General features: G+C 36.2%; 5 protein-coding genes across 7 annotated transcripts; 2 read left to right on the forward strand and 3 right to left on the reverse strand.

The window, feature by feature from the left end:
* Window positions 1-13,645: 13,645 nt before the first annotated feature.
* LOC133312110 (laccase-17-like) lies at window positions 13,646-16,265 on the reverse strand. The gene is made up of 6 exons (XM_061513263.1): window positions 16,155-16,265; window positions 15,861-16,012; window positions 15,527-15,771; window positions 15,300-15,428; window positions 14,164-15,135; window positions 13,646-13,776 (listed from the first exon to the last, which is right to left on the reverse strand). Exons 1-6 carry the CDS (start codon window positions 16,263-16,265, stop codon window positions 13,646-13,648), a joined length of 1,740 nt encoding a protein of 579 aa, XP_061369247.1.
* A 3,876-nt stretch (window positions 16,266-20,141) lies between these two features.
* On the reverse strand, window positions 20,142-33,746 carry LOC133312114 (uncharacterized). The gene is made up of 5 exons (XM_061513266.1): window positions 33,228-33,746; window positions 32,477-32,534; window positions 32,285-32,402; window positions 32,071-32,188; window positions 20,142-20,213 (listed from the first exon to the last, which is right to left on the reverse strand). The coding sequence occupies exons 1-5, from the start codon at window positions 33,744-33,746 to the stop codon at window positions 20,160-20,162; spliced, it is 867 nt and encodes a 288-aa protein (XP_061369250.1). The 3' UTR covers window positions 20,142-20,159.
* A 3,084-nt stretch (window positions 33,747-36,830) lies between these two features.
* On the reverse strand, window positions 36,831-40,380 carry LOC133312115 (uncharacterized). The gene is made up of 7 exons (XM_061513268.1): window positions 38,773-40,380; window positions 38,598-38,688; window positions 38,312-38,469; window positions 38,105-38,156; window positions 37,941-38,020; window positions 37,742-37,835; window positions 36,831-37,630 (listed from the first exon to the last, which is right to left on the reverse strand). Exons 1-7 carry the CDS (start codon window positions 40,378-40,380, stop codon window positions 36,831-36,833), a joined length of 2,883 nt encoding a protein of 960 aa, XP_061369252.1.
* A 14,648-nt stretch (window positions 40,381-55,028) lies between these two features.
* On the forward strand, window positions 55,029-62,099 carry LOC133312126 (galactokinase-like). 3 transcript variants are annotated; one of them, XM_061513276.1, is made up of 12 exons: window positions 55,029-55,414; window positions 55,892-55,938; window positions 56,643-56,737; window positions 56,882-56,964; window positions 58,278-58,346; window positions 59,016-59,201; window positions 59,900-60,034; window positions 60,205-60,339; window positions 60,500-60,570; window positions 61,198-61,275; window positions 61,511-61,652; window positions 61,748-62,099. In XM_061513276.1, the coding sequence occupies exons 1-12, from the start codon at window positions 55,073-55,075 to the stop codon at window positions 61,856-61,858; spliced, it is 1,494 nt and encodes a 497-aa protein (XP_061369260.1). In that variant the 5' UTR covers window positions 55,029-55,072; the 3' UTR covers window positions 61,859-62,099. The 3 variants fall into 3 exon arrangements, with proteins under 3 accessions (XP_061369260.1, XP_061369261.1, XP_061369263.1); XM_061513277.1 differs by lacking the exon at window positions 58,278-58,346; XM_061513279.1 differs by lacking the exon at window positions 55,029-55,414 and having other exon boundaries at window positions 55,927-55,984.
* A 1,599-nt stretch (window positions 62,100-63,698) lies between these two features.
* LOC133312116 (uncharacterized) lies at window positions 63,699-64,290 on the forward strand. Its single transcript, XM_061513269.1, has 2 exons — window positions 63,699-63,863; window positions 63,937-64,290. Exons 1-2 carry the CDS (start codon window positions 63,699-63,701, stop codon window positions 64,288-64,290), a joined length of 519 nt encoding a protein of 172 aa, XP_061369253.1.
* Window positions 64,291-72,089: the final 7,799 nt, after the last annotated feature.

Genomic DNA, 72,089 nt, shown 5'->3' on the forward strand with positions numbered 1-72,089 from the left:
ATCTGGTCGGTTTTCGTAAAAATCGGTGACCCGGTCGGTTCAACCGGTGACCCGGCCCGGTCTAAAAAAAAACTAATTTATTTTCATAAATTAAAGTATTCTTTTTTTTTTACTCTCAAACACAAATGATTTATTTTCTTTTGAAATATTTGAGTGATTTGTAGCTTATTAACTTACATAGATAATGTACCTATAACACTAATATTATCTTGATTAAGCAATATGCAGGGAATTTTGATTTGATTTATAGTTAGAGATGTCGTTTACTGAACCTGAAACACTAGTATCACAAATATTATATGTTTGATTGATCTTTTGTTGGACAATGATGTGTAATTTTTTATTTTCATATTAAAATATTTGAAATTGGTATAGTTTTTTACAAGTATTTAAGTATATTTATAGTTTTTTTAATATAAATTGTAGATTTACATATACTTACCTGGTCATGCGGTTGAACCAGTGACCCAATGATTGAACCAATGACCCAGTGACCCAGTACCTCGATCGGGTCAATAACCGGGCCGAGTTTAATAACATTGGTGTTGAGACTCATAACCCAACCTGCAAACTTGAGCGGGTTAAACGGGCTGACCTGACGGGTTAGGCCCATATTGCCAGCCCTATATTTGAGCCACTATAAGTGTAATCTGGCTGAGACACATACACAAGTTCCTACTCCTCCTCAAGTACGCGGTATCCAATAGTAAACTATGTAACCTCTAATAATTTTTCTCAAAACCATCGAGATTTTGTTGCAGCTATTGATGCAGGATGTGAACCTCGTTCATTTAAAGAAGCTATGACAAAAAGGGAATGGCGTGAAGCCATGGTGCAGGAGATACGCGCACTCAAAGATAACCAGACTTGGCACATCACTAATCTTCCTGCGGGAAAGCATGTCCTCCCAAGTGTTAAAATTAAGTACCACTCCAATGGTAATATAGAGCGCTACAAGGCAAGGTTAGTCATCACAGGAAATCACCAAGTCACCAGACAAGATTTTCATGAGACCTATGCTCCTGTAGCGAAAATGGTGAGTGTCAGAACTCTACTAGTTGTTGCAGCTGCAAAAGGGTGGTACCTTAACCAGATGGATGTCCACAACGCGTTTCTTAACAGGGAGCTTGATCAAGAAATATACATGCGCATACCGCTAGGCTTTGATCAAGGACAAGGACGAAAGGTGTGTCGCTTGAAACGATCCTTTTATGGATTGCGCCAATCACCTAGGAATTGGTTTGCAAAGTTGAGCATTTCTCTTCTCGAATTTGGTTTCGTCCAGTCTCAGGTAGACTACACGTTGTTCACCTTGCAGCGTGGTTCTAGCTTCTTAGCACTATTAATTTATATTGATAATTTGGTTTTAGCAGGAAATAATTCCCATGCATGGCAAGAGGTGAAACATTATCTTAACAAGTGCATTGGATTGTTGGATTGTAAACCTGCTCACTTTCCAATTGAATAGAACCATCGTTTGGCTTTGGATGATGGACCTGAGTATGGTGATCCAATTCATTATAGGAGAATTGTTGGCAAACTCGCTTATGTTACCATCACTTGTCTAGATTTAAGTTATGTTGTGCACATTCTCTCACAATTTATGCAGGCTCCAAAGGAGACACATTATGATGCTGCCATTCAGGTACTCAGATATATCAAAATGAACCCTGGCCAAGGCATTCTTCTTCCTTCCAAAAGCGATCTCAAAATTCATGCTTCTTGTGACTCGGACTGGGCCAGCTGTCCCCTGACTCGTCGTTTTGTTTTTGGTTTTTTTATCATGCTAGGAACCTCACCTATATCCTGGAAGACTAAGAAGCAACTTATAGCGTCTCGTTCCTTAGCAGAAGCTGAGTACCCTTCCATGTATGCGGCAGTAGCTGAATTGATCTGGTTAAAATCCTTCCTTGCGTCCATTAATATTTTCCATGATGATCTGATGGAGCTGTGTTGTGATAATCAAGTAGCAATGCACATTGCGGCCAATCTTGTGTTCCAAGAACGAACCAAGCACATTGAAATTAGTTGCCACTTTGTACGGGAGCAGTTGTTGGCCAAAACTATTCTATAATGACCCTAACTGGCAAATCTTAATTAAAGGTTTAATTTAAGGATTTAAATGCCATAATTAGATTCAGAACGTGATTTCGAGTACTTTTACTATAATCATGACTAGGTCATGAATAGTGCGTTCTGCAGGGTAATCTGCATTCTTGTGAATTAACCGGTAGAGCTTAAATGAGCAAAATAATTTTAGAGACATAATTTGATAATTCTGACACAAAATATGAGTTCAGAACGAAAAATTATATGGTCTGGCACTTTCCATGAAAATCTCATGAATAGTGTTTTCTACCGAGTATTTTGTACTACCGGTAGAGTCCAGAAATAAATAATTGATGAAATAAGAATAAGAAAGTCCAATATATGCCATACAAGTCAAAATAGGCCCAAGAATGATAGGTTTATAACTTTTAAGTTTCGTAAGTAAACAACGTACAGTTAGTGATTCACAGTGCATTTTGTCAAAAACGGTGCAGAAACCATACTGTGAATTATGAATATTGTTCCTTAGGAAATAAAAATTAATGTAAATGACTTCAGAAAAATAAAAATATGTTCGCAGCTTTAAGTTAGTTCCGGGTCAGTTTAAGTGAAAATACGCGAATGAAAAACATCCGATAAAAGGTCGCATGTTCCTATATAGCCTAGTCACTTAAGTGGATCACTATTCATTTTAGATTTCTCCTCTTCTCTCTCTTCCGAGGCCGAGCTTCATCTATGGAGGGGGACTAGGGTTTGGTTTTGTTTCCTTTGATTTCTCCTTCAATCTTCCACCAAATCACAAAGTCCATTACATGAAATCGATTGTAAACCACCCAATGAAGCCATTCCACCACTTAGTTTGAGCTGATTTTGCTTGTGGAGAGAGTTATTCATCACTCCCAATTCGTGACACTATTCATCCTTGTAGAAAAGTGGGGTTTTGAGTGAGCAAAGCTTAGGTTTTGTTCATTGGACCGTGGAATAGCAACTATAGGTCAGAAATCTCTAGTCCTATGGTTTTATTCTTGTGATTTATGTTTTGAAATTTATGATCATGTTTTAAGTGGGAAATAAATTAGTTTAAATTTTGGATTGATGATATATTATGGATGTTTTGGATATAAGAAAGGAAAATAAGCATTTGTATGTATGTAAAAATTGGAAAAAAATCCTATGCCTTTCCTCTCCATGTTTCGGCCATCATAGGTGATGGAGGGGGTATTGTGCAAAATTTTATCTTATGTATTGGAAAGGTTTAATGTGGTGGAGTAAGTGGAAATTGATGAATTAGTAAGAATGCTAAAGTGGGAAAAAATCCCATGGTTTTGTACACCTATTTTCGGCCATGATGGGCTTTGTAGGAGTATAATGTTCACAATTTAATTAGGCATTGTGGATATATATATATATATATGTGTGTGTGTGTGTGTGTGTGTGTGTGTGTGTGTGTGTGTGTGTGTGTGTGTACATGTATGTGTAAGTTGTTAAATTAAGTGAAGAAAATGAAATGAAAAAGAAGAGAAAACCTTGGTTTCTCCCCTTGGATTTCGGCCTAGGAGGTGGTTTAGGGGTAGATGTTGTTACATTTTATTTTAATAAAATGTGTAGTTTTCCAAGGTATGAAATTGATGAGCTAAAGAATTGTAACGATTTAAAAAAATTGTTGAAAGAAATCTTAGTTTCCTTTCTGTGTACCCACGACCTTAGGAAGAAAACTGACATAAATTATGTTAAAAATTCTCAAGTGGATACTTAGTTAAATTAGGGAACGAGAACGATTATAAAAAGGTCTTGACTTGTGTACTGGGATATGATTGGCAAAAATGTAAAGAAACGAAAATAAGCGATAAAATGTATGCCTTATGTAAGGATCATGGCATAGGATCATTATATTGATTTTGTTGTGGATTCTTCTCTAGGTGTGCCTAGGGACTGAAAAGGATCAGAATCTTATTGAAGCTATATAAGTAACTTGTGCCACAAGTAAGCGGATTGGTAAAGCTTCAAGAGGTAAGCTCTATGTTTAAGGAGTCTTTTCCTGCTTGAGTGCTCCACCATAGTTAGTGAACTGTGGTTGGATTGTATGATTATTTTGATGCTTTGTATATATGCATTCATATAGAGTTATTTGATAACATGATATGCCTTGTTCTGATATGATTTCTGTATTGATTGTATGGTACACTGATGTCTTCTTGGGGTTTCCCTGAGATTGACAATGTACGCCTCTGACATGTTCTGGTTCCGCTTGGGGTCCTCCCTTGGGAACACGTGCGTTAATTTCCGCTTGGGGTCCTCCCTTGGGAATGACGGCGCACGCCTCTGATATGATGTGGATATATGCTTTGTTCTGTTATGATATATGTTATATGTGCATTTGTATACTCTGTATCTGACTTTCATGCAGAAGTGAGCCTGGGGTATGGAGAATTCTCTATAAACCTGGAGCTTATTGAGATTTGTTATCTCACCTCTCTTTGGGAACATCATTTCAGGTTCTCAGATCCCCGGTGAGCCCTCACTAGGCAGGGACGCGACCCGTGGTTGAGGCATTTCGACATATTGGATTTTGAGTAGCTGTAGGCTACTTCTATTTTGGAGTACAGTGCTTTCATTTAGTATTTCAGTATTTTGTGGATCATGATGTTGGATCCTTCATTTTGTATATGGCCTGTATATGTTTTGTACATGTCTGTCAGTTTGATGCATGTACATTTGGGTATTCAGGCACGTTATATGATTATGTAGTATTCAGTTTATGTTTACATATTGGATTGCATGTTGTTAGATTTAGTGGCACGGAGCCAAGTTATGCATGCGCCCATGGATGGGTATATGATTATATTTGGATGTCTGGTACTTCTGAATTTATATGTTGTATAAACTGTCTATCAGGAACTCTTGAGAGTGGGACTGGAAAATCCCCAGTTGTCCGATTTACAGAGGTTACTCTGTCTGATTTTCTTCTTCGCCGAATAAGAAATAATCTAGAAAAAGAAAAATTTAGCTCGTATTTTCGTAAGTTTAAGTCTTTCGCTGTTTCTGTTTATATCATATGCAAGTTAATTGAATTGGCTCGAGACGGGGATGTTACATATTCGAACTACTTACGTTCGCTCCCACTTGCAACTTGCAAACATCTTCACCAAAACACTTGGTCGAGCTTCTTTTCCTGCTTTCCTTCTCAAGTTGGGCATTTCATGTCTTCATGCTCCAACTTGTGGGGAAGTGTTGGGAAGAGGAGATATCGCATATGTATCTATCAGTTAGTTTTAGCCTACTGTATCAGTTAGTTTAGTTTCCCTACTATTTTTTCTTCTGTTGCTATTGTTTAGTTATTAGCTCTTCATGATAAGGCTTAGCCTACTTTAGTGTAACAAACATTGTCTATTAAAGATGTATCATAATTATTAAAGCCTCTTAATAATTATTAGGGTCAATTATGGAATTATTTCCTAATTTAACATAATTAATTACTTAATTTCCTTAATTAACGGTGCAGGTTCTTACATTCACCCCACCTTTTTAGAATTTTGTCCTCAAAATCAGAAAACATACCTGCTCGAAACTCGGGGTACTGCCGGAGAAGCTTGTCCTCACGCTCCCAAGTACACTCCTCAGGAGTCCGTCCGGTCCATTGCACTTTGACCATCAGAATGATCTTGCTCCTCAGCTGCTTCTCGCCACGATCGAGAATCTTAAGTGGCCCGACGTGAGTCTTCAGGTTCTCCCGAACCTCCACATCATCCGGTTGCACCACATGCGACGGATCTGCTATGTACTTCCGAAGCTGAGACACGTGAAACACGTTGTGGATGTTGGTCAAATTCGGAGGCAAGGCAAGCGGGTAGGCAACTGGTCCTACTCTACCAATGATCTGGTATGGCCCAATATATCGCGGGCTCAGCTTCCTCACTCCGAGTGCCCGACCAACACCGATGACAAGTGAAAGTCTCACAAACACGTGCTCACCCTCACTGAAACTCCAGTGGACGATGCTTGACATCATAGTAGCTCTTCTAGCGATTCTGCGTCTGCTTCAACTTTTCATGGATCATCTGGATCTGTTGGGTGGTATCTTGGACAAAGTCCAAGCCAAAAAGCTCCTTGTCCCCAACCTCAGACCAACAAGTAAGAGTCTGACACCTCTTACCATACAGTGCTTCGTAGGGCGCCATGCCCAGGCTAGCAGGAAAGCTATTGTTGTACGAAAATTCGACCAACGGAAGGTACCTATCCCATGCCGAGCCTTGCTCCAACGTGCAAGCTCGTAACATGTCCTCCAAGGTCTTGATGGTTGTTTCAGTCTGTCCATCAGTCTGAGGGTGATAGGCGGTACTCAATCTCAACTGCGTACCAAAAGCTTCCTACAGCGCCTCCCAGAACCGTGATGTGAACTTCGGGTCCCTATCACTAATGATACTCTCGGGCAGCCCGTGAAGCCTCACAATCTCACGAACATAAAGCTTGGCCAACTGCTCTGTAGTGAAGCTCACCTTCACTGGAAGAAAATGGGCAGACTTCGTCAGTCTGTCCACATTGACCCAAATAGAGTCACAACCCGCCTGAGTCTTCGGCAATCTCACCACGAAGTCCATGGAAATACCTTCCCATTTCCACTGTGGTCCTTCAAGAGGTTGAAGTTCACCAGACGGTCTCTGATGTTCAATCTTCACCTTCAGGAAAATCAAACACTTGGACACAAAGATAGCAACATCTTTCTTCATGCCCGGCCACCAGAAGTTCTTCTTCAGGTCTTGATACATCTTAGTAGCACCAGGGTGGATAGAAAATTGACTCTTATGGCCCTCTACCATAACCTCTTCGGTCAACGGACCTCGAGGAACCACGATCCTCTACTGAAACAAAAGAAGTTCATCATCATTCCAAGATACACCGTCTTGGTTCTTCATATAATCCAGACACTCTCTCTGAACTTGTGCCTCTTTGATCTTTTCTAACAGCTCGTTCACGACATCTGCTGCTTCGATCTCGAGAAGTGCACTCCCACATGGAGCGGTCACTGCCAGGTTTGGAAACTTCTCAACCACATCAAGAAAACCAAGTAACAAACTGGATGAGCTACTGGATTTTCGACTCAATGCATCAGCTACCACATTGGCCTTGCCAGGATGATACCTCAGCTCGAAGTTGTATTCCTTTATGAACTCCACCCATCTCCTCTGCCTCATGTTCAACTCCTTCTGTTCGAAGAGATACTTCAAACTCTTGTGGTCACTGAACACCACAAACTTCAAACCAAAAAGATAATGCCTCCAAATCTTGAAAGCAAACACAATAGCAGCCAACTCCAAGTCATGAGTAGGGTAGTTCTCCTCATGAGGTTTCAACTGCCTCGAAGCATAGACAATCACTTTGCCCAATTGCATCAACACACAACCTAGCCCCTTTCCCGGAGGCGTCGGTGTAAAGCTCAATCTCAAGCGCAGGATCAGGAAGGACCAACACAGGAGCAGTAGTCAGTCTCTCCTTCAACTCCTGAAAACAAACCTCACACTCGTGAGTTCACACAAATGGAGTCTCCTTTCGGGTAAGCGAGTCAAAGGGTGAACCATCGTGGAGAAACCCTTGATGAACCTCCGATAGTAACCTGCCAAACCCAGAAAGCTCCTCACTTCCGTAATTGTCTTGGGTCTCTCCCAATCCAGTACGGCCTCGATCTTGTTCGGATCCACTGCAACTCTTTCAGCAGAAATAACATGCCCAAGGTACTTCACAGACTTGAGCCAAAACTCACACTTGGAAGGCTTCGCATACAGCTTCTTCTCCTTCAGCACTTGCAGAACAATCCTCAGATGCTCTACATGTTCTTCCTCCGTCTTGGAGTAAATCAAAATATCGTCAATGAAGACGATCACAAACTGATCCAGGTACGGCTGGAAAATTCGATTCATGTAATCCATGAACACAACAGGTGCATTGGGGAGTCCAAACGGAATCACCAAATACTCAAAGTGACCGTATCTCGAACGAAATGCGGTCTTAGAGACATCCTCCGGCTTCACCCGAATCTGATGGTATCCGGACCAGAGATCAATCTTCGAATACACGCAAGCACCCCTGAGCTGATCCAACAGATCATCAATCCGAGGAAGGGGATACTTGTTCTTGATTGTCACCTTGTTCAACTGCCTGTAGTCGGTGCACAATCGCATTGTCTCGTCCTTCTTCTTCACAAAGATGACTGGTGCCCCCCAAGGAGACACACTCGGTCGAATGAAATCTTTCGCTGAAAGATCCTCAATATGCTTCTTCAGCTCTGCCAGCTCTGGTGGTGACATCCTGTATGGAGCTAATGAAATAGGCCCTACACCAAGCAACAGATCAATGGAGAACTCTATCTCCCTCTGTGGCAGAAACTCAGGAATCTCCTCAGGAAACACCTCGAGGAATTCCCTCACCACAGGAATGCCAGTGATATCCTCCTGTGTCCCACTCACCAAACCTCCCAACATGACATATCCAAATGCCACTGCTCTCAAGGCGCTCCTAGCCTGTAGAACCGAAATGTACGGCGAGGAACTGGCTGTGGAATTACACGGAGACAACACCACACGCTTGGCACAACAGTCAATCAATGCACAATTCCTGGACAACCAATCCATGCCCAGAATAACCTCCAAGTTGGCCATCGGCAATCATATCAGATCTACCGAGAACTCACGACCCTCCCACTGAAACACAACATCTCGATGTACAGTGGTAGAATCACACTTTTCTTCGGTGGCGGTGGTCACCCGCAACGGTGGAGAAAGCACAGACATGGGCAACTCAAGCCCCACAACAATCGGGGTAGCAACAAATGAATGCGTAGCCCCAGAGTCAAACAAGACATCAACAAATGATGCACCAATAGTAACTGTACCTCTAAAAAGGTTCACAGCTCTATCCGACTGCTGACGATCCAGAGTATAAACTCTCCCAGAAGATGGTGGCACCGCAGGTGCCGAAGTAGGTGGAAGGGAAACCATCTGAAGTGGCATTTCTTGAACTGCAGCCGCTCTCGCTGTCGCCAATGGACAATCCCTAGACAAGTGGCCCTCCTTGCCACACTGGAAACAAATCAACTGGTCGGTGGAACACGGCCCAAAATGAGTCTTCCCGCATCCCGAACACCTGGGAGTAGGAGGTCTCGCTGCACTCCCTTGAGCAGAAGTCCTCTTAAACTGATTTGGCGCCTGCCGAGCTGCCATCTGTTTTCCTTTACCTTGTTCCAAAACTTCCTGTCTCTCCAAGAAGTGGAACTACCAGCTGCTACCTTCGTCGCCTCTGCAACCTTGGCCTTCTTGGCCTTACTCGAGTTGTAGAAGTCCTCGATATCACGACACTGCTGAACCAGTGTCCCAAAGTCTCTAGAAGCAGAACCAGCAAGGTAACCAGCAATATCCTCACTAAGTCCTCTGCGGAACTTAGCAGCCAAGAATGTAGGAGTAGGCCTCACCATCCTGAAGTGTGCAAACTTCACCAGCTGGTTGAACTTGGCCAGGTACTCGTCGACAGACAACGAGCCCTGAACCAACCTGTCAAACTCTCCCTGCTGCCTCTCCTGAGCGTCATACGGAAAGTACTGACCCAAGAAGAAATCCTCGAACAATGGCCACGTCATCCTATGGCCCTGCATCTCGTAAATGTGAGAAGTGTTCGTCCACCATTCGTGGGCATCGCCCTCCAGCATGTAAGTAGCGAACATCAGCTTCTGCGGATCTGTGCACTGCATGACCCAAAATATCTTGTCCAACGCCTGTAGCCAACGCGCCGCAGCAATAGGATCAAAGGATCCATCAAATGTAGGTGGCTTATGCTTACGAAAAGCATTCAGCCGGCGATCGATCTCATCTCGATCCTCAGCAACAACAGGGACAGTCTGCATAGCCCCCGCAACGTGACTGCCATCACCCATCTGACTCTGAGAGTCATCCTGCAGGCTGGGTGGAGGTGGTGGTGGTGGCGGTGGAGGTAGTGGCGGAGAAACATGGTCAACAGCAGGACCAGTCCTCATCTCCTCCAACATGACTCTAAACATCGTCATGTTCGCCAGACGGTTGGCCTCCAACACGTCCTCAATGGCCTTCCTGTTCGCCTCTCTGACGGCGTCCAACATAGCCTGGTTTGCCATTCTCATGGCCTCCTGGTCGGCTTGTCGGGCCGACTGCATCTCAGCCAATGCTGCCAGGACAGGATCGGGCTGATCCTCCGAAGTCTCGCGGTTTCTCCCGGGTCTTACCATGACTCTGCACAAGTTACACAAATTATGAGTTGATCAGGCCACGCAATGTGATCACATATGCATTATCATAATAATACTCAACGGAGCAAACACACAAAACAGACACAACCAAACATCCTAATCATTGCAATACATACAGGTTTTTCCCTTCAACCGTTGCTCTGATACCATAAAATGTAACACCCCGTATATATCCGGTAGTGTTATCATTACATCGTATTAAGCTACGCTTAATTAAAAATACGGAATATTCTTTTTCTTATCAATTATGACGTCATTATCAATTACCAATTTGATTACTTAATCAATTTCATAAAATATTTCCTGAATATAAATTGCAATAAGACATCTACTGAAATACCTCAATATATAAATAAAGTGAGTATCTAAATCACAGATCTACATCACGTAGTCCGGACAATAGCCTGATACATTATTACAACTCCAAATAAAACTAAGACATAACTAGTCTATGTGTCATGGACAATCCCCATGCTCACCAAATCAACAGCGTCTCAACAAGATAATCCAAAACCATAAAATGAAGCTCAAAGCATAAAAGCAGCATGCATATCCAGCATCCAACATGTCAGCATATAATATCATCAATATCTAACTCAGCTCCGGCCTCCTGCCGCCTGGGGCCTCAACCCCCACATTACCTGATCCTGAAATAAGCATTCCCCAAACGTGGGGTGAGATCTCTAAACTAGAAATCTCAGTAAGACAAAGGGTTCTTAAGGATCTTCCACCCCAAGCTCACTTACATGTGCAATATAAGTTCTAAAAGCATTTATATCAATATCAGTTCCAAAACTATGTAGTGCAACAGATATTCATGCCATGTGTGTTTATCACTATTCTACTGGCCAGAGAAATGCAGGAATACGTCTATACCTACATGTAGTACAAGGAACACCGCTTGCACCTCACCCATAGCCTCACCATCTTGTATGTACCACATACTCAGGCTTACCGTATAGGTGGAACACCACATGCATATCATAAAGGCACTCGCATATAACAACTCAACAGCATTTCCAAAATATCAAAAGCATGTAATACAGCATGCATATAACCATACCCCCATGGGACATGGTGGAACCACAACATGGCTAAACCGAGGACACAAAAGCTTACCTTGCAAGCTCACTATCCAATGCCAAGAGTCCTCACAGCTCAAGTCCAACACACAGCAGATCACAATCTGATTTAGGACCAGCAAGTATATCAACATACATAGTTCAAAAGCATTAACATAAAGACTACGTTCTCCTTTTACGATTTACGTCTTAAGGCTTCCAACGAAGCCACAAGCCCTTAATCACATGATTCTGACTTAGTTCATTAATAATAGAAGTTCAACTTCATCACTCTAGGGTCCACAAACCCCCAATAGTCTACTGTCCTCACAGCACAGCTACTGTTCTTCGAAATCCCAGAATATCCGGATATTCCTCAGGGCATATCCGGATATCCAATATCTGGATATCTCTCTAGCAATATCCGGATATCCATATCTGGATATTTCACGGGAAATATCTGAATATTTCGCGAAGATATCCTTCAAAGGTACCATCTTTACCGATTACAGAAGCCTAAACATGCATTTATAGGTGTGTTTGACATTACCTCAAGTTAGGTTATCATCTTTTAACCTTTACATGCATCAAGATTCCATTTTTAAGCATAAAAACTCAAGTTCAAGGGTGATAACCATACCACAAGCTCAAAACAGCAAAGGGAGATGCTCTTGGAGCTCACTAGACAACTCCAAGGTTCTGACTTCACCAAGTAACGAAAATGAACTCAAAGGTGAGTTCTTTCTTCACCAAGGAAGCTACTTGGAGCTTCAAACAACCAAGAACAAGGTGACTCTCCTCCCAACTCTCAAACTCAGAACAAGAACCTCACAAACAGCAGCTTACAAACTCAGAAAGGCTACCTCTCACTCTCACAAAGCCACCCACAAGTGTTTACAAGGAGGAAATGTGAAGGAAATCAAGAAAGATAGCAACTTGGTCTCAAAAGTGGAGGAGAACACCAAAGGAATAGAACCAGCAGCTGACCAGCCTCCAAGCACTCAAGTAGAGTGATAGCATGGCCTAGGGTTTTGTGCAAAATGCACTTAAATAGCCACTTAAGAATAAAACACACAGTATTAACTTAATTAGCTACGCTTAGCATTTTAATCCCAAACTTTGGATTCTTAACCCACATAATTTTACAAGAATTATCATATTTTTCTTATATTTTTCGGAGCACATTTCTAGTACGCGCTTTTCATAGCCAGTACCAGTTTTTGGCACCAGTTCTCATTATATTGACTTGAAACTCGTTTTACAAGTCCTATATATTGTTATAGTAATTATCATGCACTTATTATAATTTTTCGGAATACTTTTTCGGTACGCATTTACACCGACTAGCAGAACCGGTATATGCATTTTTCTTCCGAAAAGCAACTTTCAGCATTCTTAATCACTTATCATAATTATTAAAGCCTTTTAATAATTATTAGGATCAATTATGAAATTATTTCTTATTTTCGCATAATTAATTACTTAATTAACAGTGCGAGTTTTTACACGCATAGTATTGTGTATTGTGTCTGCTGGAAAAAAGTTTTAACTTTCCTATAACATGATAAAGTCAAAACTCTTTATTAGTTCGATTTTTCTCCGGCAATAACTAAAAACAAAGATATGCTGCAGATACAAAAAAAGGGGCCCACTGGTTTTTTTAAAAAAAAAATTACCACGATCCGACGTTGTGTATCGGTAAATATTTGTCTGCGACAGCGGCATAAATAAAGCAGTGTTTGTAACACCAAACTAAGTACATTTTCATGGTATATAATATGGCAAAAATAAAAAAATTAATTTTTTTAAAAAAATATTTTTTCTACCATTTATTTATTCAGTAGGAATATTTTGTTTACTGCAGATACATATTTATTCGAATCCTGGTAATTTTAAAAAAAAAAAACAATGGGTCCGATTTTTTGTCTCGTCAGAAAGCAATTATTTGCTTGCAGAAAAAGCGAACCGCCGAACCCGTATAATATTTAGATTTGGAGAAAAGAATGTTTAAACATTTCTGATAATTAAAACCATAGAATCCTCATTGAAATGAAAGAATATTACAACTTGAACAAATTTGTTATTGTAGACGCATCTCAACATATTCAACCCTTTCACCTCATCACCCGAATGAGAAAAAAATGGAACTAGAGATAATCAGTTAGTCCATGAAGAATGCCAAAAAGGGCCATTTAAACTGGGAACAAAAAAAAAAAAAAAAAACAACGGATTCAAAATGTTAAAGACCACAAATTGTAGTGAATATTTAACACATGGGAAGATCAGCAGGTGGCGGAAGCAGTTTCTGATGTGGAAGCTTTCCATCTAATACAACCCAAGCCATCCTTAAACCCCAGCTCGTGTGAATTTCAAGATGACAATGCATGAACCATACCCCTGCTCACATAATTTAACAGTATAATCCATAAGTTCAAAACAAATCACCAGAACAATGAAAAAAAATTAGCCCTCTTATGTCCAGTATCTTTTATTATGTGTTTGTTGGTGTTTTAATTCGATATTATATTTGCAGAGTATTGCATGCCATATTATTGCTAATTAGATAAATCTAGTGAAAATTATCATTCCTCAATTTTAATCTAATATGCATGGTTTTGATTAGCAAAAATAATTTTCTTTTGACTTGTTTAAGGTTATATTAAAATGTAAATTTATCACAACTACGTTGGACAAAGTAGCCCTTTTTTATGGTGAATGACAAAGTGGTGGTTTCAAATAGCTATTGTATTGCAAAATGGTAACAAGAGATGTTATTAATCATACCTGGGTTATCAGCCAAGAAACGAATGGCGACCCATCCACCAGAAGGGACTCCCACTGTGTTTCTTTCAATTGGGTCAACAAGATTGAAGTTTGCAGGGTCCTTATTTGGATCAAAGTTTCCAAATCCTTGGCCAACAACAAAGAAGTTAAAACCATGCAAATGGAGAGGGTGACTTTCAGCACCAAGAATGCTGGTGTCCTGCATCACAAGTTCTACACTTGTGTTGAATGGAAGGACCACCAACTTTGTCCCATTGCTCACCATTGTGTTATTTGGTGGATTTCCTGTATAGTTGAATGGAATCAATGGACTACTTGGAAAGTTTGGTGAGTAAACTTCATTGGATTGACCAAAGAAGTGGGCTTGAAGAAGAGCAGTTGTTGGGAGTGTGAAAGATACATTATTCACTGATGCTGCAAACTTTGTTCCATTTGGTCCTTGACATGTTTTGTTATGCTGGCAGGGATTTGTACCAAGTCCTACTGTGAAGAAAAATTGTCTATCAACTTCCAAGGGAACATTAGCAGGAAACTGAGAGCTTGCAAGGCTACGAAGCTTGCTGGTGAAAGTTGTTGCAAAAGAAGTGTCATTAAGGGCAGGGAGGATTGGCTTGAAGAGTAAGAGCTTTTTCATTGAAGTTGTTGAATGAAGAGAGTTTGATGGAACTTCATATTCAAGGATACCAGCAACAGTTGAGTTGTCAAAAGTGCCCTGGCCAGTAACATATGGTGTAGCACTCATGAAGAATGTGGCATTGGGGTAGTAGGATTTGGTTTTGAGAAGAATATTAGTGGTTTGTCCTGGGGCAATCAGAATAGTGTCTGTCTCAAATGGTTTAACATAAATTGCATCTACTGCAACGACTGTGAGGGTGTGGTTTGCAATGCTGAAGAAGAGTTCATCATTGAGTGCAGCATTGATCAAACGGAGAAGGTATGTTTTCCCAAGCTTGACCTTTAGCTTGAATGTGTCTGCAAAAGACCAATAATTTTCATATAGAATCAAAACATATCCAATTTTAATTCATAAGGATGTGGTTAAGTGTTACTCTTCATAATTTTAGGAATTTAGCCACTAGTAACCACATAACATGGGGTATTCTTAAGTTACTTTTTTTTTTATTATCACTTGATACCTTTAGCAGAGCAGTTATATAATGGCCCTGGAAGTCCATTAATAGTGTAGGCATCAGAGACATTTGGTCCTCCACCTGTTTGCAATGCTTGTTTTATGACAGCCTCAGGATCTGCATTCCACCATTCTCCTGAAAAATGTTATTAATATATCAAAGTAAGGTCAGTGCTTAATACATGCAGGTAATATTGGTGAACTATGGTATGGTGTCAATCACTTTCTCATTACCAAAGGTGATGGGAACTTCCTTGTAAGGTTTGGTAAAAGGATATGGAACTCCATGCTTTGGAAGAATGATGAGAGGACCATAGACAGAAGATCTTAACCAAGAAATGTGAGCATGCCAGAAGAGAGTGCCTCTTTGGCCAACGATGGTGTAATTGTAGACATAACTTTGGCCTGTTTGAATAGGGCACTGAGTCACATATGCAGGTCCATCAGCCCATCCTGATTGAAGCTGTCTAATGCCATGCCTATTTGGAACATAACCAAGTATTTTCAACACATGAAAGTTCAATTTACAAATTATGTTCAATTTCTTTTGTAAACTAAATTATTTTACCAATGGATGGAGATGTTGTTGTGTACATGGTTAACCACTTTGATAAGAAGACGATCACCCTCCCTAGCAACAATGCGTGGCCCAGGAAACTGACCATTAACTGTGACCATGCTCTTTGTGTGGCATAGTCTTGATACATTTTGGTACTTTATCTGCATCACAAAACCAAGCCATTAGATACAAAGCAAACAGATACATGTGAAAATAAACTAAAAGAATGTGAAATGTAAATGGTTTAATTTTGAAAAATAAGGTAGCTTTAAGATAAAGGTATCAAGTCCTTTAGAGATGTACATCAAAATGGTAGTGCCTTGTAATGCCACCATGTGCAAGCTGAGGGATGGTGATCAAAGAGAAGAGAAGCATTGCTGAAAATAGAAACGATTGAAGAAGTGGAAGGCCCATATTTATGAGTTGTAGAGAGTGCAAGAGAGAAAATGTGATATTTAATACACAGTTTGTTTGAGTTTGAACTGTGGATGCAACAGAGCTCATTGGTAGTGCAATTTATAGATGAATGATAGCATGTGGTTGTTGCAATATTATCTGTTTCAAAGAGAAGCTAAACTCTATAAGATGTTCATGTGCTTTTTATTGAGTTTTTTAATGAGTTCAGTTGTTAGAACAACTCTGGAGTGGTGTCCAAGACAATCATTCACCTTGATCGTTTGACCTCCTTCCTGCAGAAATCAAACCTTTGCAAAATTTGCTCCTTTTAATATTGTTCTCGCAAAACTCATTTACAGTATATTTTACCCACCTTTTTGTGCATGAAAAATGACATTTGAAAAGGAGTCAAGTAAGGGTGTTCAAGTAAGAAAGGAACTTGTTTGTAAAATTAGTGTAAAATAGCAAAGATATGTCTCTTATCTAAGAAAAAGTTATTGATTTTTTCCTTGTATAATATATTTCTGAAATGCTATTTCCTATCAATTGTTTTCTCTGTCAATTAAACGATATGTCTCTTATCTGAGATCTTTGAATCAATTTCATTGAACTCTTTTTTAGCACAAATTTAAATTGGTTTGAAATCCAAAAACCACCAATGAAGGTTCATTAGCGGCATTGAAGCGTTGAGAATTTTTGGTCAGATGTAACTCTCTCAACCGATGTTCTTAGTGCCAAAGCAATGGACAAGGGGGGGTTCTATCAAGTAGTCATTGTTTGCCATATTTTTTAACGTTATTGTAAAGAACCTTGAGGTCACCACTCCAAAAGTTAGCTCAAGGGGTGGGAGTGCCCAAGGCCTTATAAAAGTCATATTAGTTACCCATCCAATCAATGTGGGACTATATATCTCAACACGCCCCCTCACGCAAGAGCCCTTTAGGCTAGAAGCGTGGAAATTGCACAGACCCATTGTAAAGAACCTTGGAATACACCACCCCAAAAGCTAGCTCAAGGGGTGGGAGTGCCCAAGGCCTTATAAAGGCCATATTAGTTGCACATCCAATCAAGGTGGGACTATATATCTCAACACGCCCCCTCACGCAAGAGCCCTTTGGGCTAGAAGCGTGGAATTGCACATGCCCAATTTTTGGTTTACCTTTTTGTGTTTTATTTTATTTTATTTTAATTCCACTTTTTAAAGCGGGAGACGGTGAGACTCTGATACCATGTAAAGAACCTTGAGATACACCACCCCAAAAGCTAGCTCAAGGGGTGGGAGTGCCCAAGGCCTTATAAAGGCCGTATTAGTTACCTTTATAAGGCCTTGAACACTCCCACCCCTTGAGCTAGCTTTTGGGGTGGTGTATCCCGAGGTTCTTAACAGTTATCACGAACTACAAGACAGAAATCATGCATGAATAATAAGGAAACCTCAATGAACGCTATTCTCTTTCAAGAAAGACACGCTAACTCGTAAGCACCATCCAAATGGAGAAAAGTTAAAAAAAAAAAAAAAACACGCGCACGCACGAGCTCATTTTTAGTACATCAGTGCTACATATTACTTCTATTCAAAATCTAACAGATGTATTTAAGATTCCGCTTTTCTCTATTACATGTCAATATTGGTGTTTCGTGTTTGATTTTAATTGGAGGAATGTATAGAAAGTGGACGCATATGTAATATTGTAGAAATTTCTCACACGCGCACACACTTATATGAGAGGAACTTATTTACAAAATGCAAAGCTTTTATTTGCATATTTGATTAGTGGTAGAACCTTACATTTTCTCTCTTTCATTACTACACTTGATATTAGCCTTAGGAAGTTGAATGCAATCAAAAGAAACAAAAGGTAAAGTATGATTCAGTAGTACTTAATCAATTAATAACCCACCAAACTTGATCTGTTTTGCGTACAAAATCTAAAATATCCCCTGCTTGATGTGAGTGACTTATTTTTGTAAATATTTGGAAGCTTTGTTTGCAAATGGTTAAATACTTATTTCTAAAAGTTAAAACCTAAAAATAAGGATATATGCATTAAGTTCACGCAGAATGCGATATAATGTACTAAGCAAGGAATTATTTTAACACCGCATCTTAATTTAAAGCATGAAGTTTAAGAGTTTTTTCTCGCTTATGTAATCCTTACTATATCCATCCTTTTTCTAATATAAGAGTTATTGTTGCATTATACTGAATTCAAATATAAACTCCAAAACCTCATAAACAAGGAACCACATAAATAGCCTAATACCATATCTTGGTTTAAAACTTGAAATCTTAGGTTTATGATTCTTTTTGCCTAATATTATATTTACTTTATTTATTCCTTTTTCAAGGTTAAATGCTAAACAATCTCATCACATTTCTTCCAAACAAAATATGTATATTATTGTTGCAGTTTAGTGAACTCTCATCTAACCACTATGATAGTCAAGTATTTGTCTGAATATGTAGCTTTTTTATGACGACTTTCCCAGGTGTTTGAAAAAAAAGGAGTACAATGACCAAAGTGCCACATTTTTTGCAAAAAATTATCTAAATGTCACGCTATGCAAATTTATTTCCAAAATATCACATCACCTAACTTGTTACAACACCTGGTGAGTTGGGTGTTGACACGTGGCAGAATGTGCATGGCCACGTAAACCGCTGCAAAGTATAATGAGATTACGTAGCATCAAACATGCTATGCAGCATTGCATGTTTAGTAAGCTTCTGACACATGACAAACGTGCTATGCAGCATAACATATTACGTGTATCTCATAAAATAATTTAAATTAATATAAAATTAAACTAAAATAATTAACAAACATAAATTACATTTAATTCATTAACACTCCTAAATTAAATTACATTACTTAACAGTTCAAAAAAATTAACTTAACTTAAACTAAATCAAATGAAATTCATTAACACTCTTAAAAATGATTAATTAATAGTTATAAAATAATTTAAATTCATATAAACTAAATTAAACTAAAATAATTAGCAAACATAAATTACATTTAATTCATTAACACTCCTTAATTAAATTAAAGTACTTAACAGTTCAAAAAAAAATTAACATAACTTAAACTAAAATAAATGAAATTAATTAACGCTCCTAAAAATAATTAATTAATAGTTATCAAATAATTTAAATTAATATAGACTGAATTAAACTAAAATAATTAATTTAAATTATTTTATAACTATTAATTAATTATTTTTAGGAGCGTTAATTAATTTGATGACACACATGTAACATATTATACTGCATAGCACATTTGTCACGTGTCAAAAAAAATGACTAAACACGCTATGCTACATAGCACATTTGCCACATGTCAAAAATACCACGTGTCAGAAGCTGACTAAACATGTTATGCTGCATAACATGTTTGATGTCATGTAATCTCACTATACTGTACAGCGGCTTACATGACCATGCACTTTCTGACACATGTCAACACCTAACTCACTAGGTATTGTAGCGAGTTAGGTGACGTGATATTTTGAAGAAGAAAAATTGCTAAATGTGACATTCAAGTAATTTTTTGTGAAAAATGTGACACTTTGGTCATTGTCTCTTTGAAAATGCATCACATAGCCACATATAAAGGACATCTTATCTTGATAATGGATATATGATACATATTTGGGATTATATCTTACCCTTACAAAAAAAAAATAAGCAACTTGCACGATAAACGCCCGGAATGCCTCGTGCACCAAATACTTGCTATATGACAATTACATTAAGATACATTTTATTACAACTTACGTTCAGTTCATTTGGTCCCTCAAAATAAATTTTAGGGCATGTTAATAGGATACATTTCATTCGTCTCCAATTAAATTTTGATAAAGGAATTGTTGATGCTGTATGTTAAATTGCTGCAAAAGTCATATATAACATCAATGAACTTGACTTGCTGCACCAGGTCGGTATTCTCCGATTCCTAGCAAGTCCTGTAAAAGCAGCAAAAGGCTAAAAATTATTAGCTTAATTTGGCATACAAATTTTTAGTTATGACACCATGCATTTATTTATTTATGGCAACCGTCCCAGGAACTATAGAGAAAGTAATTTAACAACAACAAAAACCGAGAAAGAGAAAGAAAGAAAACACGTAGCACAAGAATAAAATTAGATTAAGACAACTATGTTGCTAATTGCAAAGAACCAATTTAACCTTAAATTTGAAATCGTTAAGCATTAAACCAAAAAGATTTTCTTTACTCTAGTGTCCTTAGAAACCTTGGAACAAAAGGGTGAGATTTACTAAATAAAGAAGGGATCCCAACCTAAAATAAAATTAACGGGAGATAACTATGTCTTCGTATGATTTTCCATATCCTTCTGTATTGTAATTACAATATGTTCTGGGGAGGCTTCCAAACAGAACCTAAGGGAGCGTTTGGTATGGGAGATATATTTTTTTTACCGGGAAAAAAAGATTTCTGAAAATATGGAAGAAATTTTTTTTTGTCAGGTAAGTTACAAAAACATGTAAATAGTCTAGTTGACCTTCAAAGCACGGACACGCTTGTTGAAGAAAAATTTGCGTGTCGAACACGTGTCTGACATGGACACGCTCCGACAAGCGTACGACACACGATCAACATTTGGGGACACGCGGTTAACTCTTCGACACGTTTTTCCGACAAGCGATGAACGCTCGGACACTTTTTTTTTTTAAACAAAATCTTATTTTATTTTGTTAACTAAATATAAAAGAAATAATTTATAAATTAATTTTTTTCTGTTATGAAATTTGACATGGAAAATTAACAAAGTACGGAAAAATTATTTATTTTTATGTTTATGGTATGAAATTTAAATATTTGATTGGTTATATGACTTATTATGGACTCTTATATGTATTAGATATAAATTATATTATATATATTAAAAATTTTATTTAATATCAAAACATGTCCCACGTGTCGAAATATGATATTTTTTAGAATTAACGTGTCGGCGTGTCGTGTCGTGCCCCGTGTCCGTGTTTGTGCATCATAGGTTGACCAAGCTGTTTTAAAACAAATTTCGAATTTAACTAACCAATCAGATGCTGAATCAAAGTGGGATTATTGCTAGTAAATATAATATCATCAACATACACCAAGATGTAAATGGAGTTACCACCAGCTTTGTAGATAAAAAAGAGAAGGGTCACACTTGCTACACCGAAACCCAAATTGCAAAAAAGTAGTGCCAAGCTTCTCAAACCAAGCTCTTAGAGCTTGTTTAAGACCATATAGAGCTTTGCAAAGTTTATAAAACAGAGATTTATCAGCCACTTCAAAACCAAGAGGTTGAGACATGTACACTACCTTTAAAAGGTCACCATTCAAAAATGCATTGTTTACAGCTAATTGTTATAAAGACTAGCCTTGAATGAGAGCCAAAGTCAACATAATTCGAATGGTAACAGACTTTACCACAGGAGAAAACGTTTCTCTATAATCTAATCCATGTTGTTGAAGGAAACCTTTAGCAACAAGTCTGACTTTGTATTTATTGATGGAGCCATCTGGATTTTTTTTTATACGGAAACACATTTACAGCCAATTGGCTTGCGGGTTGGTGGTAAAGGAATTAAACTCCATGTTCCATTTTTCTGTAAAGCAAAAAATTCCCACTGCATTGGATGAAACCAAAGAGAATCTGCTAAAGCTTGCTTAATATTAGTGGACTCCATATGTGCAGTAAAAGAAATAGGTGCAAGATCTTTTGATCTAGTATGGATGGAATGTGTAGGAGATGACGTAAGTAAGTTAGAAGAGGGAACATATTCAGAACCAGAAGAGGAAGAAGAAGGGGAAACAATAGGAGCAGAAGACGAAGAAGATGAAGATGTGTTTTGACTTGAAGCAACTGGAGTAGAGTTGGAAGACTGTCCAGGGGAAGCAACTGGAGAAGACTGTCCAGCAGAGAGAACAGGGGATGCAGGGATGTGTAACGCCCCGTTCTAGAACCGGTTTGTTAACATCGCATTATGATATTAAGCGCAGTTACAATCACATGGGTTCAATTAAAATCCGGATAAATTTTTCATTTTAAAACGTACCGAACTTATAATACCCAATTTCGTGATCATAACCATATTACCTTGCGGAAACAGATAAATTAAGCTTAACATCATGTTCATTTTCCATTTTTAAACCATTAATTTACTTCTTGTTTAGTTCAAAACTTCTACTATATTGTAGGTTTCTTCATTAGCTACCCGTGGCTTCAAACCGTGCTCAAATCGGAGCACTGTAGCCCAAGTTAGGACAATTTGAAGCAACACAAAAGAGTGTTGGTCACAGGCCCCGCGCGCTTCAGCGCGCTACTGGGCGCTCAAGCGCGCTCTATCGGGCGCTAAAGCCTCCATCTGGGCGCTTAAGCGCACGGAGGCAGTAAGCATCAGGCATTCCAGTGTGGATGAGCGCTTAAGCGCGCAACAGGGCGCTCAGGCGCGCTATCCTGGGCGCTTAAGCTCCCACGGGGACGTTTTAGCGCGCAGAGACAGAAGCATCTCCTCCTTCAGTGGCGAAGGGCGCTTAAGCGCGGACCAGGGCGCTCAGGCGCGCCACCCTGGGCGCTTAAGCCCCACCCTGGGCGCTAAAACACGAGGGGGCAGTAAGCCACCCAACTTTCTGCAGCAAAGGGCGCTTAAGCGCACGCCAGGGCGCTCCAGCGCGCAATCCTGGGCGCTTAAGCCCCCACTTGGGCGCTCCAGCGCGAGGAGGCAGAATGCATTGGCACTCGCAGGGGCAGCAGGGCGCTTGGGCGCGCTCCTGGGCGCTTAAGCGCGCTGCCAGGGAATCCCAATTCCCACATTCCTCAAGTCCAAGCCTAGGGGAAAATGCATCCCCATTACAAACCCCAATTGTCCATGCCCCAAAACTAAATCCTAGCACTCATCCAACCTCTCCTCATGAGATTTAGCTAGAGTTTAGGCAGCATGACCTTTGTTTTCTCATCGTTTACCAGTTTAAACAAAAGGGTACCTAATTGATTTTCAGCCCAACCAATTCAACAACTCAATACATAACAAGCATGCATATATTGAATTTCAAGTAGGCATCATTTACATTACATATCCTTTACAAATCATAGAACTTAGCTTACAAAACACTATGATCATTCCCTTGGCTCCCATCAACAAAAGGTGTAACCAAAGGCATGAGCATAGGCTAAGTTCATCCAATGAATCAAGATATACAAATGACCATGGGCTTTCAAAATAAAATCCTATACATGTCAACTACAAAAGGCATGCATAAACTCAAAAGAAATGCCACATTTCATGCATAATCCAGATATGGCCATTTGCCACCAGAGGCTCCTGCAGCATCCTTACCTGAAAGGGGGTCCCCACAACACGGGGTGAGATATACGAATATATCCAGTAAACCAGGGGTCCTTGGAGCATCTCTCCACCCCACAGTTCCATATCAGTGTAATAACAATAACAATAATAATGCAGTAAATACATATCTATGCAAAGTGCAATACATCTCCAGGAGAAATCCCTCGAGCTCTCAAGCTGTCCTAAGGAAACTCAGATGCAAATAGTCCTACTGGCCAGCTAACTACCAAGTATGATTTACGCATCGTCATGCAACATACCAACATAGGGAAACACCATCCTATGTCACACCAAATGCATACACATACGTATAACAAGGCATTACACTATTTTATTGCATTTACATACACAATAATCATCACTACCCTTTCAGGGCTTGGTGGAACAATCAAGGGAATTACACCCAAGGTCCGAAGGCTTACCTCAATGCTTCAGTCCACCTTTGTTCTTCACCAACAGTTTCAACAATCAACTTTTACAAACATACACCTATACAAGGGTAATGCAATTAACATATTGCATCCAAGAGTATTTCACAATCAACCATCAATTACTCAATTCGAAACACAACACAAGTATGTGCTTACCAATTCCAATGAGCTATTCAAGCTCCATAGCTTGCTCCAATGGTTGATCACTCACGGTTGGTCCAAATGTCTCAATCCTAGACATCACAAGGATCCAATCAATCATTCAACTCACTAATTGTTCAACATGCTAGAATACTAACCAATCCAAGCATGAATTTTCCAATATTATGAACAATTATCAAATGACTATCTAGGCTCATTTCCACCGATTAAATGACATTCCTAGCATTTTCCATAACATGCTCTAAGCTCCATTCTTCCTAGAACATAGCTAATTCAACCACATTTCATAAAAATCCCAATTTACTATTCACAAACCCTAACTCATGCAAATTTCAAGGAATCATGAGGCTCAAGGGTTAGAATCTTACCACCAATGGTCACACAACCAAGCAAGGAGTGTTCCTCAAGCTCCCATGGAGGTTGAACTACTCAAAACCCCAAAATCACTCAAATGGTCGAATTTTTGAGAGGCAATATCCCTCTCCACAATGCTCCCCACTCAAAACAAAGCAAGGATTGTGAAAGAGGAGGAGATTTGGAGTGGTTTAGGCTTTTGAACAGATGGATTTGGTTGAGATTTGCTTTCTCTCTCTCTTTTTCCCTTTTCTTCTTCCCTCTCTTCTCTTCTCCTCTGTTTTCTGGCGACGGGTTTCTGGGGGAAATGGGGGTCTTTTGGTAGCTTAAGTCACTTAACATAGGTTAAGTAGCTTTAAGCGGGTATTGGTTCGTCTATCTATTCAACTCCAATAATTACCAAACTTTATCCAAAAGTCTGGAGTATTATTCTAGGAATATTACTATTTTTATTTTTATATTTTGGGCACTTTTGCCAGTACCCATTTCTACCCCTTAATTTTCACTGAGTACACTTTTTAACTCCAAAGTGACTCAGATTCATTTAATTAAGCCTTATACTTAATTTCACTCACTAAAACATGTTTAATTAATTAATTACACTTGATTTACTAATTAATTAAGATGGGCTATTATAGGATGCTTGCAGAAGTTGGAACAGCAAAAGAATGGTCTGAAGTGGAGGGAGAAGGTTGAGTAACTAAAGGAGTGGATGGAGAGTGACTTGAAAGGGACTGAGTTGAAACTCCAACAACACTAGATTCAAGGGAGGAGATATAATGACCCTCACATTTATTATAGATTCAATATTGAAGGATAATTATAAAGAAAAAGAAATAAAGTCACCTTTGGTGAAAGAAGAGTTAAAATGACAGTTAAGTGATAAAAATACGGGTAAATAAAGTTATCCAAAAAGTGAAAGTAAATATAGAAAAGTGACTAGAAAAATATTCTAGTCTATTGGGTGAAGTTTGGTAATAAATAGAGGTGCATAGATAGATAAGCTTATACCCACTAGTAAAATAAACTCACTTAAGTGAGTAGTGAGTCACTGTTTCCCCATTCTTCTTCGTCGTCGGACAGAGAGCAAAATGAGAGAAATGGAGGTTTTGAATAAAAACCTTCCAAAATTCGTAGAGAGAGCTAGAGACCTCCAAATCACTCCGTTCCAAAGCCAAACTTGTGAGAAATTTCGAGAGGAATCCATTGGTACCAGTATTTCTGGGTGGGTTTCACTATAGAGAGAGATCTTCCTCATCTAAGATTTCAAATTTCATGGATAATGGGGATTTTGATGGAGCTTGAAGCCATGGGAGCTTAAAGTAAGCCTTCCCCTTCGTTCTAGGTGAGTTTATGTTGAGAAATCCTGGTTTTCTTTGAGTTTTGAGAAAGATTGAATTTAAGTTTTCATTTTGAAAGTTTGGTTTGATTGAGCTTGATTGAGGCTTGGCTCATGTTGAGAAAAGTGTTCGGATGAAGATTTTAACGATGAAAATATAAATGGAAAAATTGAGATACCATATTTTTGAATAGTGACGTATATGAATAGTACCGTAGAGATGAACAGTACCGTATGTATGAATAGTTAAGAAATATTTGATAAGTAAAAGATGAAATCAATAAATGGTGTGTCTGGTTAACTACTTGGTTTTGAACCATTTTATTGATATTTGTATGGATTCCCTATTCTAGGTGCGCCTAAGAGCCTTGTTGAGGATCCTACATCAGAGGAGGCTCGGTAACTCGGTTGTTGGGTAGGCCATCTATACAGCTTTGAGAGGTAAGCTCTATGTTTATGGGGTTTGCTCCTACTTTGTGTTCCGCCATAGTGTACGGACTGTGGTCTGGTGGTATGATATGTATGAAATATATGATATAGATGCATTCATATAGAGCTATATGTTAATATGATATGCTTTGTTGTGATGTGTTTACTTTGATATGTGTTAATATGATATGTTTTATTGAGTTCCGCTTGGGGTCCACCATTGGGAACACGTACACTGATTCCCACTTGGGGTCCTCCCTTGGGATTGACTGTGAACACATTTGTTATATGACTTGTTCTGATATGATTTCTGTATTGATCTTTGGCCATGGATTTTATGGTACACTGATGTCTTCTTGGGTTCCCCTGAGATTGACGGTGTACGTCTCTGATATGTTCTGGTTCCGCTTGGGGTCCTCCTTTGAGAACATGTGCGTTGATTTCCGCTTGGGGTACTCCCTTGGGAATGACTGCGTACGCCTCTGATATGTTCTGGTTCCGCTTGGGGTCCTCCCTTGGGAACACGTGCGTTGATTTCCGCTTGGGGTCCTCCCTTGGGAATGACTGCGTATGCCTCTGATAAGATCTATATATATGTTTTACTCAGTGAAGATATGTTTTGGTTGGGGTCATCCCTAGAGATTGATTGTGTACATATCTGATATATTTTTGTTTCCGCTTGGGGTACTCCCTTGGGAACACGTACGTTGATTTCCGCTTGGGGTCATCCCTTGGGAATAACTGTGTACGTTTCGGATAAGATATGTGTATATGTTTTGTTTAGTTATGATATTTGATTATATGACATGTTTTATGGGATATGTATGATGATTTTGTAAATGATATTTGTTACGTACGTTGATTTCCGCTTAGGATCATCCCTTGGGAACGATTGCGTACGTCTCTGATATAACACGTTTTGTTCTGATGTGAATATTGTGATGATTTTTGTAAATGATATTTGTTACGTGCGTTGATTTCCGCTTGGGGTCATCCCTTGGGAATGACTGCGTATGTTTTTGATAAGATATGTATATATGCTTTGTTCAGTTATGATAATTGCTTATATGATGTTTTGTATATTATGTATCTGACTGTCATGCAGGAAGTGAGCCCCGGGTATCGAGAGTTTTCCATAAACCTGAAGTTTACTAGAGATTCGTCTATAACCCCGTTTGGAGATATGATTTCAGGAACACAGTTAATTGAAGAGCCTCATGGGACAAGGACACTAACCGTGGCTAGAGGTACTAGTATGAGGATATGGAGTTCTGGGTGACCGTAGGCTACTATTTGTTCTAGACGTATTTTTGGAACAGATGTATTGTTGCATAGTGTTCATATTCGATACATGTACATTTATGTATTCGGGCATGATGATATGACTATGTAGTATTCAGTTATGTTATGTATTGGATTGCATGCTATTAGATTAGTGGCACGGAGCCAGGTTCTGCATGCGCTCATAGATAGGTATCTGAGTATATTTGCATGACTGGTACTTCTGGAGATATATATTGTTTAAACTGTCTATCAGGAACTCTTGGGAGTGGGATTGGAAAATCCCCAGTTGTCCAATTTACAGAGGTTACTTTGTCCGATTTTCGTTTACGCCTAATTTGAAAAAGAAAAAGTTAACTCGTATTTTCGTAAGTTAAGTCTTCCGTTGTTTCTGTTTGTATCATATGTATGTTAATTGAACCGGCTCGAGACGGGGATGTTACAGGAGACAATTGGAATATGGTGAGGTGCAACATTGTAGGAATGATGGAAATGGGCAAAGACGGTGTTTCTGTTGGTTGAATAAAAGGTGAAGCTTGGGACGAAAATAGTGAAGGATAAGGAAATTGAAGAATTCAAAGCTACATCGTTCTTAAAAAATATTTGTGTACTAGTTTGTTTTAATTTTTGAAAATAATATTAAAAAATTCATTTTAAAGGCTTCGGATTAGCAAGTTATCACAACTAAAATAACCCGAAAAATACTATGAGATTAACTAGCCGTCACAGCTAAATTAATCCTTAATTAGAAAAATAAATAAATTAATAGAAAAATAATAATTTAAAACTAGCTTGAGTCATCAAGCTGTCACAGCCAAAATGAACTAAAAAACTATAAGATTAATAAGCTGTCAAGGCTAAATTAATCTCTAATTAAGTTTCTAAATTAAATAAGAAAAATTCTAATACAACAAATAAAAAGCACAAAAACATACAAAAGAAATAAACAATTATAAGGAAATTTTTAATAAAACAAATAAAAAGCATAAAAAAAAGCATGCAAAAAATAGACACTTATAAATTAAAAAAAGAAATAAAGGGCATAAAAAAACAGACAATTATAAACTAATAAAGCAAATAAAGAGCATGAAAAAGCATAAAAAAATATACAATCATTAACTAAAGGAGAAGGTAAGCAGACTTACTTCAAAGACGACAAAACTTGATGTACGGAGCCAAATTGTGGAGAACTGCCTCAACTCAACAAGCTTGATACCCCAAAAATGTACTATGAGATTAACAAGCCGTCACGGCTAAATTAATCCTCAGAGATAACTAAGTTAATAAGTCGTCACTAGGGGTGTCAATATGGGTTGACACGACACGAATTTGACACGACACGAATTCGACACGACACGAATACATCAACACGAACACGACACGAATTTTCATTCGTGTCAAAATCTTCAACACTGACACGACACGAATTTTTTGCGGGTTGATACGACACGACACGAATAACACGCAAAATAGGGGACAAAACGGTAATTGACAAAAAAAATTTAAAAAATAGATCGAAAATAAAGAAAATAATAAAATAATAATAATAAAAAAATAAAAAAAATAATAATTAAAAATAATACGGGTCGACACGAACACGAATTCATAAACACGAACACGACACGAATTTTTTGCGTGTCATTTTTTCCAACACGACACGAATTTTTTTACGGGTCAACCCGAACACGAATTTTCGTGTCGTGTCGCGGGTCGACCCGCGTGTCAAAACCCATATTGACACCCCTAGTCGTCACGACTAAATTAACAAACTCATCTAATTCTACTCAAAAATGAAAATTTTATTATGACACTAGCTTGGTTTTAATCCCAAGCCCAGGTATCTTTAAAAAATATCATTATGACACAAGCTTTAATATAAAGCCAAAGTGTCTTTTTTAAAGTCTTTTTTTGTGTTTTTTGTTTGGTTCTCTCCAAGTGTGTGTCTCTTCCTCTCTTTCTTCTTTCAGTGTATCTCTTCTAAGCTTCTTCTCTAAAATTTCCTTTTGTTTTTCAACTTACCGAAACCCTTCCCTTCTTCTCCCTCTGTTTTCCTTTATGCAGTCCCCCTTTTTATTTTCTTCTTGACTTCTTATATAACGATGTTACAATCCTTAACGCTAACAGTCCCCGAGATGAGACTTTGATCCCTGTTGTTGCACAGAATGATGCCAGGTTTACGTTGTTTTCAAATTTCTCTCTTCAATGTTTTCTTCCTTCATCTCTAGGTTTTCAACTTTCCCTGTCTTCTGCTATTGTTCCCCTTCTATCCCTATCTCCCTTGTATTGGTGGGTATGGATCAGACGTCTACATGGGATGCAATGCCCTTTTGCGCAGAGTCCTACACCCCTATTCTGCTGTTTATTCTTTGAAGCTCTTTTCCCTTGTTTCATCTGTCTTTCTTTTTTTTTTCAGTATAACTTGGAGGTATCCCCGTTCAATCTCCTCCGGTCACCTTGCCCTCAGGTGTAGCTAGTCTCTCATTGGAACAGCAGGTGCATTGAGCTTCGCTACCGAAAGAAGAATGAGACTAATCCTTCATTCGAGAAAGGAGGCACATCCTTTAGCTCCCAAAGATTTTTCAAGAATTTACTTGAGACAGAGTTTAAACCCCTGACTCAAACAAATCCTTGAGAGCTCAGTTGCCAACTGAGCTATCGGGAGTTTCATCCGTCTTATTTCTATTTGTGGCTTAACCATTAAATAATTGTGTCCTGATTATGATTGCCTGATCTGTAAACCAAGAAGAGAAAATTTGACCCAAGGCATGTCACTATTCTTCATTTGCTTTTCTTAGTGCTGCTCTCTGCCAAACTTCACCGTTCTCTTTTTTTTTTCTTTTTTCTTTTAGGATAAAAAACAAGTAATGTTGACTAAAAGAAAAAGACAAAACATATCAAGCAAAAAGTTTACTGGCTATTATAATCATCCCCTCTTTTTGAATTTTTTTTTTCATCATCTTTTTAATCCACTTCTCAATTATATATATATATATATATATATATATATATATAAAGGAAAAACATTTTCTCATGTTACATTAGAATTCAATTCTCATGTTGTGACCCTTCGATTTGCGTGTAAATTTTTTTTCTTTTTTTAATAAATGTGGAGCCCACCACTAGTTGAGTCACAACATGATAATTCAATTCTTATGCGACATGAGAAAATTAAATCCCTTGTATTAATCTGATACACCAACTAATATTAGTTAGAAAGGAATAAAATTGGATCTTTATTTTTTTTTTATTTTTTTTATTTTTACCAGTTTTATATCTAGGACAAATTTAAGTGTTCACGTAACATCCCGAGCGCTGACGAGGGCGAGGAGTAATCGCCGATGTGAAAGGGCACATACAAGGAGCGGCTCCTAGCAAGCTTCCAGCAGAGGGTACGTGAATGAATTGAATAAACACCAGAAAGCGAGGGATTCCAAAGATTGTGCAGGTATAAGACTGCACAATTGGGGATAGCTTATAAGAATTAATCAGTACTACCTATATTAACAAGATGCATCTACTTTTCGGTAGCCCAGAACGGAAAAACTCCATAGTTAAGCGTGCTTGACTTGCAGTAATTCTGGGATGGGTGACCTCCTAAGAAGTTTTTCCAGGAAGTGTGTGAATGAGGATAAAGCACGCTGAAAAGTCTCATTTTAGTGTGGGGATAGTTATTGATTCTTGAAGCGACCGGGCGTTACAGGTGGTATCAGAGCAGGGCTTCTCTTCCAGAACGATGTGGTTCGAGGACGAACCAGGCGGAAGCTGGTAGGCATGTAACATCCCGAGCGCTGACGAGGACGGAGAGTGATCGCCGGTGCGAAAGGACATGGTGCGAAAGGGCACAGACAAGGAGCGGCTCCTGGCAAAATTCCAGCCGGAGGTACATGAATGAATCGAATCGACACCCGAAAAAAAGGGATTCCAAAGACTGTGCAGGTATGAGACTACACAGTTGGAGATAGCTTATAAGAATTAATTGGTACTACCTATACTAACTAGATGCATCTACTTTTCGGTAACCCGGAACATTACAGTAATTCTGGGATGGGTGACCTCCTAGGAAGTTTTCCCAAAAAGTGTGTGAGTGAGGATAAAGCATGTTGAAAAATCTCGTATTAATGTATAGAGATAGTCATTGATTCTTGAAGCAGCCATACGCTTACAGTTCACAACAACAGTACCCTAACTGAACCCTAACAGATCTATAACCATTCATAACTATACACTAGCTGTTATAACAGAAGTACAACAGAAACAAAGCGCACGAGACTTACTCGAGGCACAGTTACACATTGGTAAACTGCAAGCTCATAAGATGGAAGCTGCCAAAGGCAGTAGAAAGTGGCTTTATGAAGCTACTTATTCGCCACCTGTCGTGGGAAATAAATAGCTAAAGGCAATAGAAAGTCACACCAAATGATTGAAAATATAATTCATAAAAATATAACATGATAAAGATAATGTACTTGACAAGCTTTATTTTTGGCTCTAGTCTCTGCTGTGCTTGGAATATCATGATTTGGTTTCTGAAATTTCTTTTCGCGTCGCTCACAAGAACCCCATCCATCTGAGAACCTGCCACCCCTGATGTAAAAAAATCAATAGCAACGCCAGTGATTGTGGTCAGAATAGAGATCATTAGAAGATGAATTAATTGAAACTACCTAACAAGAAACGTACTGCATGTATGCACGAATCACAAACTCAGCTCGCTGAACATTGCGATTCTCATCAAACTCGATATTTTTGTCTCTGATTTCAAAAGAAATATTGAAGAAACAGGATATCTTTCTCCAACCTATGAAAAACACATGCGCCATGTTACATCTACTGTATCATTTTCCCAGTTAAGAGAAGACAAACTTTGTTTACCTGACTTTTTAATGAAAGGATTCCCCGAAATCAAAGTGTAATCAGTTTTCTCCAAAATCTGTCCGTTGAAGGCACAACAAAGGATTTATTACGTGAAATCCAAGGTGAAATAAAATAATGGCACCACAAGAACTCTCTTCAGATACTTGAATAGATTACTGCGGAGACTGGAAATATTATTGCGTATTTATATGCAAAAACAAAGGCAAACACATGTTGCAGCGTGCTACAGCTATAAAATACTAAAATTCAAACTTAGAGCATCTGCTCATATGCCTCTGGTTACAAGTACTACTTAAAAAGGATTAATAGAATACCAAAGATTAAATGCCATGAATTTATCCAGAAGCAGGCCAAGTCAAGAAAACATTGTTTTCAAGCAGTTGGGCTATCCAAATAAGTGGCTTATATCATGCAATAATTTGTTCAGAATAAGCACAGGATGTAAAAAGTGGCTTATAACAAGCTTTCTTATTAATGGCAGATAAAAGACATAAAACTCAGGAGAAATTATTTTTTGGATAATCTGATATGATGCATTCTAAGCAAGCTTCAGAAGAAAATGCCTCAATAATCTTATTTTAAACAATTTAGACGGTAACGACTGATATGCTCGATTCCATTTTATTTCACCACAAAATCTTTGTTACATTGTTCAAATTCTTCTTTACCGGTTCGAGCAGATAGCATGTTCAAGTAAAAAGTTTGAGCCTAAATCCGAACACGGAAGCAAATGAATGAGAACAGTTACCGCCATAGCTGCATTCTGGTACTCCTTAAACAGCGAAACTGAAGGAAACCTTCCAGACAAGCTGTGCCTCATGCTGGTCACGTTCTCCTCCTCGTTCCTCCCGAAACACTGCGGCGAAACCTCCGTGAAACTGCTCAGCTCATGCGCTCCGTTTACCTTCCCGATCTCCGGCGAGGAATAAGCCTCCGCCGCCGGCATCCTCTGCACGTTTCTGACCAAAGCGAGAGGGCTGCTTTCACCGGAAGGACAAACTCTAGCCACCTTCCTCGGTGGCCGGTAAACCCACGGCTCGTGCACCACTTCACCGGAGTCGCGGGAGATCCTCTGGAACTTCTGCGGCGGCTGCAGCGAGGGTTTCGAGATGGGAGAAGGGGATTGGCGATCGGAGTACTTGATGGCGAGGGATTTGCTCTTGGATGAGGAATGCGAGGCGGTGGCGGAATCGATCATTGCCCACAAAGCGGCGTCGTCGAGGTCCTTGTCGTCAACCACGACGGGGTAGGCTATCGGCGACGACATATTCTGAGATTTAGGGTTCGGAATTGGGAAATATTGAAGGTCGAAGAGGGAAAGAAATTTTTCTAGGGTTTCGGTGTGAGATTCAGATTTGGGAGCTCGCAATCGCGATGAAGTAGATGAAGTTCCATTTTATGTTGTAACGAAGGAGAACGCGGGAATTGCAATTTGAATTGAACTTGGTCATGCGAGAATGTAACGACGTCGTGGTAATTTCATTTAGATTGTTTAAATTATTTAGGGAAAAGTTCACCGATGTCCTGTGATTAGCTTCAAAATCATTTATGCTCCTGTAGTTTTTTTCCTATCAGATATGTCCTTGTGCTTTGTAAAAAATAAAAAATCACAGGGGTATATGTGATAAAAAACATACCTTTTTACAAACTACAAGGTCATATGTGATAAGAAAAAACCAAATGGGCATAAGTGATTCTGAAGTAAACCACATGAACATTGGTAAAATTTTCCCAATTATTTATTTATGTCCTTTTTTTTAATAGTATTTATTCTTTTAAATAACATAAAATTAGATTATTTAAAATTAATGTATTTTTTATAGTGAAAGAAACAAAAATTATGGTGAAAAAAATGAGAGTTCTTTTTAAAATTTAAATAAAAAATAATAGTTTTAAATAGTACTTTTAAAAAAGAATTAAAAATATATAAAATAATAATAATTTTAAATAAAATTATTGTGTTTTAAAAAGACAAATATTTTTTCTTTTCTTTTTTACCTTTTTTATAACGAGTATTAATTTTCTTTTAACATATTATTTTTCCCAAATTATTTCCTTGAGATATTGTATTTTTATGCATGTCAAGATGTTTTTTTAAATATAATTTTTTAATGAATTATTATTTATCATGTTGTAAGAAATAATATACATTCTTTTAAGAAATTAATATTTCTCATGTTATAGGAGATAAAATTATTTCCTACACACACAAATTTATGTGGAGCCCGTGATTTTTTTTATCTCTCTTTTTTGTTTTACATGATTCTCACATAGAGTCCATACATTTTTATATATATATTAAAGATAATTTTATTTCTTAAAATATGAAAAACATTAATCTGATTCTCTTAAACCAGGGTTGTCGTTTATTGTAATAATATCATCACACATAATGACATCTTTCAGATGATCGCTAAAGTAATAAAATTGAATATGACAGCATTAGAATTTAAAAATTATTAATATTTGTTAGCATAATAATGATATTAATAAATATTATTATTATTGTATTACTTTAATTATGATTTGACTTATAGAAATACGGAAATGTTATACTTACAACCTATTTTCATTTACAACCTCTTACAATCCATATCTTAACCGTTGATTTCCGTCAATCAACAGTTAAGATTTTTGCAAATAAAATTTATTAATTAATTATTAATTCGCAATTAATGATAACCGTTGATTGGTAAAAATCAACGGTTAAGATGTGATCGTAAGATGTTGTAAACAAAAATAGGTGATAAGTATAACCTCTCTCATAAAAATATGCAATCTTAATATTTCGAACAAAGATCAGTTTTACACCGAAAAAATAAGAAAAAAAATTAATAAGAACAAACAAAATTAGAGGGCTTAAATATATTTTTTCCTCCAAGAACAAATGAGCGAAAACCAAAACATTTTCTTTTAAAAAACAAACAAACAAATAACTCTATCCCTCCTCGGTTTCCTTATTTAAAATATTAGGGATGTATAGGTAAAGTTGTGACTCGTGAGATATATAATGAAATGTTTAATCCCTGTGATGCACTCTACTTTTGTTTCCTTTCTCTCTCTCCCTCCTTGTGGGGTTTCTTGACCCACCGTATAGATACATCCTCTCTTGAACCAAAAAAGAATTTAAAAAATACTATAATAATAAAGGGAAGGATCCGTTTACAAAAAAAAATTTATAAATTTTTACAAATTACACTATGTACTCCCGGACAGAAGAACATAGTGTAGTTTGTAAGAGTTTGTAAATAAAAAATTTGTAAATATAACCCTCCCCTAATAATAAAATAATAATAATTCATACTCGTACATCTAGCAACTTCAAGTTTATCAAAGTTTCTATGATTAAAGCGGCTTAGAATTTGATCTTGCTTGTCCCATTTTCTAAATAAAAACGATGTTTGATCTTGCGTTAAGAGGCAAAATTATTTATGTAATTTCACTTCACGACTTAATCTTTTGAGATAATTAGTATACAGGGACAAAATATCTTACAAAGAGACACGATAAGAATCAAATGAATTTCAGCTTCCCCAATATAATCACCTTTTTTTTTTTTGCAAGACTTCAATTAAGAAGAACAAGGATATGCTCGATTGTATATGTTTCTATTCTTGTATTTTCCCTCGTGTTTGTCAATTTTCATTCTTTTATTTTGCCTAGACTAATCTAACAATTTTATATAGATCACACACCCTACAACATTACAAAGATACATAATGTTCGAAGTGAACACCAACTTGAATATATGGATAAGTATTTGGACTAAATTGATCAATATTGATAAGGTAAGAATTTAATGAGTGAATAAGTTTGAGTTTTGATGGCCAAATGTCATTCGTCCCTCATTTAGTATTGCCTATCTACTTATATTAGCTATTATGGACAGTTATTAAGATAAACAGTGGATTAAGGGAACTTATCAAGGACATGATCATGTCAATTGCAAGAGGTTATGTTGACTGGTTACAATCATGGTTTCAAACTCATAAGCCCACGAAATAATCCGGGTTTAACCCGAAACACATAAAGATGAGATGCAGTTAAATGATCGAGGATATAAATGCAAGCAAACAGAAAACAAAGATGCTTAACGAAATGTCTCTAATCTTATGTTGCCATTGTTTCTTTCCCTTCGTTTGTCGAGTTTGAATATCATTTGCACTTCTTGTATTTGTTCTATAATGTTCACGTGGCTTACTATCCAAAGGGATACAGATATCAAAATCGCCACATCATATGCCAATCTAATAAGAAACTGAATTTACATTTATCACGTGTCATTCCTTCCTTTCAATCTTTCAAGAGGAAGAAAAAAGCTGCTAAGTTAATTTTGCCATGACAAAAGATGTTATGTAGGGCCTCCAAAAAGATTAGCTTGCCTACTCATCCTTCGAGGAAGCCCAAAATTCTGATAACACCTGATTTCACCTCCAAACCCAGCTGTTACAATTACCAAGCCCCATGCTGAAGGATGCATTGTTGAGGTAACTTGGCTACTATCAGAATAAGAGGAAGACCAAGATGCTGATGATGGAGTAGCTGCAGCTGATATAGAAGGTGAATCACCATACCTAATTGATGCAGAACCTGAAGTGAATGAGTCACCTATTCCTGTATCTGTCCGAGAAATTGCTTCAAGGTCTTCTTCTGTGGGAGTGAAGTCACTTTCAATGGCCTGATCATTAGTATTGTTTTTCTTAGGAAGAGGTGGCAACATTCTCTTACTGTTTGCAAATGAATCTCCAATTCCAGATTCTGTACGTGAAATTGCTGCATGGTCATGCTCTGGTGAGGCTGGGGCACTTTCTGTGGCATGGTGGTTGTTTTTCTTTGGAAGAGGTGGCAACATTCTCTTACTGTTTCCACCGGGGGCAGTATCATCTGAACGTTTTGAGTTCCTTTTGGAATGATGCACTGGCACTGGTGGTGGATCACCCTTGATGGTACAAGGCCAAGGTATTGCTACTGAAACATCTTTACATGGGAAATGCTCATGAGATTGGGTAATAAGCACACTCCTACTTTTTCCAGAGCTTGTACGCTCTTCATGCTTCCAGACATACACTTGAGAATCTTCACTTGCACTTATGATATATCTTCCATTTGTAGTAAATGAAGCTGCAATTTGGCTGTTTGGATTTCGAAAACCTGATTTTTTCAACATCTTAATTACACTGTTCTATTGGCTAACTAGGCAAAAGCTTAAACCAAGTCATTTTTCAAGTAGAAGGGAAAAATATTGACAACATGATGTATCACCTTTAAACTTATGAACAACTTCTGAACCATCCACGATTCTTATCCTGGAATCAGCTGAAGTAACAAGCACTTCTGATGGATTACATGGGGCGAACTGTAAAGGTGCAAAGCTAGTTATTTTGCTTTCTTGACATAAAACAATTTTTGGTGGTAGGAAACCATATATGCTATATTTTTGTTCATGGAGAAAAGAATTTACCTGGAAGCCAGTAACCTTTTTCAGCTGGGATTTCTTCTTGTTTCGAAGCTCAACTGTTCCTGTTTGAGTGAATTTGTAATCTGGCCACCATAAAGAAATGAGAATTAGCAACATAGAGAAAATCAAATTATGAGTGAAAGAATATGCTAGAATTCTAATAACACCTTCTATGCTGTAAGTACGACAACTCCCTTTTTGTGTACCAACTAGAACACCCTACAACAATGAAAAAAATTATACCAATGATCAAAGTCAATGTAAATTATTGAATTTTGTCAGATACAATGTGTAATTATTAAATTTTGTCAATAAAAATTGTCCTAACCAAGTATGACAACAAGTAAGAAATGTATAGGGCAAGAAAAGCATACTTGACCATCAGGGGTGTAAGAAACAGCAGTAACCATTTCATGGATATCAGTCCAATCCACAACAAGACGAGCAGATATGTTCCACATTCTGACCTTAGCATCAAGGGAGCCACTAATGAAATAATCATCATCCATAGGATTGAACTGTACACAGGTTACTGCCAAATCCAATCCAACAACAAAGAGCAAGAAAAAAAAAAAAGCAGTTAAGTATAATTCACGTGCAACATGTTCCCCAAGAAGAGGACATAATTTAAATGATGGACCAAAGTTAAAAGCATATCACCATAGTCATTATGTGCAAAGAATTTCAAGCATGTCTTAGTTTCCAAGTCCCACAATCTCACTGTTTTATCCATAGAAGATGAGAGAAGTAGCTGCAAGGGCAAATCATATTCATTGTGTCTCCACATAAAACATTGAAATAATTTCTATACTAACAAGAGAACAAGAAAGCTTACTTGAGATCCGGACCATGACAAATCCAAAACTTCATCCAAATGACCATGAAAAGAACAATATGGTTTCTCAGAGAGGGTAAACACAGTTTCAGGAACATGAACATAATCCGGAATAGCACTCCCTCTTTTGCTTCCAAATTTCCCCTTCTTCTTAGCCAAAGGTGGAGCCTCCGTGGTTCTGTCCATGGATGATAGCAATGAAGGATGAATGGGAGTAACATTTCCTTCCTCTGGCCTCAACGACATTACCTCACATTCTTGCACTTCCCACACATGAATAACCTTATCCTCTCCTGCACTTGCCAAATAATGACCATCCAAACTAAACTTAATGGTCCAAATGCAACCTTCATGAGCCTGAAACTCTTGACACAAATGCAAAGCAGAAACCTCCTTTGTTGACTTGCCACTTTGCCTAACTCTCACCCATTTGTTCTTCCCTTGTTGTTTAGCCTCCGCCACCGGTGCCGCCGCGCCCGGCGGCACCACCGGCGCCTCCCTCTCTCGTTCACCAACGAACCCACTCGCCACACCCTTTATGTTCTTCAACAAAGAAGCCCCTCTTCTCTTGCTGAGCCTCAAACTCCTCGAAATGTAAGAATTTGATGACAACTTTTTCCCATAACCATCATTCCTAGACACATGCGCACGCCGCATAAGCTCTTTAACAACCGATGAATGCCCCACGGTTCTCTCAAACTCCTCCATTGTTAACTGTTTTCCTGTCTGCAAATCACTTAGCCTATTCCATGTTCCATCTTCACCATACTCATTCACAATAAACTCTTTCCCTGTATCCAAACTCTTAATCAGAAAGAAAGCACCCACTGCTGAAACCCCCGCCGCTGACGACGACAAATGCCGATTCGATTCGCCGGAATCCTTCACCACCACCCTGCCGCAGTCCGCGTACCGAGCACGAGGCGCCGCTATCTCCGTCGCGGTCCTTGTTAGTCTCTGCTTTGAAACCTTCCCTATCAACTCCTCTCTCCTTAATTTCTCCATGGAAAGTGAATCGATGTCTCCTAACGAACGTGACCGAACAAGAACAAACGAAGCAGGGGAATGCTCTGTTTTTGGTTCAACAGGGGAAACAGAGGGAGAAGCACTAGCACTAGCAGTAACGGCAGCAACAGAATTGGTTGAATCTGTAACAGAATTGGTTGAGCCTGTAACAGAATTTGTTGTTGAAGGATGAGGAGAAGGTTCTGGATTGTTTTCGAACTTCTTTGTTATGGCGCGACCAATTGCAGCGCTTGTGGCTTTTAACGACTCTTTGTTCTCGTCCAAACCCATGCTTCCGAGCAATTTTTTTCTCCGTTCGGTGATTGATCCAGGGGCGGCCATCCAAATGTCGTAGTTGGGGACGGCGGAAGCTGCCGGCGTTTTGATCGTCTTCGTTCGGAATTTGGCGGAATGGAGGGAGGAGATGGCGGAGGCGAACGACAGCCGGCTGTCTTCGAAATCCTCGTCTTCGTCGTCGGAGGAAGAAGCTAAGTCGAGAGGAGCGGCGGTGGAGAGGCGGTTGTAGGTCTCGAAGAAGTGATCGTCGTCGTCATCGTCGCCGAGGCCGTCCCAGGTCATCGTCAGCGTTTTACGGCGTTCCATGGTGGCCATCGGCGGCAGGAGGTTCGTGTGGATAATATAGAATGGCAATTGACAAAAAGAAGTAAAATTGAATGCAAAGTTATTATTATTATTATTATTATTATTAACTAATTAATTAATTGTTACTATATTTTTTAATTCTTTTTGTTTTTTAGTTTGTGCTGTGTTTGAAGGTTTGGGGTAGAGAAAAGTGGAAGAGAGGAAATTAAGGGAAGAAGGAGAGGTTGGTTACCGTTATGAATTTTGGAGGTAAAGAAACAGTCAACAGATTTCTATTTACATCTCTGAATAAAGATAGGGTGTTTGTGTTAGTGTGCACATGCTTTGCTTCTTATACTATACGCAGAGATAGTGCTATGCATTTTTGCTAATCTAATTCTAATTCTAATCCATTCTATATAGCCATGTTTTGCTTTTCCCTGTGAACGTGCTTAGATCGATCACTCGTTGCCACGTTTGTTTAGATTTTTATACTTGGAAAATGGTTGGTCAACTTTGGGTTTATTGTTATGGTTTATTTTCTTTCCTTGCTTTCTTCGTTTGGTTTTGATGTATGTCATTTTAAAGTTATATAATTTTAGGAGGGAGATAGATATAAGAAATGAAAATTATAGGGAGAAAGTGAGTGATTTTTTTTTTAATTTAAATTTTAAATAAAAAATAATAATTTATGTCTATCTCTTTTAAAATGACATAACTTTATATCATTTAAAATGACAATTACTTTTCTCATAAATTATTCTTTTTCTAAACTTGTCTTTTCGCTTCTAAGAAAATATATTTTTAGTGCTAGAGGAATATTTAGTATTGAGTGCATCTTTTATTAAATATAAAAAAAATTAATATATTTACATAACCCCTCCCTTTATGAAGCAGACTGTTCACTTGAAAAAATAAATGAAGCGGAGTGTTTGAAAGGCTTTTTAATAAATTTATCAGAAATAATTGATTTGGTTATTTTTTTTAGGAATTAATGTTTCTTATTTTATAGGAGATATAAAATTATCTCTTATTGTAATATTCAAAATAATAATAATAATATGAAAATAAATAAATGTATATTAAAATAATTGAAATAATATAATATAATAATAATTAATTATTTAAAAAATGACGAATGAATTAAAAGATTTGCTCCTAGCGCCATTCCATAGGCACTGTAATATATATATATATATATATATATATATATATATATATATTATTGTTGAACCATATGTCAAGAAGACTATGTTATTGAGTTTTGATGATAACAAGGCAACAACAAGTACCAACATTGCTCAACATGAAAGCTAACATTACAAGACAAGGCAACAAGTTACAAATGGTACAAGAAACCTATAACAAAGTGCAAACATAGAAAGAAGGCTCAAATATGAAAAGTCAAAGCTCAAATCAAAGTTTACAAGCTAAAAGAAGTACAAGAAGACTCAAACTATGAAGATAATAAAGACTTATGTACCTTTTATTTTTTTAATAGTCTTATTAGAGTTATAGAACTTATAGGATTGAGTTTATCGAGTTTTATCTTGGAAAGTGCAAAAATAAACTATAAGCTCATATAGGTGACACATATTCATTTTGATCATACATACAATATTCACACACATCAAGAGTTGTTATGCAAGTGTGAAACATGATCATACATATGTTAGAAGTCACTTAGAATCATTTAGAAGTTACTCGAAATCATTAGGATGCATTGAATTTCGAAAACTAGCATGAAAACTGATGTCTGCATAAAAGTAATTGAATACTTTTTGCAAAGTAATCGAATACTTTTTTGGGTAGAAAAGTAATTGAATACTTGATGAACAATAATCAAATACTTTCTGGGTTTGAAGAAATATTCGAATACTACCCGAAAAGTAATCGAATACTTTCTTTACGAGTGACTTAAACTCGAATAAATTCAAATTTTTAGATGTACAATGGTTGTAAACGACTAATAACTTATTGGGCACCTATAAATACATATCATTAGGATTTTGAACACAAGAATTAACACTGAAAAATTCAGAATCAAAGAAATCTGATAATTGAACCCATATTGGCTTGCTTTTGCACATTCCTGAGAAAAATCTCAATTACTCTCTTGTTTCTCAATCTTTCTGTTCTTTCTTTTTTGTTTGAATGTAGAGAGGTGACTCTACATCTGCTTAGCAAGAGTGAATTGTTGTAATTGTTGGAGAGACAATTGGAGTGACTCTAAGGACGTAGGTTAAGTGTGATCAAGGTGTGATCATACACTTGTAAAATTCCAGTTGTAAAATGGTTTCTTCAAGCACTTGTTGGAAGCTTGATGATAGTAAAAATGATCGATCTCAATCTGGACGTAGCTCTCAAGTGGTTGGAGAGTGAACCAGGATATATCGTGGTGTGATTCTTCCTTACCCTATCTCTTTTGATTTATATCAATTGAATTTCGTTTTGATTCTTGATATATATCATATTGAATTTGTTTTTGGGTTTATGATAATTACTTTTCTGTTTTAATTCATTCTTGCATGATTTCCTTAAAAGGGTGGGCATAAACATTAAAAAATTTCTATTTCCCTTTCAAATTTAATCCGCTGCATATTGCCTCTGAATTGACGTTATTAGAATTGTTTTAATTCTATTTTGTGTTGGGAAATAGGTTGACAATCTGTTTCAATTCATTTTGGTTGATATACTTGTTAAATAGTTGATTTTTGAATTGTTTCTTGAATTAGAAGTAACACATAATTCACCCCCCTCTTGTGTGATTGTTTAGCCATCTTTTCATACATATATAATATAAATCATAATAAAATAAAACAAATAGTAGAATAGTATGTTAATAAAATCTGATTATATGGTAGTTAAATAGTAATATGGTAGTGCCACATGTACTTAAAAGATAAGAAAGCTTGTGATATTTTATATGTGTAATAATTATATCAATACCACTTAGTTAGATCCTAACTATACAATGATTGCTTGAAATAAAAAAAAATTTGAAAGAAAAGAAGTCAAAGTAATATATATATATATATATATATATATATATATATATATATATATATATATATATATATATATAGAAGATTGACCCTAGTAAAGATGAAGTTGTAATGCATTGGGAAAGACCTAAGACTATCACTGAGATCAGGAGTTTCCTAAGATTGGCAGGATATTATAGAACATTCATTAAGGGGTTTTCACAATTAGTATTACCTTTAACTAGGAAGGAAATTCCTTTTGTTTGGACACAAGAGTGTGAGGATTATTTTCAAGATTTGAAGAATAAGTTGACATCTGTACCAATTTTGCTAATTTCATATCCATTAGGAAAATTTGAGGTTTACAGTGATGCATGTAGAAAAGGATTAGGATGTGTCTTAATGCAAGAAAGAAAAGTTGTAGCTTATGCATCAAGAAAGTTGAGACCTTCTGAGGAAAATTACCTAACTCATGACTTAGAATTGGCTACAGTAGTTTTTGCATTTAAGGTTTGGAGACATTATTTGTATGAGGTCAAGTTTGAGATTTTTAGCGATCATAAGAGTCTTAAATATTTGTTAGATAAAAAAGAGTTAAATAGGAGACAAAGGAGATGGATGAAAATTTTAAAATATTATGATTTTGAACTTAAATACCATCCAGGAAAAGCAAGTGTGGTGGCTGATGTTTTAAGCAGAAAATCTCTTCACATGTCACACTTAATGATTAAAGAAATGGAATTATTAGAGAAATTTAGAGATATGAGATTGTCTGTGATTGCGTTGCCTCAAAGTTTGGGTATTAGTGAAATAAGAGTAATGAGCTAATAGACAAAATTAGAAAAGCTCAGTAAGAGGATTCTAAGTTAGAAAAAAATTTGGAGCAAGAAGAATTTATTAAAGGGGAAGATGGTTTGGTGAAATTTCAAGAAAGGACCTAAGAAGGAAGAAATGATAAAAGAAGTTTTGGATGTGGCACATAGCAGTAAGTTCACAGTTTACCCTGGTTCCACTAAAATGTATCAGGGCTTCAAAAAGATGTTTTGGTGGCCAGGAATGAAAAAAGATATTGCTAAGTATGTTTCAAAATGTTTAGTTTGTCAAAAAATAAAAATTGAACATCAAAAGCCTTCAGAATTATTTCAATCATTAGACATACCAGAGTGGAAGTGGGAAAATGTAGCCACTGATTTTGTGATGGGTTTACCAAGAACCCAAGATAGATATGATGCAATTTGGGTAATCATTGATCGATTAACCAAATCTACCCATTTTTTACCAATTAGGGCTCAATATTCTATTGAGAGGTTAGCCTAATTATACATAAAAGAATTTGTCAAAACTCTATGGGGTACCTCTAAGTATTGTGTCTAGATTTACCTCTAGATTTTGGGGATCTTTGCTGCGAGTCTTTGGAACTAAGTTAAGACTTAATATGACTTATCATTTTCAAACTGATGGTCAAACTAAGAGAACCATTCAAACCTTAGAGGATATGCTCAGAGCTTGTATTCTTGAATAAGGAAGTAGTTGGGATAGATATCTGTCATTGATAGAGTTTGGCTATAATAATAGCTACCACTCTAGTATTGGAATGGCTCTATGTGAGGCACTCTATAGAAGAAAGTGTAGATCTCTAGTGTATTGGTTTGAAAAAGGAGAAAGGTAACTATTGGGACCAGAATTAGTACAAGAAACCTCAAGACAAATTCAGATGATGAAGGAAAATCTGCAAAAAGCTCAAAGTAGACAAAAAATTTATGCTGATCACAGACGAAAACCTTTGACTTTTGAAGAAGGAAAACATGTCTTTTTAAAACTTTCTCCTACCACAGGTGTAGGCTATAATATCCATCACTATAAATATTTAATTAATTGCATATAATTAGGCAATTAATCTTGTATTAGTGGGTTGAATTAGGTAAAATATCTAATTAAATAAATTAGGGACACTTTTGAGATAAAAAGTGCAGTCAGTGAAAATTATGTGCAGGCAAAAGTACCCAGAATATAAAAGTAAAGTTAAAAATATTACTAAAAAAATATTCTAAGCCATTTGGTTAAGTTTGATGGTGAATGGAGGTGAATAGATAGATGAGTTTTTACCCAGTTGAAAGTTGCTTTATGCTTTCTAAAAGACAATTTCACTCATTTTGAGCCACCTTCATCGTCCCTGTCTCTCTCAAAAGTTGAAGAAGCCATTGGAGAAAGCTTGAAGACCTAGCTTCTTGGTTTCTTCATGGATTCAAGTGGGACAAAAGGCAAAGTTGCTTAGTTTTGTTAGAAAAACACAACCCATAGCTTGAATACCATTAAGGAGGCTTGAGTTGGGAGAATTTGACTTGTAAAGGCCACAGAATTTAAGCTTTTCTAGGAGCTTGGAGCTTTGCATTATCTCTTGAAGAGTTGGAATGCCTTCCTTAAGGCATTGTGGGTTGATTGTGGTAATGTTCAAGGAGGATTGAGGCTTAGTGTATGTTGTGAAAATTGCTAAGAATGGCATTTAATTGGTGAAAATGAGTTTGTGAAACCATTGGATCATCTTTGATAAATTTTGTAAAGTTGGCATGCCTTGGTAGCAGATATGCTTGAAATGTTGAGTTTCTTGCATTGTTGAGTCATTGGTTGGTTGATGTTTGATTTGTGTCCATGTGATTGCTAAGATTGAGCCTTGTGGACCAACATTGAAAGACGATCCATTGGAGGAAGCTATGGAGCTTGATTAGCTCATTTGGATTGGTGTTTGTTTGTGAAGTTTGATTGTTGTCATTTGTGGGGAACAAAGGTTGAGTTGAAAGCAAATTGAGGTAAGCATTCAGACCTAGGGAATTAATCCCTTTATTGTTCCACCAAGCCCGGGATGGGTAGTGGTTGTCAATAGTGTATGTAAATGCAATAAAGTAGTTTAATGTTTTGCTATACGTATGTGTATGCACTGGATGTGGCATATGATGGTGTTTTCTTGTGTTTTGTATGTTGCATGACGATGCGTAATTCATACTTGGTAGATTCTCTGATTAGTAGGACTATTTACATATGAGTATCCTTAGGACAACATGAGAGCTCGAGGGATGTCTCCTAGAGATATTTTACACACTGCATCGATATGTATTTACTACATTATTTACTGTTATTGATATTATACTGTGAGTGAACTATGGGGTGGAGAGAAGCTCCAAGGATCCCTGATTTACTGTGATATTTTTGTATATCTCACTCTATTGTGGGGACCCTCTTTCAGGTACAGATGTTGCAGGAGCCTTTGCTGGCAAGTGGCCAAATTGAGTGAGGTTTGAACCTATATGAAACTAACATATAAGGCTATAATCTCGTAAAATCTTAGAACATTGGTTGAGTATATCAGTACTAGTTTAGGATTGAGGTTGATGCTACAACTCCGAAAGTTCGGTTTAAAAGTTATTTTGCGAGTTTAATAACTCCAGCTATATTAGACCGAATGAATAACGATATACCTTTTTAGAAAGCCCTAGAGGTCTACTTTCACATACTTAAGTATTAGAGTTAATAGTTATGTTGATGTCAATGTATGAAAACCCCATATATATGTCTGTTAAAGAACATTATGATATTAAAGAATGTAACTATTCCGCAATGTCACAGTTATAATTAGCTCATTGGTTATTTAAATACGGTATCGCTTAAAAAGGAAAAAAGGAACAAGGTTTTAAAAAGAAAAAGTTTATCCGTATTTTAATTGATCTAATGTGATTGAAATTGCGCTTAATATCATAAAGCAACGATAATAAAGCGGTTCTAGAACGGGGTGTTATATAGGCAGGACTCTTAAAGTTAGAAAATTAAGTACTAAGTATATTGATCCATTTCAAATACTTCGAAAGATATGGACAGTTGCTTACTAACTTGCTTAGAAAATATATTCCAGATTCCTCTTATAATCTTGATTTAGACTCAGTACAAGTTACAAAGAATCTGACTATTAAGATTAGACTGGCTCAAATCCTTGATCGAAGTCTGAAGCAACTAAGAAATAAGATAATTCCGTTAATTAAAATGTACTAAGAAGGACTTTTACCATACGAGACCACATGGGAAAAAGAAGATTTATGACAGAATTACCCATTACATTTTTAGAAGGTATGTTTAAATTTCGAAGGCAAAATTTTATATAGGAGAGGAAAAATATAATAATAATAATAGTAATTAAAGTGATAATATAAAAATAAAAATAATAATAAATAATTATATATATATATATATATATACATATAAATAATTGAAATAATATAATAATTAATTATTTTTAAAAAAATGGAAAAAAATGATGAATGAATTAAAAGATTTGTGCCTGACGCCATTCCATAGGCACTAATATAAATATATATATATATATATATATATATATATATATATATATATATAATATATTATAATAAAATAAAGCAAATAGTAAAATAATATGTTAATAAAATCTGATTATATGGTAGTGCCACGTGTATTTAAAGGATAAGAAAGCTTGAGATTTTTTATATATGTAATGATTATATCATTACTATTTAGTTAGATTCTATTTGATTTAGTTAGATCCTAACTATGCAATGATTGCTTGAAATAAAACAAATAGAAAGAAAAAAAGTCAAATTATATATATATATATATATATATATATATATATATATATATGGGCAAGATCTTTTGATACCGGTGTCAAATTTTGAAATTTGACATTAAATTTTATCCGTTGATTTCCGTCAATCAACGATTATTATTTATTTGGAACTAATATTAATTAATAACTTTAATAAATAATAATCGTTGATTGGCGAAAATCAAAGTTAGGATGTGATATTAAATTTTAAAATTTGAAATCGGTGTCAAAGTATCATATCTATATATATATATATATATATATATATATATATATATATATATATATATATATATATAGTTCATTTTTTCTGCTGTTACTGCAGATAAGTTATCTGCAGTCAATAGCGGACTTAGAAATATGGGTATTTTGTTTTATAAGGGACGAAAGTGGAGAACTGTGTTTTTGTAAGGGATCCAAAATAGGCTTTACTCAAAATAAAATGAAGGTAATATTGAGTGATAAAAAGCATTCTCTCATTTTCTCCTTAAATATTTTCATACAGTAGAATTTTTTTACTGATATTCTGCCAAATCCTTCTCTTAAATGTTCTTCTATTTGCCTTTATTCTTCGATATTTTTATCATCTTAAATTATTTTGGTTGTATCTTTATATTTTAAGATTTTAGTTTTTTCAAAGGCTGATTAGTAAATTGACAAATTATTTGGTAGCCCGGAACAGAAGAACTTCATAGTTAAGCGTGCTTTACTTGGAGCAATTATAGGATGGGTGACCTTCTGGGAAGTTTTCCTAGAAAAAGTGTGAGTGAGGACAAAATACGTTGAAAATTGTGGGGACAATCATTGATCCTTGCAAGCGGACCGGGTGTTACAAGTGTTATCAGAGCAGGGCCGCTCTCTCAGTACGGTGTGTTTGAGGAAGAACCAGACGGAAACTAGTGGGCATGTAACATCCGAAGTGATGGCAAGGGCAGAGAGTTATCGACGGCGCGAAAGGGCAGAGAGTTATCGACGGTGCGAAAAGGCAGAGAGTTATCGACGGTGCGAAAGGGCATAGATAATGAGCGGCTCATGCCAAATATTACAGGGGATACATGAATGAATCGAATCAATACCTGAAAGTAGGGGTGTAAATGGGCTGGGCTGGGCTTTGGCCTTTTTGGCCCAAGCCTACGTCAAAAAAAGTTCAGCCTATCTGGCCTACTGGCCTATTAAAGGCTTTATTTGTAGGCCAAGCCCGGCCCATTTTTAAAAATAAGAAAGCCTGACATGGCATACAGGCCTTGTAGGCCTCCCACCGTAGATACTAAGCAAAAATAATAATTATATAGAGCAAAGAAAGTTCCATTCATGCATGCATTAGTACTTCTCATAAGAAAAAATGACAAACAAGAAAGAGTCAACATAATACCCCAGCTCTAGAATGTATATCATAGAGGAATAGAGTCAAAGAAATGGAGAAAATAAGAAAAATACAATTACCGAAAGCTGAAATAAAGTCTACAAGAGAATGTCATTTATCTAAAAATCTTTAAACCACCATCAAGACAAGGGAAATAAGAGTATTATTGAAAGATCTTCATCAGTAACATCATAATCCAGCAAGGTACCCATTACTCCTTGGTATTAAGCTGCAACAGCATGTAAAATTTGGAGACATTAAACAAGTTTTTCTTTTCATAAAATAAAATAGCACAAAAAGTAAGAGATATTGGTATTTGGTACTTTGCGTCTTTGCCACATAAAATAAATATTATTTTATTATTTTATTTTAATAAATTAAATAGGCCAGCCTACAAGGCTGTAGGCCGGGCTTGACAAAATTGGCCTATGGCCTATTTGTTAAAAAAGCTTTTTTATAAGCCTAAGCCTACTCTACTTTTCTGAAAGGTCGGGCCTGGGCTGGGCTCAATGTAGGCTGGGCTGGGCCAGCCTGGCCCATTTACATTCCTACCTGAAAGAGAGGGATTCCAGTATGGTGTGTTCGAGGACGAACAAGACGAAAGTTGGTGGATATGTAACATCCCAAGTGCTGGCAAGGGCAGGTTGTTATCGACGGTACGAAAGGGCATGGACAATGAGTGACTCATGCCAAATATTGCAGCTGGGGTGGACATGAATGAATCGAATCAATCCCCGAAAGAGAGGGATTTCAAGGACTGTGCAGTATGAAACTGTATAATTGGGGATAGCTTATAAGAATTAATTCTAGGATGGGTGACCTCCAGAGAAGTTTTCCTAGAAAATGTGCGAGCGAGGACAAAGCACGCTGAAAAGTCTCATGTTAGTTTGTGGGGACAGTCATTGATCTTGCAAGTGACTGGGCATTACAAGCCCCACATTTGACCTCAAGAAATGATCATAGTCTTGAGAAAATAAACCCAAACACTTGATATCCTTCCACCTTGCATTCGCCTAGCAGTCAACCAAGGAAGGAGGGATCAAGAAGAAGGAGTTCTTACACGTCATCAAGGAATGATCGTGTGGATCAACATTAATAGACCATATCCTTTTTAGTGTCTTCGAGTGATGAAGGTATGAAAACTAAAAACCCTATGTATTTTAACGAGTAAGTCCTAAGGCACTCATGAAGACCGTAATGAATTACGGGTTCTGCAACGTATAATGAAAAGGAAATATTAATTTTTCACCTTCACTTATAAAACAAATAACTCCAATTTTTAACTTTCATTGATTGTGTGTTGGGGGCTGAAATGGGGAATGGCCAACATTGGACTATGATGAGAACTCGCAAAAACACGCATCAAGAGCCATTACAAATTCACTGAGTTGCTGAACTTAATTGACAATTGATACTTCCCGGCAAGTATACCGATCACACAAGTAATATAGATAGTAAGTAAAGTATCGTTTCCACAGGGATTGGGTCGAATATCAATTAATAATTCTTTTCAAGAATGGATGAGTTCAAATGGTCTTGACAAATATTATCAATTTGTGTGAAATCGAGAACTGAAAATAAGGACTTGTTTTTGTATTTTTAATTATGAGAAAAAGAATAATAAAAAGAATTGATGTTTTGAAAATATGAGAAAAACATTGTAGCTAGAGCGCACTCACCTTATGATCCCCACTTCTTACGTTGGATTGATTTACAATATTCATTTATAAAATTACTCGGATAAATTATTATATAAAATAATTAGTTAAATCTCAATCCCTTGGCAATTTAACCCTTTAATCTCATTTGAAATCCTAATCCCTTAGCAATCCCTCATTAAAATTAAGCGACGAACTCTATAATTTAGGCATCCGCAATTCAATACACATCTATTCCTAGCATGCATACGAACCGTTATCCTACCCTCTTTCAGGATGAAAACCCCAATATTCCTATCTAGTGTTCTAACCCTCAGACTATTATCAACTATTAGAGTGATCAATTCTAATAAAGAAAATATCAAATACGAACAGGGTAGAGATAAAGATAATTATATAAACGAGCAATTATAAATCAATCCGTCGTAACAAGGGTTCACATAGGGTTTGTGACCCTAACTACAATAAAAAGTAACTAGCCAAACATAATCATGGCTAAAAATCCAATATTCATAAAAACATAAAGTAAAAGAGAAGAAGAAGAAAAAGAAGAAGAAGAAGATCAAGAATTTCTCTCCGGAGCTCTCCTTTTGACGCACGACGGTCTCCTTAGGTCAAGAATACCTAATTCTGTGCTGAGCCTCCTTTTTATAATCTTCTTTTTCATCTTCCAAAATTTCCCTCTTGAAAAGCACGGGCTGTGATCTCCGCAAACTGGCGCTCTCAGCGCCAGTTCCACGCCAAGAGCGTGGTTACCTCTGAATCTTCACGCCATCAGCGTGAAATCCACGCTATGAGCGTGGGAGAAAGGATGGTTTCACGCCATCAGTGTGAACTCCACGCTATGAGCGTGGGAGTTTCTGGTTCTTCACGCCATCAGCGTGAAATCCACGCTATGAGTGTGGATCTTCATTTTGGCAAGTCTCCATTTGGCTCCAGTTTTGTCTGCTTTTCCCATATGCTGAAGGCATATCACTGCACCCGTCTGGAATTGCGTTAACAGACTTTTATATTTTTTTATTTCTTTTTTCCTGTAAAAACACAATCAATAGGTGAGAAATATCATTTACATAAAAGAATCAAGATAATAAGTAAATATGTATTTAAATTGCTCTTTTATTACTTAATTATTATAATTTCCAGCTTGGAAAATCGCATTTTCCAGAGGCACATCAACAATCCGGGAAAGTTATTGTTGAATCAGTGGTTGATGGTCATCAAAACGCTTTTGATGACCATTGAGGCATTATTGAAGAGAGGCTACAATCTATGCAACATCCTCCACTTTCATGGTGGTGGTGGAACTCAGATAATGAAAGCATCAATGTTACGTTCTTGATGGAAAACAAGGGAAATAAAAAATAGTAACAGTAAAGGATTTAGTGTTCTGACAATATATCACTTCTCTTGTATAGATACAAACGCATAGTAAGCAACTCATAGTAAGCAACTCTTCGCTAACTAACAAGCAGAACATAGAATAAATTAGTAACTTACTCTTTAACAATATTTTCAACTTTAATCATGACTACACAACCATATAACCGACGTTATTAAAAGAAAAATGTAACATGTATACGAAATATGATAGTCAGTTGAGATTATGATATAAGTATATTGGAGAAAAATAAGTAGGATATACATAAAAAAAAAAGATAAACATAATATCATATTCCTATATATATTGACAAAAAAAATATTCTTATAATTTAATATATAATCTTCAACCATATTTACATATCATAATGATAATTCTATACTTAAATATGATTTTTATTAATATAACTACATAACCTTACTTTTATTAAATCCCCTTTATAGATAAATTTTTTAGAGTTAAATCACTCCCCATTACACCTCCTTTTTAAATTTTAGAGTACTTTTTAATCCTCGACAAATATTACGGTGTTCAATTTAATCTTTTAGAAAAAGAATCAACTTGTGGTCTATGTTACACCGACACTGATACGGGACACAGTATACGACACAACACGACACTCCGATTCGTTAATTCTAAAAAATGTTAAATTTTGACACGTTAGGACACGTTTTGATATTATATAATATTTTTAATTTATGTAGTGTAGATTATATTTAGTACTTAATAATTTAACAAAAAAATAAAGCTAAACTTATAATACTCATCAATTTTGCAAATAAATATAAGATATCCCAAATATTTATATTAAACTCAATAAAATCGTAATCATTCTAATAGTTAGAACTCAAAATGCAACGCAACGTAACTTTTGAACCTTTTTTTGAATCTTTGCAACGAGTATTGGAGTGTCGGGTGTTGGAGTATTCAAGTGTGATGAGTCCCACATTGGTTGATAATGGGCTAAGTGAAAAGTATATAAGTGGAAGGGACCCATGAACCCAATGCCTTAAGGTTTTGGGTTGAGACATGGTGTCGGACCCACTTGGTGTACTTGGAGTAACTTGGCTCATTGGTGGCGGTCTCCCGCCACGGGCTTCCCCTGGACCCGCCTGACATTGGTATCAGAGCCGGGTTGTGCTCGAGCTAGCCTGGTAATCGGCTAGGAGGCGGGTTGAGTACTTGTGCCAGGAGTACTCGGTTGAGGGAGAGCATATCAATGTTGGGTTTCACACTTGAGGGGGAGATTGTTGGGATATTCAAGTGTGATGAGTCCCACATTGGTTGGTAATGGACTAATTGAAGAGTATATAAGTGGAAGGACCCATGAACCCAATGCCTTAAGGTTTTGGGTTGAGACATGGTGTCAGATTCAATTGCTACGGTTGGTGTAGCCTTAGCTCATTTGTGGTGGCCTTCTGCCACGGGCTTCCCCCTGGACCCGCCTGACATTGGTATCAGAGTCGGGTTGGGCTCGAGCTAGCCTGGTGATTGGCTAGGAGGCGGGTTAAGTACTTGGGTCTCTAGGGTACTCGGTTAAGGGGGAGCAAATCAATGGTGGGTTTCACACTTGAGGGGGAGATTGTTGGAGTATTCAAGTGTGATGAGTCCCACATTGGTTGGTAATGAGCTAAGTGAAGAGTATATAAGTGGAAGGACCTATGAACCCAATGCCTTAAGGTTTTGGGTTGAGATGTGATGTCAGACCCACTTGATGTATTTGCTCCACTTAGCTCATTGGTGGTGGCCCACCGCCACGGGTTTCCCCTAGACCCGCCTGACAGTGGTATCAGAGTCGGGTTAGGCTCGAGCTAGCCTAGGAGGCGGGTGGAGTACTTTGCGCTTCGGGTACTCGGTTGAGGGGGAGCATACCAATGGTGGGTTTCACACTTGAAGGGGAGATTGTTGGGATATTCAAGTGTGATGAGTCCCGCATTGGTTGGTAATGAGCTAAGTGAAGAGTATATAAGTGGAAGGACCCATGAACCCAATGCCTTAAGGTTTTGGGTTGAGATGTGGTGCCGGACCCACTTGGTGTACTTGGAGACTTGGCTCATTGGTGGTGCCCCCGCCACCGGCTTCCCCTGTACCCGCTTGACATCGGGAAGTGTCGAAATGTCAGGAAGTGTCGGACACGATACGTCAAGATTTTTGAAGTGTCAGTGCTTCATAGCTTGTGGTTCCTCTAAAATTTAAATTAGATCCATATTAATTCTTTTGAGTGGGACTAACGTGAGTCTTCTTTGAATCTCATAGAGATCACAATTTCGACTAACAGAATCTATTTTAAATTTCAGAGAAATCACATGTTGAATTTTTTTTTAAAGAATTAAAATAGACTCCATATTTTTTGCTGAAAACAAATCAATTAGTTAAAATGTTGGTTAATCATATTTCGAAACACAAAAAAAAAAATCATTAACTTATCAAATTATCTATTGAGGTATAAAAAAAATTCAACGAAAAATAGAAACAAATTCACTATCTATTTTACATAAAGGAGTAATTTCCCGTATAGCAGTAAAAGAAAGGTATTTTACTCAAAATTTTAACAACATTCGAGTGTACTTTGAAAATATTTATTTATTTATTTATTTATTTTTTCATTTTAACATAAAACCAATAAGTAGATGGTTGAGTACACCCTGCAAACATTTGATTCGAGAAAAAATCGATTCTTCGAATTCTGAATAATTATAAAAAATGGCAAAGCATGAGGACCTTCCGGTCCCTATATACGACACACTGGACCCTGTGTACGGTGTAGGAACTGATAAGGAGGAAGCTGAGCGTCGTTTCGATGAATTGAAGTCAAAGTTTGTGGAACTGTTCGGTGAACCTCCTGAGGTGATTGGTCGGTCACCAGGAAGAGTGAACTTGATCGGTGAGCACATAGACTACGAGGGTTATTCTGTGTTGCCCATGGCCATCCGCCAAGACACCATCGTAGCTATTCGGAAAGTCCCAACCCAAAACATTCTAAGGATTGCTAATTCCAACCATCATAAGTATCCATTGTGCACTTATCCTGCTAATCCCAACCAGGTTTTGCAAATTAATGTTTGGCTGCTTTTCTTTCTAAAAAAAAATAAATTTCATTTTTTAGATTTTTTGTGTTTTTTTTATTTATATTTTATTATTGTTTATTATATATTATTTATTAGGGTAGGATATTGTATCAACCAATTAGTATTATTATCGATGTTACTATTAATCAATTTCATCGTTAGATCAATTATGTTTATCTAACGGTTATATTTATTTTCAATGGTCATGATTTTCCATATTTAATACTTTATATTTATTTCCACTTTGTATAGTTATAATTTTTTATATTTAATGCTTTCTGGCGATCGTAACCATACAAAGAATCAACATAATCGATCTAACGATAAAATTGATTGGTGGTAATATTTGCACTAACCCTGGTTGTTACAATATTTGCACTCTTATTTATTATATAAACCCAACCGAATAAATTTGAGATAAAAGGTGCTGATATTGATATGGATGTTGTTGCAGGTATTGGACTTGAAAAATCACAAATGGGGACATTATTTTGTTTGTGGGTGGGTGGGTTAGAATATTCAATTCTTTTTCTTCTCTTGTTTTAAGGTATATATTTGCAAGTTCTGGTTGATATAAATGCAAATTGTTTTTTATTCAAGTCGTTAGTGTTTTTGGCATAGTTTCGATGAGCAAACACCGCTTAAGTGGTCGGGTTGTGTTTGAATGAGTTTCTTAAAACAACTTTTGAAACCCATATAAGTTGTTTTGAGCTTATTTTCTTTAAGGTAAATGTTGAAACTTATGAAAATATGCATTTTCTAAAGATAAATATAGCTTAGGTACTAGCTGTTTTTATAAGTGAATTTTTCTAAATTAACATGAATTGTTAAAATTTCATTTTTTTTTTGCATAATCGGTTAATCGCTTCTCGAACTTATCTATCAAAATTTTGTTTAATTTATTTTAGACTGCATTTATGACAGTAGATTTATTTAACAAGCTTTATTCTAATAAGTACTCATATATAAGTATTTTATCCTAACAGGGCCTTAGTTACTCTAATTTAATGTACTTATTTAAATTTAAAAAATAGTGCTCATATGTTGTTTTAATGATGTATTTCTTCTTGTGAACAGAAAATATGTTGTAGCTATGAATGATAGATGTTTACCATCTTCTTGTGTAAACTTTCTTTTTAATGACAAGAACAAAAATGTTTTATTATGTTTTAATTATTCATCCATTGATAGTGTGGTATTTTTAGGTACAAAGGATTTTATGACTATGTAAAATTGAAAGGAGTGGATGTTGGTCAACCGGTTGGACTTGATGTTCTTGTTGATGGGACAGTTCTGACAGGTGTGTTGTTCATTTGTTTAATTTAGAATGGTTCTGTTAATTAACCAAACTTCGTTCATGATTACAGTCATCTTTAATACTTTGTTAGAGATGATAGAGCCTTGTCTTTTGTTTGTTAATGAACAATATTTACTTTTTATAAAGGGTCAGGACTATCAAGCTCAACAGCATTTGTTTGTTCTTCTACAATTGCAATTATGGCCGCTTTTGGTGTGAACTTCCCAAAGGTATTCCATCTATGCTGGAATGTAGTTTCTAGATAAATTGAATGGAATCGACGTGGACAATCTAGCTAAATTCTGGCATTATGAAATGTTTTTGATTTAATGTTACGGACCTTGAGATCACCACCCCAAAAGCTAGCTCAAAGGGTGGGAGTGCCCAAGGCTTTATAAACTCCACATTAGTTGTATAGGCAACCAATATGGGACTTGTAACATTTAACTCCTGCGATCATAATTTTTTGTTCATTGTAATTATAAGGATATGTCATGTATGACAGTTCTAATGGATATTTTGCCTGTTGTTCAGGTAACAGAAATGATACCTGATTTTTTGAAGTATGTGAAAGCAATAGCATATCTTAATCCTTTATCAGTATCACCACTGATAGGATAGTGTTACTGGAATTTCATATGTTGTTCATTTAAGTATCTTTATTTCAAAAAATTCTGTGACAGTTGAAATTAATGTTTTGTTGATAGGGATCTGTACTAAAATAGACTAGAGTTGCAACGTTGAGTGGTAGGTAAAGAAAGAAACTGGAGAGATGGGGAAGAAGAATTCTGTTATTATTATGTTATGGAGAGAGAGAATACAAGGGAGAGTATCTCTCATCTGGGAGCCTGAAACCCTTTGCAAAATATACCTCCACCAATGGGTCAAAAGACAAACCACAATAAGTGGGATAACATCATAACACCATATCTCAATCCAAAATCTTAAAGTTGTAGGTTTATGAGTCTTTCAGACTTATATGGTCGTCACTTGATTCATTTCTAACTGATTTGGAACTACAACACTTACAAATGAGAAATCTCAGTTGACAAACTATTATTCCATCCTAACCAACTTCGTGCATTTCCCACAATCCCACCTATTTAACTGCTCTTCCTTCCTAACTTCCCTACCTGCTGTTGTAGCCGCCTCAACTAATCCTTGGATTCCTCATTTTTATTCCTTTGGGAATAAACACTCCAGGTCCTACCCTCAACATTATGTTAAGGCTGGGCCTCGTGCCTAACATTTATAAACCTTGATTTCTTCATGATTTAATTCCGTTTTTATGTTTGTTTTCTAGTGTACTTTCCCCCCTTAATATTGCAACAAGCTAATTATCTACTGTTTTATGTAATAATTAATTTTAGCTTTTGTCTATAGCTTGTCTATTATCTGAGATACAGTACAATTACATCCGCCATGAAGTGACAAATTACCACAGGGCTAACTCTAACAGTGGAAACATGCCTTTGGAATGCAATTTTATTTTCTTTAAATTATTTACATTTCATGTATCTAACACTCAATACATTGTTGACAGAAAGAAATTGCACAACTTACATGTGAATGTGAAAAACACATAGGAACACAATCTGGAGGGATGGATCAGGTTGTATGCCTATTTTGTTGCATTAGTTTTCTACTGTAATTTTAATGCAAATTTGTTCCAATGAATGTATAGGCTTCCAATCACCTTCTTATGATAACCTTGGTAACTACTTCATAACAGCCTCTTGCAAATTGGCACTGATTGACTAGCTTTGTTTAACTAATTAGCACTGTATAGAACCTCAGGTGAATGTATTTGTATTTTTTCTAATCTATTATTCAGAGTAAAGCTATTATTAGGAGATTCTACTTAGGCCTTTCTTTCTGTTTATTATCATATGAAGTGTAAATTTTGAAACACGAACTCTTTACAGTATCAAATACAGTTTAGAGCCAATCTTTTGATAGTAACAGGTTGAGCTGTATTTTATGTTTCTAAATTTTTCATTTCATTGAACTTTTATGCTGGTTACTGATAATTCCTTTTATATGAGGCCTGAATTAAAAAATTAATGTAGGCTCCAAACTGCAGTTGAAGTCTTGTTACAGTACTCTGCTTCCGTCCAGCTTTTATGATAGCTTTTTTATGAATGGATTTGAATTGTTACAAAGTTTTTATGATTTTATCTATTGGATAGTTTAGATATGTCAGTGAAACCAATGGATCTTGCTCTTAGAACATCTGACCATGTATCAGGACTTGTATCATTTTCCTGTTTGTATTTGATAGGCAATCGCTGTCATGGCCAAAACTGGGTTCGCAGAGCTGATTGATTTTAACCCTATCCGTGCCACAGATGTGCAACTTCCTAGTGGTGGGACGTTCATAATAGCACATTCTTTGGCTGAGTCTCAAAAGGCTGTGACAGCCGCTACAAATTATAATAATAGGGTTGTTGAATGTCATTTGGCGTCCGTAAGTACTTTTCAATTTAAGATTTTGTATTTTTCATTCTGTATACTTATTGGCTGCCCCCAGCATCATGTGAACTATGGTGTCAGGGATGGAGGTTGAGGGTGGGATGCAGATGCAATCAGCCTTGGTGACTACCTTGCTCCTGTGTTGCATTTGCACGATGTACCCTTCCCTAGTTCGCAACTCTAGGCATTTGACAAAATAATAATAATAATCACATGGCCTTTTATAAAATGAAAATGGAAAAAATATTCATGTTGGAATTTATTAATTTCTTGATATCTTTCAAGAAAATATTAATTGATTATACATTAAAACTCTTTCTATTTATGTTTGACAAGTGGTAAACATGATTCTTAATTTATGATTGTCTTTTAACCTGTCAGAGTACACATTTAACTTAATGGATAGGTAGACTCGTTGAGTCTAATAAGATTTAAGTTCTTTCATATCTCAAAATCTAAAGTTTTGCATTAGCTACATATTTTATTAAATAGGAAGAAGAAAAGTGAAATCTGTTGTTCATTAATTCTAGATTGTTTTGTTCCTTTAATGTTGGAGGCAAAAGGGCAATCATTATGTGCTGTGTATTTTTATGTACATACTAGTCCTCTTTTGTTTAGCAGACCTGCATGATTCCCTCTTTTGTTGCTGTTTATATATTTTAACTTGCAATGTGTGACTGTAAAATTTTCCAGATTGTTCTTGGCATAAAGCTAGGAATGAAACCACAAGAGGCAATTTCAAAAGTTAATACACTCTCTGATGTTGAAGGGTTATGCTTATCATTTGCAAGTAGTCATAAATCTTCTGATCCTATCCTTGCTGTCAAGGTAATTTTACCTCATTATATCATTCTTGTTTTATCTTTTAAATTTCTAAATCTTGCCCTCATGAATACATCATGACTGTTACTTCAATTTATGAATTTGTAGTGTTTTATTAGATTCATGATAATGTAATCCTTCCTTGATCAAATAAAAAGTCCCCTTTTTTCACACAGGAATTTTTGAAGGAAGATCCATACACAGCCGAAGAAATTGAGAAAATTACTGAGGAAAGGCTCACTTCAGTTTTTAGCAGTAATCCAATATATTTGGATGTCATAAAAGTTGCTGCGAACTACAAGTTACATCAGGTACTTTTATATATCTCAATGTGATCTACTCCAGTTGAACAATATCTAATTTTTTTCTGTGCCTTTTCTATCACATGGTGGGAATTATAATTTCTCTACTGGTTGCAAACCAACTGTCATGTAGTTTTTGTGTTATTTAATTTTGAGACATTATTTTTAGAGAGCTGCCCATGTGTATTCAGAAGCCAGGAGGGTACATGCTTTCAAGGATATTGTATCATCAAAATTAAGGTGAGTCTTTGGATAGGAAACTATACTATTTTACAAATGCTCTTTTATTTTATGTAATTCCCTGGCAAGATATTTATGGACATGACTTTCATTTTTCCATGTATAAAGATATGACTTAAAAAACACTAATCCAAAACATAAACCCAATCGTTGTAGCATATATTTTAACCCCAGAAAAGTTATAAGTTCTGAAATCTCTCTTATTGAATATTTCTAGTTTATTTGGTGCATGATGCGATTTCTGTTATTTTTCTTTTTTCTTTCTATGACATGCAAACATTAGCTGGTGGAAAAATGTTGTTATACTTTCCTGCTTCTTCAATTTTAGTGATCTGATATGCTAGGCTTACGAGCGTCCAGGCTTGCATTATTAAGGATGTGTGCATTTGGAGTATATCGTCATGGCCTCTTGGGTATAAATGGGATGAGGACTACTTTGAATTTCTTCTAAGATGTATCCTGTTAATAATTTAGCTGAAAGTTTGATATTTTTTGTCTCTGTAATTTCATCAAAATAACTCAAGTGTTCATCTTATATTGAGTTGCATTTGATGGGGTCCTTTTGTTGGTAAAAAGTAAGCAATATTTCCAAATTTATTGGATTTTAACTATTCATTATTTTTTCAGTGAGAAGGAGATGCTAAAGAAGCTTGGTGACCTTATGAATGAGAGTCATTATAGCTGTAGTGTTTTATACGAATGCAGGTACTAAATAGTAACACAGTTTCAAAATGCAGTCTGCTATTTGAAAAGAGCATGCAAATTTATTTTTTTGGTGGTTTGGACTGTGTCCAGTGAGCTCTCTGCTTAGGATATGATTTGTGTTTTATGAGCTCTTTAAACCTTCAAATTACTGGTTAAAAAATGCTGCTTGTACAATATCATCTCTCTCTTTTTTACAACAAAAAAATGATTTTTTTTTTCCTGTTCATGGAATCAGTTGTTCGGAGTTGGAGGAGCTTGTCAAAATTTGTTGCCAAAATGGTGCTTTGGGGGCAAGGCTTACTGGAGCTGGATGGGGTGGTTGTGTTGTTGCTTTGGTGAAGGAGAGCATTGTCCCACAATTTATCCTTGATTTGAAGGTTTGCTGTTATATAATGCTTACTACTCAACAATCAGAGTTACACATTGAGTGCAATAAGCAAGTAATTGATAATAGATTCCGAATGTATATCAGGAACGTTTCTACCAGTCTAGGATCGACAAGGGGGATATCAGCAAGAATGATGTTGACCTTTATGTATTTGCTTCTAAGCCATCGATTGGTGCTGCCATTTTCAAGTTCTAGTATTGTAACAATTCCTTGTTCTTTTTCACTCTTGAAGGCCGTAAACATCTTAGGATTTGCCAAAAGATCTACATAAAAGTGTCACGTGTAATCTCTGATGGAACACAATTCAGTGATATCCTATCGTTGTCATAGAAAATCACTTTAGTTAGATATGCAAAGCAATAATTAACTTTGAGGAACATTATATTTTCCGGTAAGCAGTGAAGTCAGCTTATGTTATGAGATAGAACAGCATTTTATCACATCTTCATTTAGAAAGCTTTTCAGATGAAAGCTCTTTCTTGAAAATGGTAAATATTCAGATTTTTTGAAAGCAACATAAGCACAATTCTACAGGAGTCTCTTTGTACACAAATGATTGTGTTGACAATGTCACTCTGAAGACTCAGTTCTAACTTTTAAGAGCACTGATTTTAGGTGTGTGTGAATGAGATAGGGTGGTGGACTGTGATCTGTGAAATATGATGGTAGAAAAAAAGGTAGCAATGTTTTTTTTTTTTTTTATACATAGGTGGCAATGTTACATGTGTGGCCTTATGGCATATGTTAAAGAATAAAATAATATTTATTACTCATCTTTATTACTTTTAAAAAAATTTAAATACTTTTAAATTTTAAAGATATTAAATACCTGTACATTTCATTTAATAGTTCTTATTTTTCGTTTCTTAACTTGTGTCAAAAGAGTACAAGTTAATAATTTTTTTTTGCTATAAAAATGGTGGCATAATAGTTTGAATTAATAACAGAGTAAATATCCATTTTGGTCTCTGACAAAAAATTCGGTACCCATTCTAGTCCCTAACAAAAATAAAATAGCTTGGAAGTCTCCAACAAAGACAAATAGGTCCCACGTTAGTCCTTCTGTTTAATGCTATTAAATCCGGCCCGGTTATTGATCCGGTCAAGGTACTGGGTCACTGGTTCAACCGCTGACCCGGTAAGTATATGTAAATTTACAATTTATATTAAAAAAATTATAAATATACTTAAATACTTGTAAAAAAATATATCAATTTCAAATATTTTAATATGAAATAATAAATTACACGTCATTGTCCAACAAAAGATCAATCAAATATATAATATTTGTGATACTAGTATTTTAGGTTCAGTAAATGACATCTCTAACCATAAATCAAATCAAAATTTCCTGCATATTGCATAATCAAGATAATATTAGTGTTGTAGGTATATAATCTAATAAAATAAATTACAAATCAGTCAAATATTTCAAAAGAAAACAAATCATTTGTGTTTGAAAGTAAAAAAAAAGAAGACATTAATTTATGAAACTAAATTAGTTTTTTTTATAGACCGAGCCGGGTCACCGGTTGAACCGACCGGGTCACCGATTTTTACGAAAATCAATCGGGTTCGCACTGGGTCACACCGGTTCTGTAACATGGTCGGTCTAATATGAAAATCGGACCGGTTATATGACCGGTTCACCGGTTTCTGGGTCGACCCGGCCAGGTCGGTCCGGTTTTATAACATTGCTTCTGTTAGTCCCAAACAGACTGCGTCATTGACGGAGCTGATGTGTAACATTAATGGCCATGCTCAACTGCCACGTTGGAGGGGAAACGACGTCGTCTGGAGACCAGCGTCCACGTTGCTCAGAATCAATTGGAGAAACCAATTGAACATTAAGTTGTCCTTCCCCCTTAATTGCTTCACAGGAACGTCGTTGTATGGTGTAGGGTTCACATAAAGACATTAGGAGGGGATTGAATCAAAGATTGAACGTTTGAATTTGGGGATTACTGATTTAGGGTTTACTGATTTAGGGATTATCTTCAATTTTGTGCGTTATTTGAAACTTAGTGTTTAGGAGATGAATATTTCTTCTGAGAGGGGGAGCTTAAGCCCTTGTAGTTCATTTGGGTCTAGAAGTCAAGGAAGGAGAGCTGCTCCATTGTACAAATGTGGGAGGCACAATGTTCTTTACAAGACCATTAGAAACCCAAATAGAGCATTTTTTGGGTGTCCCAATTTCAAGGTGAGGTATTTGTTTGCATGCGTTCTTTGGCTAAGTTGAATGTTATTAATAGTTTGGTTTAATTTGGTGTTAGGAAAAGAAGTCATACTGCAACTTTTTTACATGGGTGGATGATGCTACATCTGATACCATGGAGCTGGAAGATTGGAGAATTACTACGCTAGAGTTGAATGTAGCTGAAATGGAATTCAAGTTGAAGTTTGTGGACATGAAGCTCAATGATGAACTGCAGCTAGAGATGAATGACCACAAAAAGAAGATTAATGAGCACCATATAAACATTAATGAACTATCAATGAAGATGCATGCAGAGTTTGAAAGGGTGGAGAAGGAAATTAAGCATGTGTGTAGGTGTGCTAGGGTGTTTGCTGGATCCATTATTGTTGTGTTTGTAATATGTATATATCTTGCAAGTAGGCTGGACTGAAATAAAAAATGTGGTTCTGTTGAGATTTGCTGGTGTATGTACCATTACATGTTGTAATAATTTTGGAATGTAAAGATTTCTAATGGAAGGACCAGTGTTGAAATATAAAGAAATATTGTTCATGCAATGTATATAAAATGGCTAATGTATTTGAAGTTATGTCTGTTGGCACAAAGTGTTGTATAAACACTAAACTAAGAATGTGATGGTGTGATTTATGCAGAAGTTAATTGTGTAAGTCATGACTGAAATCAGTATGTACAAGGGGAAATGACATTGCTGGTCTGTTAATAGCAAATGGTGGCACTCGTGTTACTAGAATGGGTACAGGGACCAAAAAGGACCCCGATAAAATTGTTGGGGACCATTATGGGTCTATGTGTTAGTAAACAAGGACTAAAAAGGTCCTCGATAAAAAAATGTTGAGGACTTAAAAGGGAACTGAATTTCTGATGGATGATAAGTGCAGTGAAGCTACACATGACCCTAAAATGGACACATCAAACACAAGAAAAATACCAGTGTTGACAGAAACCAGAAACTGTATCAGTAGAAGTAGTAATGACAGATGGTGTGGACCAAAATTTAAAATTGCACATTGAATACAGTAATGACAGCAAAGACAGATAGTAACCAAACATTTTGCATTCATTTCATCACATCCTAGTTACAAGTACTAACCATGTTGGACAACATGCCACAATCATACAAAAAAATCACACTGACACATTTCCATGAAGGCCAATACATATGTGTTCCAAAAAAGCATAATGTTCCTACTAACTTTGGCCATAACCAGAGGCAATACAAAAAATGGCGTAATGACATATTTCAACAGGGCCAATACCGAAGTATTTCCAAAAAATACCCTAATTACAATTCCAATCAATTCCTATATCAGAGGCATACAAAAAATGGCCTAATGTCATTGATTACACAGTATTCCAATCAATTTTGTGGGGCTGGTCTTGGTGGCTTCAACCCTGCTGTGGACATGAAGCTCATGAATCTGGCCCTAGTGCCACTACTTGCTACAGTTAATGTCTCATTGGTCACATTTGGTCTTCCTCTTCATCAACTACATCATTAGTGTCTTCATTGCTGCCATCCTTCTTGTATGCCTTCTTCCTTGGGGTCTGTTTTGCAAGCCTTTTTTCCCACCAATGGTGCAGTCTGTTCTGTTTCATCATCTGAATGGTCCTCAACACCTGGGGGGGAGGCTTGTATGCCTCATCCTCTGCACTCTCATATGAATCTGAATCTGAAGAAGCAACCTCATCATCTGCATTGTCATGTTTGGATGAATGACCACCATCCTCTGCACCCTCTTGCTCATGATTCACCCCATCACCATGTGAGACCTCCTCATCCGAATTAACCCTATGATCATGTGAAATCTCATGCTCCGAATTCACCCTATCATGATCTTGTGCATGGTCCTTATTATATGTGGAATTAACCACATTATCCTCTGCACTGTCATGTTCAGGTGAACCAAACTGAGGAATTGAAATGCAGTCTTCAAAATACACATGTGTCTCATTGCCATTACCTAAAGCAGCCTCACACATGGCACATACATCAGAATTGGTACTAAGTGGTCTGAGGCCTTGTTCCAAATTGGGTTCACCAGGCTTTAGCCACATCATCTTTTTGCATTTTTCATACCCAAATTGCTCAAACAGAGTGTTAAGGTCACGCAAATTACAGTAATCAATATCTATCTCAGGCAGTGAGTCTACTCTCCCATTTACATAGGTAAGCACTACATCTTCATCTCTAATTAAAACACCACTATGATGATAAACAATCACTATATATTCATACATCTGTACAAACCAAAAAAAAAGGTAGCTTTCTTTAATCCAGTGACTACTTCAAAAATGGGTACTTACTCATAAAACAAAGGCAAGACATGTGGTCCACTTAAACAATAAAAAACAATAAACAAACAGACAAATGGAACATGCATTTTTTTTTCAACACTTTGCATGTGGTTTTTAATTGTTCTTGGGTTAACCATGGACCACTTTACTCACACAGGGACCACACCACACCCGGTAGGAATTTGTTTACTCTAAACCCTAAAGTGAAACATGGACCACATTGTCTTGCCTAAAGTGAAACACGCATTAAACAATAGAAACTCCATGAGGACCACAGACAACAAATAGCAACTACAATAAAAAAGTGTTCCAAAATAGATTAGTGTCTTACATTTTAGTACGGAACGATGAGCCTCACACCAAACCCAAGGTATTTCTTCCTCCACTTTCCTCCGATTGTTGAACCACTGTAGAATCAAAATGCAGGGATATGTTGACAGAATGATCTTCTTCCTTCTCAACAATGGAACGTCGAACTTTCAAGAGTAGGAAATGGTAAAGTGAACAACGGTTAAGTGAGGGGCACTTTTGGGTTTCTCATTGTTATTCTGAGCAACATGGATGCTGGTCTCCAGACAACGTCGTTTCCCCTCCAACGTGGTAGTTGAGCATGGCCATTAACGTTACACATTAGCTCCGTCAGTTTGGGACTAACAGAAGGACTAACGTGAGACCTATTTGTCTTTACTGGGGACTTCCAAGCTAATTTATTTTTGTTATGGACTAGAATAGGTACCAAGTTTTTTGTCAGGGACCAAAATGGGTATTTAATCTTAATAATATCTCAATCCCTCACCCCAAGTTTCCTCAGGTGTGTTTAAAACAATTTATAATTAAAAGTTATGATGCATCGACACTGACACGGGACACGAGACACGACACGACACGCCGACACGTTAATTCTAAAAATTGTCATATTCCAACACGTTGGGACACGTTTTGATATTACATAATATTTTTAATATATATAATATAATTTATATTTAATACATATAACAACCAATAATAAGTCATATAACCAATCAAATATTCAAATTTTATAACATAAATATAAACAAAAATAATTTTTCGTACCTTGTTTATTTTTCATGTCAAAATTCATAACAGAGAAAAATTGATTTATAAATTTTTTTTTCATGTTTAGTTAATAAAATAAAATTTGGTTCTTAAAAAAAACATGTCAAAGCGTTGACCGCGTGTCGAAAAAAGTTGACTGCGTGTCGAAAAAATGTGTCAGAACGTGTCGAAAAAACGTGTCGGAACGTGTCGAAACATTGACCGTGTGTCGGACGCGTGTCGGAACTTGTCGGTGTCTGACGCATTTTTTTGGAAAAATGAGCGTGTCCATGCATATGAGATTAAAAGTATATTGAGAAATTATTTCGAGACAAAAAGGTAATTTTTGTTTTTTAAACGAGAAAAACGAGCAACTAAGTGGCTTTATAGTTTGTAAACGTTAATTTTGTTATCATGGAGCAAAGAAATATGAATGATTGAGGGAACGAATTCAAATCAAAGAAGCTTAAGTAGTACAAGAAAGATATCCCAAATGGAATAAGCGACCTAAGTCATTGCAGGATACTAAAACTAGTGTTTTAAAACTCAGTCCCATCTTGGGGTTGACCCCTTCGGCTCACTTCTTCTTTTTTTCTGAGGGTTCAGGTTAGTAGTTAAGTCCTACTTGCACATTGACGCTTCTAATCTCTGAAACCCCTGATTAAACCCATAACTCCTGGGTCAGAGGAGTCAAAGGGGTCACTGCATTTTTTTTTAAATTATACACGAAATGACGTCGTTTGATGTGTAAAAAAAAAAAAACAATCTCGCTGCTGCCTAGATTTAGAATTAGATTTGAAATTTGAATAGTTTTTCTTCTTCTCTTCCAATCTTCTTTCCCAGACCTAGACCCAGTTTCCCTATTCCGATGATCTCCTCCATTGTGCTGGTTCTTCTCTCCCCACCGTTAATTTGTCATGTCATCGCCTCTTCTCCACTATAATCTATTGGGTACGGATCTCTTTTCACATACTGTTGTAGTTGCATGAGAAGGACAAGAAGGGCCTAAGTTTGATGATATAACTTTTCATTAACTCCATTAAAATATGTGTTTTATACTTTGATTAGATTGTGAATATTGACTTGTGGATATAATTGATTAATTAAGTTAAGTATATTTTGAATCTTTAATGATTGGTGGTTTGATTTTTTTGAATTTTTCATATAGAATATATATTTAATTTTTTAATATATAAAACTGGATCAGCGAAGTGATCCCATGATCCCCCGATTGAACCCGTGACCCCTGACCTCGGTCGAATCGATGGTCGGGTCGGATTTGTAAACACTGAATAAAACACTATTCTTAACACTCACCATTCATTCAAAATTTAATTTGAAAGAAAAAATTATGAATTTTTAAGGAAATTTAGAACTAGTGTCATTACCGTTACTATCAGCAAAAAAAATCTTAAAAGAAAAAGGAAGACGTGAGTAAAACTTCTATCTTATGATATATATATATATATATATATATGAGTATATAAAACATTTGTACGAGTAATTTCACAAGAAGAAAAAACACCCCGGAATTTATTGAATTTCAAATATTTTACATAATTTGACCTTCATACATGTCTTGTTGTTGAAGGAACATTACACTTTAGGACGAAGACGAAGGTGAAGACAGTAAACCGATAAATCCTAACCTAACCAAATTGATTATTATCATGTTTGATTTGTTGTAAGTATCAGAATGCACAGAGTAATTAATTGGTTAGGTTTGATTCTTAACGTTGTTTAATTGATTTGGTTGTTGCAATGCCAGATATCAAATGAAACCCAACCTACTGGTAACCACCAATCAAGATTAATGATCATTGTATGCGTATTATTTCATACATCGAACTATGACTTTTTGGTAAAAAAAAGTATAAATTAAAATGTAATATTTATTTTTATTATTTATTTATTTTTAAGTTCATTAAAAACTGATACAACTTAATTTGACTTCAATCTTACATAAGCCTTACTAACAATATGCCCTTTTAGAAATTGAACAATTGAGTTGTTAAATTGAGCGTTTTCTACTAAGCTAAGTTATAACTATTGGTTAGTAAGAACTAAGAATCCTTTTTTTACTTAAATCTATCCACAACTGCTAGAATTCGATTTGAATTAAACTTCACCTGTGTTTTTCTAAGACAGAATGCTACTTAACAATTAACATTGTTTAATATATATTATGGTTATTAACTAATATCATTTTAGTAATACATCTTAACTTTCAAAGAAAAAGAAGGGTTTTTACCTCATTCTACATTGATTTTTTTTTAAATAGTCAAAAGGAATCATGACTTATGTAAAGAAGAGTTATTTCTAATATCCATAAACGAAGAGATTATACTTATTATATTTTTTTTTACTATTTCTTACTATCAATTTTATTGTCGTTAGATCAAAATCAAATAACGGTTTTCACTTGATATTATTTTGTTACTGTTGGTTTCATTTTGATCCAACGATAACAAAGTTGGTAATAAAAGGTAGCAAGAAAAAATGATAGTAAATATAACATATTCTATCTATAAAAACTACAATTGTACTTTGAGTTTTGAACATTAATTTTTTAAAACAATATATAACATAAGGATTTTTTCGAATATTCATAAAAACTAGAGGCTTGTTTGAATGTGTTCTGTTTTTTTCTTCTTAAAATTATTTCGAAGAATAGTTGATGAAATAAGTATTTTCTGTGTTTTTTTTTTTGTTTTGAAAGTTAAAAATCAAAACACAAAATAATTACAAGATGTTCTCTAAATTTAATTTTAAAAACTAAAAAACAGTTATAATTTTCAAAATAATTTTTATAGTAGGATTTTTTGTTCTAAAAATCAAAAAACTTTTTTTGAAAATAGAATTCAAACACGTTGTAATTTACTTTTGAGTTTTGAATCTCTCTCTCTTATATTATTATTTTTCTTGCTATAGAAGATAAATTTATATCTAAGAATTCAAAGAACGTCATTTTAGAGTTTAAAAAAAATGCAAGACACTATGGGGGAATTTATTTATTTATTTTTTTTTAATTTTTGGTAGACACTATGGGGGAAATTTATGTTGTGAGAGAGAAGTAAAATTCTCAATTTTTTTTTGTATTTTTCTCTAATCCCAAATAATAGAGTTATATCTTCTATTACACGAGAAACAATAAACCCCATATATAATAATAATAGGAAAAAATGTGTATCATTTTAACGGATGTAAAGTTGTGTCATTTTAAGTGAGAGAAAGAGATAGATAAAGGAAGAGAGAGAGTAGACAAAAAATATAAAGGTGTAGGTTCCACCTCTTTGTGAGAGTAAAATGATATAAGTTGTGTCATTTAAAAGGACAAACACTTTTTCCATAATAATAATATCAGATAAATCGTTATACTATTATGTACAATCACATTCATTATATGCCACAATTGTTTTTCTTGTAATAGTAGATAAATTTATATCCTGTGACTCAAAATGATATTATTTGGGGAATTAAAAAAAAAAGTTACAAGATATATTTGAAAATATTGTATTACAAGAGAGAAGTAAAATTTTCAGAATACCTTATATTTTTTCCCTAGATTCTAAAATGACATAGATTTCCCGTGGAGGCAAAATCAATGTTTTAAAACTCGAACTGATAATCGACTCGGTGGAGGTACTGAGTCACTGGTTCAATCGGGTTGAACCGGATTCAACCGGATTTACTGTTTACATATTACAAAATATAAATATATTACTTATATTAAAAATTCACATAAGAAACTATCAATATATCCCTCATTTTTTATGTAAAATGTTTCTAATTTGGTTCATCAAAAATAGTTAATTGGCTACCCTATTATAAAATATGGATATTCATTTTAATAAAGATCATTGTCAATCTGTTAACAAAAGTCTGATTTTTTAAATCAATAAAGCTCTCAAAATATTTCCATTGATTTTTTTGTCTGAAGCACGTAGGTAGGTAATGAAAACAATAATAATTAATAATAATAAACTAAGCAAAGTTAGAATGAAAAAATTGCAACAGAGAAAAGACAAAATGCTGGCTATTGATTAATAAACCAAAATTATCAAACCAGATGTGGAATGGGAGTAGATTGAGTGACCAGAATCCTAATGAGAAATAGATAACAACGATTTACTTGTTCAATTTCAGCCAGTGACTTTCATCTTGCAAATGGTTATGCAACCTTAAGAGTTAAGACAAAAAAGAGAGATATGAGAGTGACGCCAATCTCAGTAAGTGAAAAACGACAATCGACGAGATATGAGAGTGATTTAGGTTTTTTTGCATGAAAGTATGAAACTCGAAGGCTGGAAAACATCGTCGTTCATTTGATAGCACTTATTTTATTTTATTTTAAAAATCTTTAACCGGTCCAAACCGGGTCCCCTGTAACTCGCCGGGTCACCGAGACCCGGGTCGACGAGACCCAGGTCGACCTGGCCGGTCCGATCCGATTTTTAAAACACAGGGCGAAACCATAAATCATATATATATGAGAGAGGATCATTTGACATTGATGTCAAACAAAAGGTGACATTTTATCTGAGAGTCGTTGATATTACTTTGATCTAACGACTTTGATTTTAAGCATGTGACACTGTTGATTTGTCTTGATTTAACGGTCCTCAGATGATGTGTCAAAGAATCGTACTCCTATATATATATATATAATAGCATATAAATCGTCGTATTGTTTTGTGCAATCAAATTCACTAAATGCCGAAGTGCAAGAATATAATCATTCTAGAGTTAAGAACTGGTTCTGCTGCTTCCGCTATCTTTTTATGGAATCCGAAGACAACTTCTCCAAGCGTAAACCAGAAGGAAGAATCTCAGAAGAACACAGAAAGAAAATGAAAA

This window comes from Gastrolobium bilobum, unplaced genomic scaffold (genome assembly GCF_033153095.1).
Source record: "Gastrolobium bilobum isolate Gb01-03AN ecotype WA unplaced genomic scaffold, APGP_CSIRO_Gbil_v1 utg11508, whole genome shotgun sequence".
NCBI lineage: Eukaryota > Viridiplantae > Streptophyta > Magnoliopsida > Fabales > Fabaceae > Gastrolobium > Gastrolobium bilobum.

Bases quoted from the DNA above. Each gene is read 5' to 3' on its own strand.
- LOC133312110 (XM_061513263.1), bottom strand. From the start codon at position 16,265: ATGGGCCTTCCACTTCTTCAATCGTTTCTATTTTCAGCAATGCTTCTC. The intron at 16,013-16,154 runs GTACATCTCTAA...TTTGTGATGCAG, and splicing joins CAAGGCACTACCATTTTGAT to ATAAAGTACCAAAATGTATC. The intron at 15,772-15,860 runs GTAAAATAATTT...TGTTCCAAATAG, and splicing joins AACAACATCTCCATCCATTG to GCATGGCATTAGACAGCTTC.
- LOC133312114 (XM_061513266.1), bottom strand. From the start codon at position 33,746: ATGTCGTCGCCGATAGCCTACCCCGTCGTGGTTGACGACAAGGACCTC. The intron at 32,535-33,227 runs GTAACTGTTCTC...TTCAACGGACAG, and splicing joins ACCAGAATGCAGCTATGGCG to ATTTTGGAGAAAACTGATTA. The intron at 32,403-32,476 runs GTAAACAAAGTT...TGTTTTTCATAG, and splicing joins TCCTTTCATTAAAAAGTCAG to GTTGGAGAAAGATATCCTGT.
- LOC133312115 (XM_061513268.1), bottom strand. From the start codon at position 40,380: ATGGAACGCCGTAAAACGCTGACGATGACCTGGGACGGCCTCGGCGAC. The intron at 38,689-38,772 runs GTAAGCTTTCTT...TTGCCCTTGCAG, and splicing joins TGTCATGGTCCGGATCTCAA to CTACTTCTCTCATCTTCTAT. The intron at 37,836-37,940 runs GTAAATTCTTTT...GCACCTTTACAG, and splicing joins AAAAGGTTACTGGCTTCCAG to TTCGCCCCATGTAATCCATC.
- LOC133312126 (XM_061513276.1), top strand. From the start codon at position 55,073: ATGGCAAAGCATGAGGACCTTCCGGTCCCTATATACGACACACTGGAC. The intron at 56,738-56,881 runs GTGTGTTGTTCA...CTTTTTATAAAG, and splicing joins TGATGGGACAGTTCTGACAG to GGTCAGGACTATCAAGCTCA. The intron at 60,571-61,197 runs GTGAGTCTTTGG...TTATTTTTTCAG, and splicing joins ATTGTATCATCAAAATTAAG to TGAGAAGGAGATGCTAAAGA.
- LOC133312116 (XM_061513269.1), top strand. From the start codon at position 63,699: ATGAATATTTCTTCTGAGAGGGGGAGCTTAAGCCCTTGTAGTTCATTT. The intron at 63,864-63,936 runs GTGAGGTATTTG...ATTTGGTGTTAG, and splicing joins TTGGGTGTCCCAATTTCAAG to GAAAAGAAGTCATACTGCAA.